Source organism: Thermobia domestica, chromosome 9, assembly GCF_964235325.1.
Source record: "Thermobia domestica chromosome 9, izTheDome1.hap1.1, whole genome shotgun sequence".
Taxonomy (NCBI): Eukaryota; Metazoa; Arthropoda; class Insecta; order Zygentoma; family Lepismatidae; genus Thermobia; species Thermobia domestica.
The window spans coordinates 94,194,670-94,255,617 of NC_137462.1; the positions used below are offsets into that span (position 1 = coordinate 94,194,670).

Sequence of the window (60,948 nt, forward strand, 5' to 3'; positions counted from 1 at the left end):
AATTGTTTATAAATCGTGAACAAACGAAAAATTTTTGTGAACAATCGTGAATAAACGATGAACAAACGATCTGCATGGTTTATTTTTGATTTTGAATAATTTTCAGGTACGTGAAGTTGGCACCGCCCATTTTGTTTTTCGTATAAATTGTTTATAAATCGTGAACAAACGAAAATTTTATGTGAACAATCGTGAACAAACGATGAACAAACGATTTGCATGGTTTATTTTCGATTTCTGAAAATGGGTTCTGCTGCGTGAAGTTGGCACCGCCCATTTTGTTTTTCGTATAAATTGTTTATAAATCGTGAACAAACGAAAATTTTATGTGAACAATCGTGAACAAACGATGAACAAACGATTGGCATGGTTTATTTTCGATTTCTGAAAATGGGTTCTGCTGCGTGAAGTTGGCACCGCCCATTTTGTTTTTCGTATAAATTGTTTATAAATCGTGAACAAACGAAAATTTTTGGTGAACAATCGTGAACAAACGATGAACAAACGATCTGCATGGTTTATTTTTGATTTTGAATAATTTTCAGGTACGTGAAGTTGGCACCGCCCATTTTGTTTTTCGTATAAATTGTTTATAAATCGTGAACAAACGAAAATTTTATGTGAACAATCGTGAACAAACGATGAACAAACGATTTGCATGGTTTATTTTCGATTTCTGAAAATGGGTTCTGCTGCGTGAAGTTGGCACCGCCCATTTTGTTTTTCGTATAAATTGTTTATAAATCGTGAACAAACGAAAATTTTATGTGAACAATCGTGAACAAACGATGAACAAACGATTTGCATGGTTTATTTTCGATTTCTGAAAATGGGTTCTGCTGCGTGAAGTTGGCACCGCCCATTTTGTTTTTCGTATAAATTGTTTATAAATCGTGAACAAACGAAAATTTTATGTGAACAATCGTGAACAAACGATGAACAAACGATTTGCATGGTTTATTTTCGATTTCTGAAAATGGGTTCTGCTGCGTGAAGTTGGCACCGCCCATTTTGTTTTTCGTATAAATTGTTTATAAATCGTGAACAAACGAAAATTTTATGTGAACAATCGTGAACAAACGATGAACAAACGATTTGCATGGTTTATTTTCGATTTCTGAAAATGGGTTCTGCTGCGTGAAGTTGGCACCGCCCATTTTGTTTTTCGTATAAATTGTTTATAAATAGTAAACAAACGAAAATTTTATGTGAACAATCGTGAACAAACGATGAACAAACGATTGGCATGGTTTATTTTCGATTTCTGAAAATGGGTTCTGCTGCGTGAAGTTGGCACCGCCCATTTTGTATTTCGTATAAATTGTTTATAAATCGTGAACAAACGAAAATTTTTTGTGAACAATCGTGAACAAACGATGAACAAACGATCTGCATGGTTTATTTTTGATTTTGAATAATTTTCAGGTACGTGAAATTGGCACCGCCCATTTTGTTTTTCGTATAAATTGTTTATAAATCGTGAACAAACGAAAATTTTATGTGAACAATCGTGAACAAACGATTAACAAACGATTGGCATGGTTTATTTTCGATTTCTGAAAATGGGTTCTGCTGCGTGAAGTTGGCACCGCCCATTTTGTTTTTCGTATAAATTGTTTATAAATCGTGAACAAACGAAAATTTTATGTGAACAATCGTGAACAAACGATGAACAAACGATTGGCATGGTTTATTTTCGATTTCTGAAAATGGGTTCTGCTGCGTGAAGTTGGCACCGCCCATTTTGTTTTTCGTATAAATTGTTTATAAATCGTGAACAAACGAAAATTTTTTGTGAACAATCGTGAACAAACGATGAACAAACGATCTGCATGGTTTATTTTCGATTTTGAATAATTTTCAGGTACGTGAAGTTGGCACCGCCCATTTTGTTTTTCGTATAAATTGTTTATAAATCGTGAACAAACGAAAATTTTATGTGAACAATCGTAAACAAACGATGAACAAACGATTTGCATGGTTTATTTTTGATTTCTGAAAATGGGTTCTGCTGCGTGAAGTTGGCACCGCCCATTTTGTTTTTCGTATAAATTGTTTATAAATCGTGAACAAACGAAACTTTTATGTGAACAATCGTGAACAAACGATGAACAAACGATTTGCATGGTTTATTTTCGATTTTGAATAATTTTCATGTACGTGAAGTTGGCACCGCCCATTTTGTTTTTCGTATAAATTGTTTACAAAACGTGAACAAACGAAAATTTTGTGTGAACAATCGTGAACAAACGATGAACAAACGATTTGCATGGTTTATTTTCGATTTCTGAAAATGGGTTCTGCTGCGTGAAGTTGGCACCGACCCTTTTGTTTTTCGTATAAATTGTTTATAAAACGTGAACAAACGAAAATTTTATGTGAACAATCGTGAACAAACGATGAACAAACGATTTGCATGGTTTATTTTCGATTTCTGAAAATGGGTTCTGCTGCGTGAAGTTGGCACCGCCCATTTTGTTTTTCGTATAAATTGTTTATAAATCGTGAACAAACGAAAAATTTTTGTGAACAATCGTGAATAAACGATGAACAAACGATCTGCATGGTTTATTTTTGATTTTGAATAATTTTCAGGTACGTGAAGTTGGCACCGCCCATTTTGTTTTTCGTATAAATTGTTTATAAATCGTGAACAAACGAAAATTTTATGTGAACAATCGTGAACAAACGATGAACAAACGATTTGCATGGTTTATTTTCGATTTCTGAAAATGGGTTCTGCTGCGTGAAGTTGGCACCGCCCATTTTGTTTTTCGTATAAATTGTTTATAAATCGTGAACAAGCGAAAATTTTATGTGAACAATCGTGAACAAACGATGAACAAACGATTTGCATGGTTTATTTTCGATTTCTGAAAATGGGTTCTGCTGCGTGAAGTTGGCACCGCCCATTTTGTTTTTCGTATAAATTGTTTATAAATCGTGAACAAACGAAAATTTTATGTGAACAATCGTGAACAAACGATGAACAAACGATTGGCATGGTTTATTTTCGATTTCTGAAAATGGGTTCTGCTGCGTGAAGTTGGCACCGCCCATTTTGTTTTTCGTATAAATTGTTTATAAATCGTGAACAAACGAAAATTTTTGGTGAACAATCGTGAACAAACGATGAACAAACGATCTGCATGGTTTATTTTTGATTTTGAATAATTTTCAGGTACGTGAAGTTGGCACCGCCCATTTTGTTTTTCGTATAAATTGTTTATAAATCGTGAACAAACGAAAATTTTATGTGAACAATCGTGAACAAACGATGAACAAACGATTTGCATGGTTTATTTTCGATTTCTGAAAATGGGTTCTGCTGCGTGAAGTTGGCACCGCCCATTTTGTTTTTCGTATAAATTGTTTATAAATCGTGAACAAACGAAAATTTTATGTGAACAATCGTGAACAAACGATGAACAAACGATTTGCATGGTTTATTTTCGATTTCTGAAAATGGGTTCTGCTGCGTGAAGTTGGCACCGCCCATTTTGTTTTTCGTATAAATTGTTTATAAATCGTGAACAAACGAAAATTTTATGTGAACAATCGTGAACAAACGATGAACAAACGATTTGCATGGTTTATTTTCGATTTCTGAAAATGGGTTCTGCTGCGTGAAGTTGGCACCGCCCATTTTGTTTTTCGTATAAATTGTTTATAAATAGTAAACAAACGAAAATTTTATGTGAACAATCGTGAACAAACGATGAACAAACGATTGGCATGGTTTATTTTCGATTTCTGAAAATGGGTTCTGCTGCGTGAAGTTGGCACCGCCCATTTTGTATTTCGTATAAATTGTTTATAAATCGTGAACAAACGAAAATTTTTTGTGAACAATCGTGAACAAACGATGAACAAACGATCTGCATGGTTTATTTTTGATTTTGAATAATTTTCAGGTACGTGAAATTGGCACCGCCCATTTTGTTTTTCGTATAAATTGTTTATAAATCGTGAACAATGGAAAATTTTATGTGAACAATCGTGTACAAACGATTAACAAACGATTGGCATGGTTTATTTTCGATTTCTGAAAATGGGTTCTGCTGCGTGAAGTTGGCACCGCCCATTTTGTTTTTCGTATAAATTGTTTATAAATCGTGAACAAACGAAAATTTTATGTGAACAATCGTGAACAAACGATGAACAAACGATCTACATGGTTTATTTTCGATTTTGAATAATTTTCAGGTACGTGAAGTTGGCACCGCCCATTTTGTTTTTCGTATAAATTGTTTATAAATCGTGAACAAACGAAAATTTTATGTGAACAATCGTAAACAAACGATGAACAAACGATTTGCATGGTTTATTTTTGATTTCTGAAAATGGGTTCTGCTGCGTGAAGTTGGCACCGCCCATTTTGTTTTTCGTATAAATTGTTTATAAATCGTGAACAAACGAAACTTTTATGTGAACAATCGTGAACAAACGATGAACAAACGATTTGCATGGTTTATTTTCGATTTTGAATAATTTTCATGTACGTGAAGTTGGCACCGCCCATTTTGTTTTTCGTATAAATTGTTTACAAAACGTGAACAAACGAAAATTTTGTGTGAACAATCGTGAACAAACGATGAACAAACGATTTGCATGGTTTATTTTCGATTTCTGAAAATGGGTTCTGCTGCGTGAAGTTGGCACCGACCCTTTTGTTTTTCGTATAAATTGTTTATAAAACGTGAACAAACGAAAATTTTATGTGAACAATCGTGAACAAACGATGAACAAACGATTTGCATGGTTTATTTTCGATTTCTGAAAATGGGTTCTGCTGCGTGAAGTTGGCACCGCCCATTTTGTTTTTCGTATAAATTGTTTATAAATCGTGAACAAACGAAAAATTTTTGTGAACAATCGTGAATAAACGATGAACAAACGATCTGCATGGTTTATTTTTGATTTTGAATAATTTTCAGGTACGTGAAGTTGGCACCGCCCATTTTGTTTTTCGTATAAATTGTTTATAAATCGTGAACAAACGAAAATTTTATGTGAACAATCGTGAACAAACGATGAACAAACGATTTGCATGGTTTATTTTCGATTTCTGAAAATGGGTTCTGCTGCGTGAAGTTGGCACCGCCCATTTTGTTTTTCGTATAAATTGTTTATAAATCGTGAACAAGCGAAAATTTTATGTGAACAATCGTGAACAAACGATGAACAAACGATTTGCATGGTTTATTTTCGATTTCTGAAAATGGGTTCTGCTGCGTGAAGTTGGCACCGCCCATTTTGTTTTTCGTATAAATTGTTTATAAATCGTGAACAAACGAAAATTTTATGTGAACAATCGTGAACAAACGATGAACAAACGATTGGCATGGTTTATTTTCGATTTCTGAAAATGGGTTCTGCTGCGTGAAGTTGGCACCGCCCATTTTGTTTTTCGTATAAATTGTTTATAAATCGTGAACAAACGAAAATTTTTTGTGAACAATCGTGAACAAACGATGAACAAACGATCTGCATGGTTTATTTTTGATTTTGAATAATTTTCAGGTACGTGAAGTTGGCACCGCCCATTTTGTTTTTCGTATAAATTGTTTATAAATCGTGAACAAACGAAAATTTTATGTGAACAATCGTGAACAAACGATGAACAAACGATTTGCATGGTTTATTTTCGATTTCTGAAAATGGGTTCTGCTGCGTGAAGTTGGCACCGCCCATTTTGTTTTTCGTATAAATTGTTTATAAATCGTGAACAAACGAAAATTTTATGTGAACAATCGTGAACAAACGATTAACAAACGATTGGCATGGTTTATTTTCGATTTCTGAAAATGGGTTCTGCTGCGTGAAGTTGGCACCGCCCATTTTGTTTTTCGTATAAATTGTTGATAAATCGTGAACAAACGAAAATTTTTTGTGAACAATCGTGAACAAACGATGAACAAACGATCTACATGGTTTATTTTCGATTTTGAATAATTTTCAGGTACGTGAAGTTGGCACCGCCCATTTTGTTTTTCGTATAAATTGTTTATAAATCGTGAACAAACGAAAATTTTATGTGAACAATCGTAAACAAACGATGAACAAACGATTTGCATGGTTTATTTTTGATTTCTGAAAATGGGTTCTGCTGCGTGAAGTTGGCACCGCCCATTTTGTTTTTCGTATAAATTGTTTATAAATCGTGAACAAACGAAACTTTTATGTGAACAATCGTGAACAAACGATGAACAAACGATTTGCATGGTTTATTTTCGATTTTGAATAATTTTCATGTACGTGAAGTTGGCACCGCCCATTTTGTTTTTCGTATAAATTGTTTACAAAACGTGAACAAACGAAAATTTTGTGTGAACAATCGTGAACAAACGATGAACAAACGATTTGCATGGTTTATTTTCGATTTCTGAAAATGGGTTCTGCTGCGTGAAGTTGGCACCGACCCTTTTGTTTTTCGTATAAATTGTTTATAAAACGTGAACAAACGAAAATTTTATGTGAACAATCGTGAACAAACGATGAACAAACGATTTGCATGGTTTATTTTCGATTTCTGAAAATGGGTTCTGCTGCGTGAAGTTGGCACCGCCCATTTTGTTTTTCGTATAAATTGTTTATAAATCGTGAACAAACGAAAAATTTTTGTGAACAATCGTGAATAAACGATGAACAAACGATCTGCATGGTTTATTTTTGATTTTGAATAATTTTCAGGTACGTGAAGTTGGCACCGCCCATTTTGTTTTTCGTATAAATTGTTTATAAATCGTGAACAAACGAAAATTTTATGTGAACAATCGTGAACAAACGATGAACAAACGATTTGCATGGTTTATTTTCGATTTCTGAAAATGGGTTCTGCTGCGTGAAGTTGGCACCGCCCATTTTGTTTTTCGTATAAATTGTTTATAAATCGTGAACAAGCGAAAATTTTATGTGAACAATCGTGAACAAACGATGAACAAACGATTTGCATGGTTTATTTTCGATTTCTGAAAATGGGTTCTGCTGCGTGAAGTTGGCACCGCCCATTTTGTTTTTCGTATAAATTGTTTATAAATCGTGAACAAACGAAAATTTTATGTGAACAATCGTGAACAAACGATGAACAAACGATTGGCATGGTTTATTTTCGATTTCTGAAAATGGGTTCTGCTGCGTGAAGTTGGCACCGCCCATTTTGTTTTTCGTATAAATTGTTTATAAATCGTGAACAAACGAAAATTTTATGTGAACAATCGTGAACAAACGATTAACAAACGATTGGCATGGTTTATTTTCGATTTCTGAAAATGGGTTCTGCTGCGTGAAGTTGGCACCGCCCATTTTGTTTTTCGTATAAATTGTTGATAAATCGTGAACAAACGAAAATTTTTTGTGAACAATCGTGAACAAACGATGAACAAACGATCTACATGGTTTATTTTCGATTTTGAATAATTTTCAGGTACGTGAAGTTGGCACCGCCCATTTTGTTTTTCGTATAAATTGTTTATAAATCGTGAACAAACGAAAATTTTATGTGAACAATCGTAAACAAACGATGAACAAACGATTTGCATGGTTTATTTTTGATTTCTGAAAATGGGTTCTGCTGCGTGAAGTTGGCACCGCCCATTTTGTTTTTCGTATAAATTGTTTATAAATCGTGAACAAACGAAACTTTTATGTGAACAATCGTGAACAAACGATGAACAAACGATTTGCATGGTTTATTTTCGATTTTGAATAATTTTCATGTACGTGAAGTTGGCACCGCCCATTTTGTTTTTCGTATAAATTGTTTACAAAACGTGAACAAACGAAAATTTTGTGTGAACAATCGTGAACAAACGATGAACAAACGATTTGCATGGTTTATTTTCGATTTCTGAAAATGGGTTCTGCTGCGTGAAGTTGGCACCGACCCTTTTGTTTTTCGTATAAATTGTTTATAAAACGTGAACAAACGAAAATTTTATGTGAACAATCGTGAACAAACGATGAACAAACGATTTGCATGGTTTATTTTCGATTTCTGAAAATGGGTTCTGCTGCGTGAAGTTGGCACCGCCCATTTTGTTTTTCGTATAAATTGTTTATAAATCGTGAACAAACGAAAAATTTTTGTGAACAATCGTGAATAAACGATGAACAAACGATCTGCATGGTTTATTTTTGATTTTGAATAATTTTCAGGTACGTGAAGTTGGCACCGCCCATTTTGTTTTTCGTATAAATTGTTTATAAATCGTGAACAAACGAAAATTTTATGTGAACAATCGTGAACAAACGATGAACAAACGATTTGCATGGTTTATTTTCGATTTCTGAAAATGGGTTCTGCTGCGTGAAGTTGGCACCGCCCATTTTGTTTTTCGTATAAATTGTTTATAAATCGTGAACAAGCGAAAATTTTATGTGAACAATCGTGAACAAACGATGAACAAACGATTTGCATTGTTTATTTTCGATTTCTGAAAATGGGTTCTGCTGCGTGAAGTTGGCACCGCCCATTTTGTTTTTCGTATAAATTGTTTATAAATCGTGAACAAACGAAAATTTTATGTGAACAATCGTGAACAAACGATGAACAAACGATTGGCATGGTTTATTTTCGATTTCTGAAAATGGGTTCTGCTGCGTGAAGTTGGCACCGCCCATTTTGTTTTTCGTATAAATTGTTTATAAATCGTGAACAAACGAAAATTTTTTGTGAACAATCGTGAACAAACGATGAACAAACGATCTGCATGGTTTATTTTTGATTTTGAATAATTTTCAGGTACGTGAAGTTGGCACCGCCCATTTTGTTTTTCGTATAAATTGTTTATAAATCGTGAACAAACGAAAATTTTATGTGAACAATCGTGAACAAACGATGAACAAACGATTTGCATGGTTTATTTTCGATTTCTGAAAATGGGTTCTGCTGCGTGAAGTTGGCACCGCCCATTTTGTTTTTCGTATAAATTGTTTATAAATCGTGAACAAACGAAAATTTTATGTGAACAATCGTGAACAAACGATGAACAAACGATTTGCATGGTTTATTTTCGATTTCTGAAAATGGGTTCTGCTGCGTGAAGTTGGCACCGCCCATTTTGTTTTTCGTATAAATTGTTTATAAATCGTGAACAAACGAAAATTTTATGTGAACAATCGTGAACAAACGATGAACAAACGATTGGCATGGTTTATTTTTGATTTCTGAAAATGGGTTCTGCTGCGTGAAGTTGGCACCGCCTATTTTGTTTTTCGTATAAATTGTTTATAAATCGTGAACAAACGAAAATTTTTTGTGAACAATCGTGAACAAACGATGAACAAACGATCTGCATGGTTTATTTTTGATTTTGAATAATTTTCAGGTACGTGAAATTGGCACCGCCCATTTTGTTTTTCGTATAAATTGTTTATAAATCGTGAACAATCGAAAATTTTATGTGAACAATCGTGAACAAACGATTAACAAACGATTTGCATGGTTTATTTTCGATTTCTGAAAATGGGTTCTGCTGCGTGAAGTTGGCACCGCCCATTTTGTTTTTCGTATAAATTGTTTATAAATCGTGAACAAACGAAAATTTTATGTGAACAATCGTGAACAAACGATGTACAAACGATTTGCATGGTTTATTTTCGATTTTTGAAAATGGGTTCTGCTGCGTGAAGTTGGCACCGCCCATTTTGTTTTTCGTATAAATTGTTTATAAATCGTGAACAAACGAAAATTTTATGTGAACAATCGTGAACAAACGATGAACAAACGATTGGCATGGTTTATTTTCGATTTCTGAAAATGGGTTCTGCTGCGTGAAGTTGGCACCGCCCATTTTGTTTTTCGTATAAATTGTTTATAAATCGTGAACAAACGAAAATTTTATGTGAACAATCGTGAACAAACGATGAACAAACGATTTGCATGGTTTATTTTCGATTTCTAAAAATGGGTTCTGCTGCGTGAAGTTGGCACCGCCCATTTTGTTTTTCGTATAAATTGTTTATAAATCGTGAACAAACGAAAATTTTTTGTGAACAATCGTGAACAAACGATGAACAAACGATCTGCATGGTTTATTTTTGATTTTGAATAATTTTCAGGTACGTGAAGTTGGCACCGCCCATTTTGTTTTTCGTATAAATTGTTTATAAATCGTGAACAAACGAAAATTTTATGTGAACAATCGTGAACAAACGATGAACAAACGATTTGCATGGTTTATTTTCGATTTCTGAAAATGGGTTCTGCTGCGTGAAGTTGGCACCGCCCATTTTGTTTTTCGTATAAATTGTTTATAAATCGTGAACAAACGAAAATTTTATGTGAACAATCGTGAACAAACGATGAACAAACGATTTGCATGGTTTATTTTCGATTTTTGAAAATGGGTTCTGCTGCGTGAAGTTGGCACCGCCCATTTTGTTTTTCGTATAAATTGTTTATAAATCGTGAACAAACGAAAATTTTATGTGAACAATCGTGAACAAACGATGAACAAACGATCTACATGGTTTATTTTCAATTTCCGAAAATGGGTTCTGCCAGGTTCACACACATTCCTTATGGTATCAAAAACATACAGAAATAGATCACTGTTACTACTCGGAAAATCTTGAGGAAGAACTTTGCTGTACATGTGGAATGTAAACGAAAGATAGCAGAGGGCCTGCGGTGGCTTGGTTGTAGAGCACTCACTTCTGGAGCTCTTTGGCTACCTAGCTCGATCCCGCCTTGCGCCAAGTGGGCGTTTTGGTAGGTTAACATCGTGCGCATGAGCTCTCGTTTTCTTCTTCTTCCTTCATTTCACCATTTCGTTCATCATCAGCACTATGTTCCCTTTGGCCTCGTGGTACGCTCAACTTTAAAAGAGCTTTATCTCTCCCTCTCTTTATATTATAGTAAGATAAAGCAGTTCAAAAGAAACAAAATAACTGTAACATTAAGAAAACGTTATCTAACATTCTAACGTAAGTAACATGTTCAAATATATACAGGGTGTCTCACCTAAGTCTGCGAGCTCAAATGTTTCCGGTGACAAAAACTGTGACAAATCCAGTTGCGCAGGAATGTACCCATGTCAGTAGCTGATAAGTTCTGTGATCAGCAAGTAGTCCAAGGTCTCTCATAGGGCCCCGGAAAATTTGAAATGGCAACATGGCTCGTTATACCTCGTTCGATAGATCTTGGAAAATGAAACAACGGTCGGCGATATGGGGCACCATTTTCAAAATATCAAAAATGTATCTAGTGAACTGAAAATTACAGATGCAATTAGTGATGAAGGATGTAGCTGAACTTTTCCAAACACAATTACCAGTGGTCTATACAGTAACCTACAGAAGCTTCATGTTTATAAAGCCAGCACGAAAAAAAAAAAAGAATTAGTACTAATATCTTACCTATTGCAGCTGTTTTACTTCGGTAGATGTTCGAAGTGTCCACCATTTGCATCAATACATTTTTGGAGACGGTGAACAAGACAGAGTTGTGCAGATAATCTCAGATCCGGATCTCGGATCTGGATCCAAAATTCGGATCCCGGATCTGGATCCAAGTCTCGGATCTGGATCCTAAATTCGGATCTCAGATCTTGATTCGTATCCAAATCTACAGTACATCTGAAATTGTGATGATAACAAACTTCAATATCTAAAATTTGTCAAAACTTTTTTCGAATTCACTACTATAGTAGGATGCTGTACTTTTAAATGTTTCCATAACATTTGTGCTATCTTTGTTCTTTATTTTATTTTAATCTTGCAATATTTACATTATTTACATGTTGCACTTTCTTTGGAAGTCTCTTGAGTAAAATGTTTCCAAATTTGACTTCTTCCCATGTCAGAGTATTGCGAACTTAAGTGGCTGAAAGAACTGATGTAAACTGCAACAAATCCTTCTATTCAGTTTCTCTTCAAATCTTAATGTGAGCTTCACATTGAAAATAATTATTTTATTGTTACAAAATAAACTTCACTATTTTCTCATATACAAATGAAAGATAAGACCCTTCCGATAAGGCCCTTCCAATCGCAGGAATACTAGATAAAACAAATTATTAATTATAGTTTCTGACTCATTAAAGTCCAACCATCAACAAATTTAATAATGAATATCTTTCACTTCTAGGGTACAACAAAAAATATAGACTGGTTGGCGTGGCACAACAGTAGATTTTTAAACATACACACGATAATTTCAGGAGAGCAATATGGTTGTGTCGTGCATATACTTTATTAGTTATTAATAAAAGTGTTCGGTGTGTGACTTTATCACCTAACTTTTGGCTATCTCTTCTGAGGTCGGAGGCTTGTTGAAGGAGTAAATAAAAAAGAGATTTGTTATTTTTTCTTCACCTTCCAGATTTCTTTAATCATACATTGCAGGACGTAACCAAAACATATTCATGCATCGTATCATTGATATGCTTTGTATTTTGTATATTAAAGTGTTCAAAAATATTTAACTTATTCGCGTTTGTTCATGTGATCTCAGGTTCAATTTTCGGTGGGAACATACATGAGACAATTGGAAGCTAAAACAATATGAAAGTAGTATTTAAAAGTCAAGAAATTGATATTAAAACGTAAGCTATCTGATGGGTCTGTAAGACTGTAGTTAAATTAACCCAACGTTTCATGCAGATATATTATGTTATTATTGTGTATTTACTATAAGCTAACAGATACATCCTCAGAGGCCATTTTACACTGTAGTAGTCAATAGATGAAAATAATATTAAAAAGGAAGTGGAAGGTAGGTTTCCAGAGACTTCGATTATGGTACTAACCTAGGATTTGCCTAGTATAACTGAGGAACAACCCTGGAAAATCTTCAGTCAGGATGGCGGTCAGAATCCTATCAGAATTCGAACCCGGTATTATCCAATTGCGAAACAAGAATCCTAACAACTAGCCTATGCTAGCTCTGTATTATTATTTAGCTAATAATTAACGTAATGTTCTAAAATTAGTGCAAATTAAACCGTACTTTCGTTATTGCTGATGTTACAGTTAAGAGGCCTACATGAGGCATGAGTCCCCCTGTCCCAGCTACCGTTAAATAGGCCTTGCTCAAGAGAGAATATTAGAACTGGAATTCAGGAAGCGGGGATGAAGAGATTAATGAGGATGAGGAAACTGTACGATCCATAAACTGAGTAATTATGACTTCATTATAGATATATTTACTTACATACGTCAATTGATATTTCTCTAGTATATGACACTTACTTTCTATAGTGTCAGAAAAAAGGCCCACTTTTGTAAACGAACATGCCAAGCACGCACCTGTAGGCGCAACGTCTGGGCAAAGAAACATAGGTGTAACTAGTAAAAATAGGGAAAAAACGAGGGGAAAATGATAAAACGCAACTCAACTTAAAAAAGCTAAAAATAACTAAACTTAGAGCTATCAAAGATGCGAGACGAATTTTATTGAAAAGATTGTTTTTCTTCGTGATTAGTTGTGGTAACTATGAATATGAATTAAATAGAAAACAAATAGTTATATGGAAATAAGACTAAATATAAAATCCGTGCTAAATGCCCGAAATGGAAAAGTTCGGTTTAATGTAAAAATCAAGCCTATGTGCCTAACACTGCTCAGTGAAAAACTGGTTATCTAGTGTTCACTCTATAGCTAGTTCAAATAATCCCCAGAAGAATGTGCGTTAGGGTGGAACGAAAATGGCTTTTTTTTTATTTTGTAAGTTTTGTAATAGTGCGGAAAAGTTGCCTTTTAGGTTCAAATGAAGAAGAAAAAATTTGGTTATTATACTGCAACATCTTGAGATGCCATAAAGAGCTTGAAGTTTGTAAAAAGAAATTAAAAATGGAAAAATTATAAACTTTGGCAAATTATTTTTTATGGTTTTCTCGTACATATAATGCTACAAAAGATAGTTGTAAATTCATATATAAGTATTAAAATTGAAAAAAAAAATTAATTACAAAATATAATTTAAAAAGATTATTGTGAAAAGGTTTGTATTTTTGCTGATTTTGAAATTTTTTGGGAACTATTTTTGCTGTAACAAATAGTAGTAAATGAGGTTGAAATAAAAGCTCGTGGAATTAATTATATATATATATATATATATATATATATATATATATATATATATATATATATATATATATATATATATTTTTATTAGAATACACGTAAAAATATCATAATACACTTTTAAAGACAATGAAAGTTCATTTTTTATCGTTTAAAATACCCACAATGATTACAAATGTTACAGCTGCAAAATGTTTGTTTCTACTTCATTGACACATTAAACTTTTTAAAATAATCAAATTTTGGCATGTTCTCACGTGAGTCAATTTTCGGTCTTATATATCCTTTGCTTGCGAATGAACCACAGACATTTTGAGCCGATTCGGTCACCAGTTTTACAACTCTTTTCACTGCTTGCGTGTAATAAGGAAGCCGGGGAAAGTCGATAAGCAGGTCCACTTGACTATTTTGTTGAGCTTCAGATGTCTTCCGTATAAAGTCTTTGAGAGAAGTTCTGGGAACATGTTTTACCAAGGGGGGATCAGTTACGTCATTTTCAGTCCATGATATCATGTCGATAAAACCTTTGCGTCAAAAATTGTTTGTGGAACTTTAAACTTCCTGAATCTGCCTCTATTTTCTGTTCTTGCTTTTAAAACACGTCGTTCTCTTACATTTTTGCACTCATCACATAGCATGGACTAAAGGAGATTTTCTGCAGCAGCAAAGTGTCCATTTCTTTGAATAACTGTATCTAGAACGTTCTTGAAATTATCAGAGAGATAGCGTGAATATGAGATAAACTTAAATAGATGTTTGGAACTATAAGTACATGAAGGTTTCAACTTAATGTTAAACCATATAGGTGCATACACTTTTACAATGTACTCAACTAGAGTCTTAAGGTTCTCAGTTGCCACATACAATCTAAGTATACGGTTTGTTAATGTAAGCCACCTGGAGTGAACAAGTTTTCCAGAGTTTTTTAAAGATAAATCTAGCGAACAATTTCCACTTGATACAGCGATACACATATCCAACAAATACTTTTGATCCGCACTTGAAATCATTTATGTTCTCCAAAAGAGGAAGGTTATTTTTAATTGGCAAGAAAGTAACCACAGCAAAATTAGTACAATTTTGCAGCTGCTGACCTATTTCGCCTTTAAATTCATTGGGTTCCTTCGTTTTACCATGTAAGTGATAGAAAAGATGTCGCAAATGCAGCTCATTTCCGTGGAACAAACAAACCATTATAAAGGTGTTCCTATTTTATTTTCCATCGAAGAAATCACATCATTATTATGTTCAGTATTTACAACGGTTCCATCACACCCAAAAACGGTACGGTTCAAAAGTTGTTCGTTGTGTTCTCTATCCTCAAAAAACTCCAGTATACTGTCGTCTATGTCCTTTCCAGTGCCAGATTTAGGTGTTACGTGACCTAAAAACTTTGAGTTTGGTTCCTCTGTTAGTGAAACGTGCTCTTCTGAAATACGTTTTTGTATAACTTAGTTCCTTTCTTGTCTTGAACAATTGATTTGTCTTTTCTTTCATCAAAAAACAATCCTCATTTTCAATTATCTGATAAAGATTATCATTAATGACATTTCTTTGATTTTTTTTTTATCTTGCTCGTCTAATTTCCATCCTGTCTATTACTTTGGTTTTGTCTTCCCCTGTGATTAAACCCAAGTCCTGTAAAGCAGCACTAGTTAAAGCTGCAGCAGCTCTATCTGATATTTCGGTACGGTCACAAATGGAAGCTACAGGTGGCAATTTCATACGCATTTGAGTGCTTATCTCTTTATATTTTTTTCAGTTTAAAAGGGCCTGGTAGCTGCTCTTCAAAAGTCAGGTATATCTGGTCTTCAGTGCTGTGAATGTCGCCAGTAACCGTTTCTGTTACACTACTACTTTGTAACCGTTCTTGATTAAACTTAACTGTTTTATGTATTTCTTTACTTTTTCTTGCTTCTTTCTTCTTCAAAGCGCTTGTGATAGCTCTATCAACATTACTCATAACCATTTTCCTGGTAGAGCGTTGATTGTTTTGAAAGTCTTGTTCTAAAACGTGTGCTTTTATTTCTTCTATACAACTACAAGTATCAAAGTTTTGACACTTGCAGGCAGCAATATCAAATAAACGTTTAGCTTCTCTAAATTTTGCGAGGTACGAGTCAAACTTATCTGACCCTTTGATACTTTTAGACCTTAATAAATTCCTATATTTAACATGAATAACTTTTATCAATTGTGAAATTCTAAGGTTAGAAACAGTGGGAATAGAAGCTCTTGACAATATTTGTTCTATTTTAGGAACTAAAGTCTCACATATTTCACTTACAGTAGGATACTTCCCTGACGCAACTTTGAAGTTATGTCTAATAAAACAGTAGCACTTCGTTACATCTTCGTAAGTAGGCGTACAACTTCACACAAATCACTAAATCTTCAAAAAATAGGACATTCCGACATTTGTCTTGTATTCACTTGTTTAGACTGAGCCATTTTAACTCACAACAATGAACACACAAACTAACAAATATTACGTTGTTGTGTTACAAATAGACACCAACTTAACTGAACTCGGCAAAAGCTACTGACACCTAATCTGAGTTTGTCACCACACGGAAACATTGTTGCCAACTTCTATTGGCAAAATGTCACTAAATTTAGCTCCTAAAGTGTGTTTTTACAAAATTTTATTGGTCTTGCGGCACCTTAAAACTTAATTCAAAAAGATAAAATATATATGTGTGTGTCTTTTTGACATAAAGTTGCTTATTTGACAGTATTTGAAATAAATAATATATGACAACTTCTTTTTTTAAAAAATTAAAATGTAGTAAAAATTGCAATTTTATGAAAATTTATCGTCCTTGCGGCACCTCAAGACGTGCTCCAATATTTTTCATATTTCATTTTTATCTTATTTACACCAAAAGGCAACTTTTCCGTGCTTTTACAAATTAAAAAAAAATCAAAACTTGTTTTTCTCGTTCCACGCTAATGCGCGTGCCTATATGTCCCATCAGTTCTGAAGTAATATCTGGGCTGTTTACTCAACATTTTTGTTTCGGCGTTTAGCACGGGTTTTATATTCGTCTACAATTGTTGTCATACGGGAATAGTTGAGACCAGAAGCAGTCTACAGGTTAAGTTCAGAAGGGTCTTGGCCGACCTCCTGATAAACCACGCTTTTCCGCAAGATGAATTGTGGCAATTCGATAACCACATGAGGAAACCTTCCGGTTCAATGTGAAAGCTCTCATAAGAACTAGCACCCTAATCAGTGTAATGCACCTTGCTACTTTTCCCCAGTGTGAAAGTACCTTTAACTTTATTATTAGAACTTAAAAGGAATATATTTTAAACAAATCTCCACTAAGTTTTCGTATTTGAACACAACACTCATGAAAAGTCATGTAAAAGCGCTACTTATTTGAAAAAGAATATTTATCTTTTTAAATTTCTCGTGTTCTACAAAGTATGTCTGGGATTATTGCAAATGTCTTCCTTTCGCATTACATCGGCTACGATCTTGGTACTAGTACATGTTTTAGTTTCCAGATCTCTAATATTTATCCTACAGTCCGGTTCTATGCATGAATCCGAAATTTCAAATCTAGATAAGAGGCACCAAACTTCATGCTTTATTCTCGGCTCTCATTACTAAATAATTATTAAATCTTTTTCTAAAGTGTACATTTGATGTTTTGAGCACACTGTGCAAGATAAATAGACGCAAAAACTAGTCATGAATTATCTTAACTATTTATGTTTACTTAACTGTCAATGAAATAGCTCTCTTGAGGAATTTTAAATATTCGAGTTTTGTATTCCGGTTTTAAATGTATTCTGGTTTCAGCAGGGATAAAAGTGGATCTGAAAAAGTAGAAGGACGCATGACGTCACGCTGTCCCCCATGCCTATTTGAGAATTTTAATTTTTTGGAAAGTAAGGGGAGGCCATTGGTATTTTTTGGAAGTGGGGTAACAGTGCTCTCCGCGTTCCCCCTCACTTTTATCCCTGGGTTTAAGATGTTTCAATAGACTAGTCAATATTTGTCTTAATTTTCTGTTTATTTCTTCATTGTCAAGACTTCGTGAATTACTTTCGACGAATTTTAGATATTCAAGTTTATCACAATTTGGGATGTGGGTTTGGATGCGAATCAAGATCTGAAATCCGGATTTCGGATTTGGTCATCCCTACCCTAACACACACACACACACACCCACACACACACACACACACACACACACACACACCACACACACACATGCATATATTAGATATATATACTGACACACATAATTTTGTTCTAGTCAGTGACATCTATCGAGTGCTATATATGTTTAATTCTCGAACATTTTTTGCATCATTTTTCCTCAATAATATCGTGGAATTAGATCTATGTAGTAATGTAGTTCATACGCAACACATGATTCGCGTTTCAATAACGTGTATTAAATATTATGTTTCTGAGTAAAAATATGTCAAATTACGTTCCCTGGAACATTTTAATATAATAAATACAATACTGTGTTCATATTCATGATTTATTTCACTACTTATTTGCAAGCAAACAAATTGCACTACATATATAGATTAAGGGTACCCCCGTCTTTCACTTAAATTTGTGCTGATTAGTGAAAATTATTATTTCCTAACATCTTCAATCACGAATATCTCACTATCTTCTGTCAGCTTCTGGCATTTTAAGATTTCAAGGCGACTTATCGTTAGATTTAGAGAACTCCATAGATGCCTGAAAGAAAAGAATCATATATTATTTAATATTTTAATGTCTCATAAATTTATCTCAAAATGAACCTACCGTGGATCTTAATTATCTGTGCGTCAGTCGCTTTCTAAGATGTTCCCTCTAAACTTGAAGACATACGGAGCCCACGATATGAAGATCCATCGTGGCATAATGAAGACCAGATGATAGATTAGTAATTTTAGATATTATATATGATTTAGAATGTGTATTTTCTAACATTATACAATCAAGAACCTGTCATAACTTTTACCACTAGAGTGTAACGTTAATAACACAACTCAATCTTACTTTTTTCTGAGTTTCGTTGATGAGCTTGGAAAATTAATTTTACTAAATTTTGCAGAACGCACATATTTATAAGATACGTATATATCTATATATATAGTATGCACAAGCAATGAGTTTCGTTTCACAGTGTGAAACTACGATAAAGACTTTCAGTCTGCGAATTCAGTACTGGAGCTGGAAGTAGTACAGTCAACGACAAATGTTCTTTCCATTTGATGAAATTACCCAGCCGTATCCACCGTATCCACCCATTCCCAAAATACCAACCGTATCACCGTTGTTCCCAATGTAAATTTTAGCAAACGAAAATAACATTTATTACTGACTGTACATTTATAATTCAGTTGCAATAAAGGGACAAGATAAAAAAATAGCATTTGTTTCTCGAACGCTGCATCTATATGAAAATTTCATTATTGGCAATCTTCTATTGTTTTTCTTTCTATGAAAGTCAATATTGACATCGAAGGTAATAGCAAATTACTACAACTTTCAGTTTTACTGTAGAGATGTGGGAGAAGATAATACTTTTTCTTGGATGCTAAATCGATTAAAGAAAGGTTCTTAGTGTCTATTATCATAATGTTTCATGACAATCAACATTGAAACCATAAATTATCAATTTCTATCATTCTAGATTGAGTAGAGGTTTAACTGAGAAGATATATTATTGGGACGCAGAGTCGATTTCAAATAAATAAATAAATAAATAAATAAAATAAATAAAAAAAATAAATAATAATAATAATAATCTCTCTCTATATCTGACCGTATTGCTCTATGGAAGTAAAGGGGTAGCAACTATTTCCTATTTTAGTAGAAAGATATAGATGAAGCTGATATATTTTCTAAGATGCTGAATCGATTTAAAACTGATTGTCGTTATCTATTATCGTTTTTATTCTATATGCAGCAACCTTAAAAACAAAAATTGTTAATTTCTAACACTCTTGGTTTGAGTAGACAGTTAATGAACGAAATGGAACTTACTATTGGAACGCTAACCGTTTGCGAAAAATCGCTTATCGACATCTTATTATTTTTCCTCTGATACCGTTTGACAGGCAGACAGATGGACATAGAGACTCTATAAGACTTTAAATATGTACGCATAGCAAAGTTTGGAAGACAACACGTACAGTAAATAACACTGATCGGCAAAAAATTAAAGAATTTCTAACTGGCAATTTTTGGTGATTCAAACTAATTCGATGAGGCTGAATCTGAATATGAAGACAAAAAACTATATCATCCACAATTTCCCAAAGATCACAGTCCTTCAAGTCATGTTTAGTTAGTTTTTTGGAATTTCAGTTCTGGACAGTCGGTACTGTTTCACTTCTGAATTCGTCTTTTTTATGCTTTGTTTCAACTATATAGTGCTCTTCTTCTGGAGGATCTAATTTTGTTGTTTTGTAGTTTTTGTATTGCTCTCGTGGTGTTTTCTTTAGAAGGTTCCAGCAGTAATTTGCTAATATAGGTTGGCTCTATTTACCTTTTTACCGGTTCTTCATTTTGGTGACATCTTTCACCACGTTCATCAGAAACTGCCCAATATTTTCTGCAAAAATGTCTAAATGAGAATGGAGGAAGTTTTACAGCCTAAACTGAAATACGCGGAAATCAGTTCCTACACAATTAATTCATAATTCTCAGTCTTTTTATTACCTGCAAAATTTTTCACATATCTTTAGATTCATTCTACACTCTCCTCTCTTTATCGTTCAATATATTTCTGAAGTTAAGTTCTTCAAACAACTGTCTTATTTGTGAACTAATGAAAATTCCTTCTTTCATCTTTTTCACTTATACAGAGGAACCTTTCCCTTAAGTAGGCAAATCCTTCTTTCTTTATCCATTGGTTTCATAAATATTTTATTAGACCAAATTTATTACGAAAGGGTTAATATTATTTTAGATTTCTCCAACAGAGTTTCTTGTGCCATATTTTTCTGACTAGGAATGTATTCTTTTTGGAGTTTTCATTGTTTAACTGTAACTTTTATCTTTTGTTTGGCTGTTCCATTCACAAATGAAGCAGCAAAACTTGGTATATTCCCGTTGCAATCCAACGCCAAAACTTTCAAGTCAGCACATACATGTTCCCGAGAGTATTTTCATAACATAGTTTACGCTACATAGTTTTAAGGTTATCAAATGTCTGTTTCATATGAAGTGCATAGGCAAGCTGTATTGAAGGCTTCTTGTTTCCATTATATAATAAAACTGCCTTTAAACTAGTTTTAGACGAATCAATAAAAGCCTCTAGTTGCCAGGAAAATGATCTAGATGGAGTTCATCCATTAATCATCGTACGCTGTTACAGTATACTGAATCTCCACCCGTTGAAAAATACGTTAGCTTGATATAGTCGACTCCCTCTTCCCATAATACGACATCTTTACTTGCCTGTCTAAAAATTCTACTGTTGCAATCTTGACTCAAATTGTTGTGCTTTAATTTTTAGTAAGTTTGTCTCAAACTTTGTTGCTCAACTGCGCGTGAGTGATCAAATGTGGCTCTGTGGTTGAGAATACTGAGAAGTTTTTGTCTTTCTGAATGTGTGAACTCGCATCTTCTAAATCCTCTTCCGATTCCGATTCTACAGTAAAATATTCTGGTAGTTTTGGTATTGCCATTAAGTCATCATAAGGGATATGTCTCAAAGCAGAATGGCAAACAAAGTGTTGATTAAGGTTTACGGCAGATGGTTCTACTCCTCGAAGAGAGCTGTTCGCAGTTCAGGAAGAGTGCTTGGTGTTGGATTGCTGTGCGCTTCTCGCCACCCAAGAACATCCCAAACATGTTCGAGGGAATCACGTCCGCCGAGTATGTAGGCCATGCAATGCGAGTAATGCCTTCGCACTCCACATAGTCGGACACCAGAAGTGTACAGTGTGGGCGGGCATTGTCATCCATAAACAGGAAGACCGGACCAAACGCTCCACGGAAATTGCACACATGTGAATGGAGAATTTTACTCCGTTACAGTTGTGACGTTATAGTGCTATGTTCCACAATATGGAGGTCAGTTTTCTCATCCAGCATGATCTCACCCAACACCATGATGGAACCATCGACAAAGGACGGCCGTTCAGCAATGAAGTTTTAGTGATAGCGTGTTTCTGGCTCTTTCCACACTAATGTCTGACCAGAATCAGACGACAGGCTGTATCGAGACTCATGAAGAACATAACCCGCGCGCCCCTGCTGTTCTCTCATGCAACATGTTCTTATCGCCATTTGCAACGCGCACCTTTGTGCTCCCGTTTTAATGACACACACAGCACATGCCTCATTGCATCCAGTTTTGCTGTATTGATCACAATTCCGACGAACAGTTTAACGACTAACATGTTGTCTCGTCGCCTGGAACAAATCATTTGCAAACTGAGAGCATGACGCTTGACGGTCAAGTCTGTCAGCAATAGCGAGAAACTGGGGATAAAATCTATCACTAAAACGTTGAACGAGGATTTTTTACATCTCACAATATCTTACAGTTTTTGCTGTTGAGTATTCAATAGTAAAACATGAAAATTGGTCTACTTTTTCGGTTTCGGTTTCAATAGAGGGCAAAAACGGAATTTAGTTTTTGAAAATTGAAACTACTTAAGAAAATCTACGTATCTCTTACTCTCACTTTTGGTGCGAGCAGCCTTGGGTTCGATTACCGATTGGGACACTCGGTCGAAAAAAATGATAAACCGTTTTCAGGCCTGCTATTCTGAGTGAGGTTATTCCTGGGCTTTCCTAATTCACACCAGGCAAATCCCGGTAACGTTCAAACTAATATATCAATTCTAATTCTAATAGGTATTTCTTATTGTATTTGCTTTATGGGAATTGAATATTAAAATCAGAAGTTGTAATGAGAGGGATGGAATATATTCCTGGGATCCCTACTTAAATTTCTATTTTTAAAATCTCTATTTCTTGTCGTTTTCGACCTATGAAAATTTAATATTGAACCGATAGAGATAGGAGATCGAATTTACTATTGGGAGTTTGAAAATAAAGGAAACCAAGAAAATTTTGTCGCTTTTTCACCCACCACCTTCGAACATCAGTATGTCACCTAGACGTACCTAGAAGATCAAAAATAGTCACTATCAACATCAAAGACCTTCTGCTAACTTTCTGGAAGACCATGGATTCCATTATGGATGCAGGTATCAAGTGCATTTTTCACCTCTACTAGGAAACTAAACTGGCGTCCTTTAAGGTATTTGTCCAAGGAATGGAACATGTGATAACCGAACAGTACAATGTCCGGGAAGTATGGCGAATGCAGTAATGTTTTCCACCCAAGGCATAGAATGGTATCCCGGATCATCCTAGCCACGTGGAGCTTAGCGTTGTCCTGTAACAGGACGAACCCTTTGCGATTCGTAAGTGAAGGCTCCAGAGTTCTGAGTTTTATTTGAAACTGCTCAACTGCTGACAGTACACAGTTGTATTGATGCTCTAAAAAGCTGGTAGAAGTTTCCTATGTACGAAGCTGCGAGCAGTCCACCAAACACAAAGGAGGACATTCTTCTCGTGCAGTGCTGGTTTGGAACCAGTTCATGGGTGCTAACCAATGATAGCGCCGCCGTGGAGCTTCGTACAGGACCAACTTCTCATCACATGTCAACACCCTGCCCAGAAATGGCTCCTTCCTCAGACGAGACAGCAAAGAAACACAGGTATCTGTCCACGTTTAATTCTGTCCCGGAGTCAAATTATGAGGGACCCATCGTCCCAATTTGTAGTGCTTCCCAAGTTGATGGTGGTGCTGCCGAATGGTTTCTCCACTCACACTAAATTGTAGTCCCAGTTCCTCACATGTCTGGCCACTGTTCGCCTGAAGATCTTCATTCTATGTGTTGGTCTTCATGCACGTGGTACGTTTTCGAGTGTTTCGTCACCGTCCTTAAACTTATTAAACCACGGCTGCACTCTCTTCATAGTCACGACACCTTCACCAAAGGCCTGGTATATCTTGCGCCTTGCTGCGGTGACGTTTGACCCCAGTTTAAACTTGTACAGCATACACGCTCTTATTGCGCTCTGTGGAGGTCCCATGTTCACTATGTCTTTACGCAAGTTCACGGTGTAACTGAACTGCCAGAACCAGGTAGTATGTTGGATATTCCCACATTTACAACTGGCTTTCGCCTTATCTCGATTCGCACTCAACTCCCGGTGTGAGGACCAATTGAACACAGACCTCCATGAAGAACGATAGAACTTTCTTGATTACCTTTACACTTCAGAAAACAATTAGCCTATCTTTCACCATTTTAACTCTATAGTGTTCCGATATTGAAACAAAAAGTTATGTGAAGATAGAAACTAGTTTTGAAATTCTGAATTCATTAAACAAATGAATTCATTATAAAAAAATCCTTATATCTTACCCTTTCTGAATAGCAAATATTATATGCAATATGGAAATCAGCATGATTAGATGCAGTGATGATTTCAGACTTCCTGGTGGACAAATACCGTGTGCATGGGCTTTCTCGGAATTCTCGCGTTTTCTTCCACTTTCTTCATTCCACCATTTCATTCATTTCTCGGCATCACCTTCTTCTTCAGCCTAGCCGGCATAACCCTGGAACGTAAAACTTACAGGTTTCATTTTATTTTTCTTCAGACTTCCTTGGGGAACTTTCCATATACAAAGGACGAAAATACGTGAAAATTCCTAGAACGCTCTCTGTGAATTGTAAACATGAGAAAATGGGTCATAGTTATGTGATACAACACTTTCATTTGAAAGGTCTCAGTTCAACCAATATCAAAGCCAAGCTAGATTGTACTCTTGGGGAAATTGCTTCTTCGTTTATAACAGTAAACTGTTGCGTCGGAGAGTTTAAACGAGGCCATACTAGCTGCAAAGAAGTACATCGCAGTGGTCAACAAAATGAAGAGACCACACCAAATATGGTGAAGAAAAATTCACAAAATGATATTGACCACTGACTGAAAGTGCACGAGCTAGCAGACATGGTAAGATTTTTAAGAAAACGCTATACGTCTGACTGAAAGTTGACTGAAAATTTGGACACGAGAAAGCTGCGCGCGAGATGGATGCTACGTTTGCTTACAATTTAATAAAAAAAGCGTAGTGAGGATGTTTCAAAACTTATGTTCTACGGGGATCAATATTATAACCGCTGGATAATTTGACGTGAGAATTACATACCTTTTACTAGAACTTAAATATTACAAAGAAGAACAAATCTGTGACTCACTCTTATATTATGTCTCCAATTAGGTTCTAAAAGGTTAACTTCTTCTTGAAGTTCCTGCAACTCCTTTCGTAGATTGGACAATGAGCGCTCAGCACACTCATATTCCCCACGCACTATTTCCAGCTCCTTCAGAAAGGCTTTCAAAAAATCCGAGCTCTGATTAGGACGCTTAGACAAGATCATCTTCCCAAGAAATTCCATGTCAAGTATTCCATCCTTCGTGTGAGCCATCCTAAAATCAATGTTCATTTATTAATATTAATCGTTAAGTTTCCCGAAACCTTATCAATACTAAGCTATTCTATACTTAAGTACAGTATCGATTCACTACAGAACCTGTACTCACCTAGGTAGTTGTCACTTTTGTTTTGCATGTAGCTAATAGTGCATACGTACAAGGGCGCCCATCAAGGGGGGCAAAGTGGGGCACTCGCGCCCCCTACACGAAATTGTACTTCAGAATATCGAAAATCCAATAGAATTTTTACATTAGTTACAGCAAAATTTGAAAATATTTTTGAAACGTCGCTTATACTTGCCCCCCACCTTGGAAACCACAACATGGACGCCCTTGCATACGTAACTATTTAAAGAAGGGCCATATGAAAATATTTGAGAGTATGGTTACTAAGCTACAGAAACGATCGTCCGGAACACGTAACTTATAAAATTATGCACAGCATACTGTAAATTCACAAAAAATGTAATTTTATTTTTATAAATGAAGACTTTTTTCTACAAATGTTTATAAAACAATGGAAACATCTATGTACTAATTATGTACTATGTATGTATGTAATGTAATATTTGCGAAATAACAGTGAATATTTATATACCATATGTTTCTGTGCTATGTTGGGTGATACTGAGCAGTACGTGAAGTGGTGTAGTGTCCACTCCTGTGTGCAATACGTTACATGTCAGGGGTGCCCTCCCCAAATTTTCCACTGCCGCTCGAAATTTAGTCTTTCTCCAAACTAATCATTCTCCCCCATCCACACTTACCATTCTGCCCCTGAAAACACATTTTTCTTCAAAATTTACCATTTTCTAGTTTGATTGCATCACTTTCAATTAAAAGCTATGCCCTCCTAAATAATTTCATGGGAGTCACTTGCGTTCTAAAATCTGCCTTTAGTCACCCCTGGTATATAGTGGAGCAAAAGGGAGAACTACCCGATTTTCAAAGAGAGCAAATGTGGGGACATGGTTAGTTGAAGTAAGTATATACAAGTCTGCCAGTATACTGAAAGCAACAGTGTCGAAAGAGATGACACCACCAATTTCACCCCTGGACATTTCTGCAAGAAAGCCTGACAAAGAATATTACCTTTAAGTTAAGTTAAAGATATTTCGTTCCATATCAATCTTAGGGATCTGGTTTCTTGAATCTATAGAGGTCACATTACCTTCTATATCAGAATGGTAATTTGACACGACAAGTGATCATTGCGTGACCAAGCCATTACCCCCCTACTATTTCTCAATTTATTTTCAACATTTTATTTATTTATTTATTTATACAGTTCAAATATATACAACAGGCTGAAATGTAGCAACAGCAAAATGCAAAATTAAAATAACAGAATATCAACATAAAACATATTCACAAAACGTTATATAACAATATGTAATTTGCGCAATATGGATAAGAAAATTCTCTAGAGGAGTAAAAGTTTCTATAGTAGGTGGAAATCTGTTGAATTCAGTAGGAATATTAAACATGAGTGACCTTTGGATTAGTATATTATTGCAGGTCTAGGCTTCGAAGCCTACACTTTTTCCCCAGCATCGACTTTCCTTACCTTTTAAGCCCAGAGGAAAGAAACCGTACACTTTACTTCTCCTCCCTTACTTAGCCATTTTCCCTAGCTACATTAGACAATGGGAATGGAAAAAGTGACGATACTGGTTTCAATTTCTTGCAGATAATGGAGGGGAAGAAGATAAAAGTTTTCTGGGAGGGGGAGCTACTTACTGGATAGCAACAAGTACAGCTTTATATTATGAAACTTATTTACAATACATCATGTCTGAGGGCAAATGTTGCCTCCGGGGCACGGGGAGCTCGACACTTTTTTCCTCCCTCTAGTGTATCACTGACTGGAATATACTTTTTCAAATGTTTAACACTCCAGTGTGCTTTTACGTAATAGATATTCAGAAGTCTGTAAAAAATCTTTCACAAATATAACATTTTCTTTTCGATAATCATGAAATAATTCTACATGCATAATCTGATTAAACACGAGAAAAGGTTAACTTAATATTATAAATATTTATCTGAAATTTAAATGAGTTTTGCGCCCTTATGTAACACCAATCTTATGAAAGATGGAACCTACTACTAACAATATTAAAATAAAATTAAATCTTTGATTTACATTCCACCCACACGAGCATGTTCTTCAGGCTAAAGGAAACGGATGATTAATTAAGTTTAATGATTATGATGGACTTCGTGGAACGAGAACTATGAGGAAACGGAAGAACCTCGAGAAAATATTGTCCACCACAAATTCGCATTGCTTGATATCAAACAGAAACTCCTGAGCACTCTACTACCGAGCCACTGTGTGGGCTCTGAATCGCAACTGGGGCTTGAATCCGGCGCAGCTGACGGATGCACAGACCATCATGCAAGATCAAACTTCCCGTTCTCCACCACACTATTTCGCTTCCTAAGAGATGTTACGGTCCATCATGCCGTAAGCTGTGGACCACACCACTGGCCCATACTATATCATAATATACTTTGCTTGCAACTTACCAAAGGAAATAACGCGAAAGGAGGCTATCCAAATGTAAACCTTGGGGCAGAGTAGATCAGTGGGAAAGCGATCATTTCTTCTGAAAAGGGGTCTCTGTGTCGAGTCTATGCAAACCTCCTCGCTGGTATAGTGAATAGTTTGTACGCCTCTTGTGCAGGTGGTTCGATTCACCGTGGGAGAGCACAAATATTTAATTTCACCATCATTTACTTTCATTAATTACTATCTCCTTTAGCATAAGGGGCATGTACGCTAAACTAAGAAAAAAAATGTTGTTCAGTCCTATGCTATGCACCTTTATGATGAATAAAATTAAGTCCAGGTTCTTTTAAGATTCTCCCGTACCCTTGTACACTTTCATAGAGGCCACGGTGGATCGGTAGTGGAGCACTCATCTCTGGCACGTCGGGTCCCTGGTTCTACCGGAACTCTAGCTTAGCGAAGTTATATAGTGGACGAACACCGTGTGCGGAATTTTCTCGTGCTTCTTCCGTTTCCTTGCACTTTCTTCATTCCACCACTATCATTCATCTCATCACCGTCTTCCTATGCCTCGGTGCATAATCATTGGACATTAAGCTAAAAACGAAAAATTCTTTTATTATCGTTCATTTTAAGTAATCTATATTTTTTCTTCTTGTTTCCAAGTTTTGTGTCCCATGATTGTGACCTGTAGGCTAAAGGAGATCCAAGAGGAACGGGAATGGGAAATGGCGGAAACTTCATAACGAGGAACTACATAAGTTATATGGTTTACCCAACATTGTTAGGGTCGTCAAGTCTAGGAGGCTTAGGTGGGCAGGTCATGTAGCTAGGATGGAAGAAAGTAGAAACGCTTTCAAAGTCTTGACTGGAAGACCAATCGGAAAACGACCATTAGGAAAACCTAGGCGCAGATGGGAGGACAATATTAAGATGGATCTCGCAGAGATTAGAATACAAAGTAGAAACTGGATGCAGTTAGCTAAGGATAGAAATCAGTGGAGAGCTTTTGTGAACGCGGCATTGAACCTCTCCGGGGTTCCATAGGCCATAGAGTTAGTTAGTTAATTAGTTAGGCTAAAGGAGACAAATGAATAACGAAAATGAAGTTGACAGAATAGGCGGAATATTCATGTGGAAGGAAACTGGAGAAGTCTGAGAAAACCCACAGACACGCTGTTTTATACCGCAAATACATATGGCCTGGGATCGAATCAAGGGACCCTTAGCACCAGAAATCTCTCCTAGCGTTCTACCACTGAACCATTGTGTTTCTATATTCATTTATCATCTGTTTCCTTCAGCAGATAGTTCGTAACCATAGTACATAAAGGCATGTTAAAAAACTATCGAACCTTATTTTCTCCTGCGTAAACCAATGAAGCGCGAGAATTTCTTCAGTGTAGATGTAGATGAGACACTCATGAGCAGTCGTGAATATTTTCCGTCCACAGAAAGCATCAGTCACTGGCAGTCGGGCAACGATTGAAGACGTGTAGTGAGCTGTCATCGGATTTCAGTTTTTTCGTAAAACGACAGTAAAACTTGTGAATCAATATTGCATCAAATTTTGGCCAAAAGCTTGGCAATAACCAAGCAGAAGGCAATTCAATCGGATCGGTACATTCAATTTTGAACGTTTGTTTGGGCATTCCCGTCATGGCTCTATGTGACTACTCACCCGACCTGGCTCTATGTGACTTTTGGTTATTCTCCAAACTGAAAATACGTCTAAAAGGGACCCGCTTTCAGTCAAGAGAAGACATACGGAATACTGCGACACGGTTGCTCACTATTGTAAAAACTGCGTTCCAGAAGTGTTTCCAACAATGACGGAGAACTGGGAGAAGTGTAAGGATTACCAAGAAGACTTTGATTAGGATTAGTGTTTCGGATTTCGAAATCAATAAATGTTTTATTTTTTTTTTTTTTTTTGCCAACCAATGGTCCGATACGTTTTGAACACACCTTGTATATATACGTATATATAATTGCTAACGTAAACGAAAGACATCGATGATAGAATAACATTAACTTAGGATAAATAATACACCCGACTATGTAGATGGAATGAACAAGTACATAATGAAGCCAAGTGCTTGATATGGCTTTACTTACAAGTTAGTTTACTGCTTTAGAAACCACCCAGTAAAGAAAATTATTGGAAACAGAATAGATTGTCTTTAAATTAAACTATTTTAATGTGACTATAGAATTGATTATGTTACCTAGGTACGTTTTACGTTAACTTGAACAAAATAATAGTAACAGTTTCAGTGTACCTGCATATTTTGGATTTTCTATAATTGTATATAAAAAGAGGCTAGCTAGACCATCAGAGGAACACATTTGGACTTGATGGAAATAAAAACATAATTTCATTCAACTTAAATTCGTGCTATATAAATTATACATTAAACAGATTTGGCACGAGGGTATGATAAATATGTGATTTAGTTTTAAAGAGTACTGATGTAGCGAAGAAAATAGTTCATGATAAATTACATACTTGTCTTCTAACGTCTTCATTCGTTCTTCAGCGTTAGACAGATGGAACTGCAAAGAAGGCATTTTGATGATGTAGAAAGAAGCAACGAAGTATTGTCTCTCGTGTAATAAAACAGTTCTACACTCCCGTCCGAACCTGAAAAAGTAAATTCTAATTATTGTTTTGAATACTGAAAAAACATATGAGCAACTTTAAAGTAACGAATACTGCTCAAGTACCAAGCACCTGCTAATATGATTTTAATGCAACTATTTGTAAAGATTGTTCTTTCTCACCGTTGATTTAAATGTCACTGTAGGAAAATGCATGAATGAGACACTTCTTAAAATATTAATGGCGAATTATTACTTACATTTTATTCTTGTTTCATTTTTCAGGGTTACCAGTCGCCCACTTTTAACTGGCCATGATCTAGGGTTGCCATATTTAAAAAAATGAAAATCCGAGACTCTACTAAATTACGAAAATCTTAAAATGAAAAGAAGTTATATGCTAATTTACTTCCTTCCATTAGATAAGAGTTTTTCAATCTTACATAATCACATTTTTAGTCTTCTCTAATTAAGCAAAAATAAGCAGATGATTTACCCCTTGCCCTCTGGTAAGCAAGGGGGCCGATTTCTCTGTAAAGTTAGGGGGAGGCACTCAGACGCAGAAGGTATACATATGAGGATGTTAAGACAAATTGCATTCAAATTGTGCCAAATATTGTATATTCATAAATACACTAGGCAGACCCACATGAGCTTTGGGCGGGGTGCCCTCGGACTCCCCAAATCGGCGCTCTTGCTGGTAAGCAAAAGTGTTTTTTTAATTTCTCAGTATCTGTTATGTTTCGTGGCTTTCAGAGTCTTTTTTGTTTTAGCTCATTCAAGGCTCATTCAAGTGGTGGCTCAGTAGGGGCAACAGACACCTTTGTGGCGTAAAAAGATGGAAAAAGAAATATGCCGGAAATAATTCAAAAAATAGTTTTCGCCAACCTCATAGCTTCTATTTAAAAAAAAAATACTCCAACATTTTCTCATTGTTGTCTGTTCAGTTATATTAATTAAAACAATATACTTTTCTTTAATGGTTAGCGGAAAGTTATCAAAAATATCAGTCAGGGATCGTAGATTAAAATATTTCAAAAGCAAGATGCAGTTTGAAACAGAGTATTAAAGATAACAATAAGATTGAGCAGTAAAATCTTTTTGGCACTGGCCCAATGAAGCGAATACATCGTTCAATGTCAAAGTAATTAACGCGTGAACTTAATTAAATCCATGATTTATGTAATCAAGTTTTTTTCTTCAACTTTTGAATTACCATTCTCAGAAGTTGAAGAGAATAGTTATACACCTAATTCTGTTGACAAAGCAAACTATAATGTTCCCTTCCTTTATTCTTCGCTGAAATCCGGGACATGTAAGCGTCCCGAGAAATATTTTCTTGACGCCGGAACACAGATCTCGATTCCGTGATGGCCCCGGATTTTCCGGGACGAATGCTACCCCTACCATGATCTGTTTCTTGGGCCATAAAAAATGATCTTTTTTCGAGCTGCTTTAACAACTGCTTCAACAACTTCAAAATTTGTAGTATTAATGTAAGTAAAATAAAATGTTGTCACTATGGTAGAAGTCACTAAGTTCAAAATACTACACTCGTGTCAACAATTAAGAACAAAAGTAAGTTTCATATGCTGTGTACGGCATTCCTTATATTGCAGAAAGTGTGAAGTGGTCCTTAGTAGGATATGTGATTACCAAGGAGAGGGATGCCTGTTCTGGAACATGATCCCATGTTGCTCACAAGCTTGGTGATGAATTGCAGTATGGAATTCCACTACTCCACTAGTGCTGTTGACAGCTGTTAGATGACGCTTGGTGCATCTGGACCCTGTAGCTTACTGGGATTCAAGTCGGAGGGAACAAATAAGCCCGTTCATTCTCCGAATATACTCTCGTAACAAGAGCCACCTGCGCTGTGGTTGCGCATTATCATCTATAAAAATGTAGCCGGAGCTGATTGTACCTCTGAAAAGATGCATGTGAAAAAGGAGTGTCAAAATAACACTGACAGGTAAGTATACCGTGTTCAGACATTGGGAGGTCGGTATGCTCACGCAACATTATGTCTTCCTTCACTAGAACATCCGAACACCAAAATGATCATGCTCGACAATGTTCCTGCGTTTATTGCGTGTTATTATCATTTCTCATTAACATTTTCGCTTCTGAGTCGTTTTTTAAAAATGTTTTCATTTTTCAATAGCACTTTGTTTCTCATGTAATAATAATAGCCAACGTTAAAAAAGTGGAACATTTCATCGGAAAAGAAAGCTACGAAGCTTGAAAGAAGATGAGAGGCAAGCGAAGGCTCTAGAAAAGTTTCTTTCGACTTGTGGACAAAATTTCGAAAGTGATAATCATACAAATGTTGAGGTGGGGGAGTCATCAATACCAGTTACTATTAACGAAGCATGTGCAAGTCGATAAACATTTGAAACTTAAGTTTATTTTACTTGATTACAGTAATTTAATCGTTGAATTAAAGGTTGGTTTTGTAATTCGGTCTGCTGATTGTGTTCGTGTTGCATTCAACATTACTTAAGAAATATATTATATACATCACTTAAATAAACGATCAAAGCAGTGGCGGAGTACTGCCCCCGCAACCCACGCAACTGCAGGGGTGCAGAACATAAGGGGCTCCTGATCAGGTATGTTTTAAGTTTTGTTTTAGTGAGAAATGAATCATAATTAAAGATTGCATACTATTTCCATCTTGAATTCATTGTTTTGACCAGTTACAACACCTAATATTGCCATTTCTGATTTGATTATAGATGAGGGAAAGAGATCTATCCTTGTTTCCCGCATTAAGTTTAAAACTAATTTTGGAGTGGATACGTCCTCTTCGGTTACGGGTCTGAATTACATTTATGTATTCCAAAATTTGGATGAATACAATTAGTTTTCACGCAGTATATGCGTCGTTAACTCGAAAAGGTAACTGTAATCGAAAGCTCATTGTCAAAATCAAACCCGTGTTAATGTTAGAGTTGAGTAGCGGATCTAGCCTGGGGGTCCTACGCCCCCAGTTTTTTGAGTAACAAAATAATTTAAAGTATTTTAAATTTATATTAAACTCATGATACCTATCTGAGTTCTGGTTGCCCCCCCGTTTTTACCTTCTAGGTCCGCCACTGGACTTGAAGCTCTTGAGTTTTATTCCGTTTCGTCTTTTAAGTTTCAATTGTACTTGTCAAAATACACCTTAGCTATATATATATATACCTAAGTTTACTATATAGGTGTATATATATACACCTATATATATACCTATACTATATACCTTGAGTTTATTTAATAAATATGCTATTCGTTATTAAAATAGGAACTTTGTTTAGTATTCATTCACAGTCAATTAGTTATAATTTCGCCATTTTTTGTTAATATTCATAGAAAGACTACAGATATTGAAGGAATTTGCGACTGCAAAAATTATTTGGAAAATTTTTGTCTATTACAACTTTCTACCTTTTTATTATTTAGGTGGGACACCGAAATATTGTTTATTTACACTTAAGAAATGTCTAGAACCGGCCCTCTTATGACTTAACAACAACCTTTAAAGTACTTTCAATCCAGTAGCGTATTTTGTGGGCTACCAGGCCTACCAGTGCACAGTGGTCGGAAACTTAGGAAAAGCGGACAAAAATAGTTCTTTCCGAAACAATGGAAGTTGACGGATGTCTCCCTAACATTCTATACGTAATTGTCCTTTCTAAGTCGATTGCAACTACTGGGAAAGTGATTCGAAGAACTCCTGCAGCAATACGTGCAGTTATATATAGGATGGTCCAAAAGTGTGAAAACCCCTCGCATAAATGTCAAATACTGCAAAATATAACCAATGGAACAATGTAGAGGAGTAATAAAGGTGAGAAGAAATTGAGGAGGATACAGAACATGAAAAACACCATCTTGAAATCCATTATCGTGAATCATACATATTGAAAACATAACATGTTTACGGCTTATGTGAATTAGACATCGCTAGCCAGCACTAAGTTATGACAGGTGTTAATATGCATCCAAGAAGCGGTTACAGGTTCAATGTGCTATCCCTCTAATTATATGTGCAGCTAATAAAAAGACGGTGTAAAACAAATAAGTGTTTGGCCTTAGGATTCGAAATTTAAGTTCGCGGTTTTGCATTCGCACCATTTACTGGAATGTAATTTAGTTCAGGATTACGTTGTTTCGGTAAGATTAAAAGATTCAACATAGAATCTTCTTATATACTGCTGCACTGACGTGTAATATACAGCAGCTCCACATGACTGATAGTTTATTACTGCAATATGTATGAGGCTTTCACTACAACTTTGATTCAGGGACGATAGGCAATCCAAATTACATGCCTTTTCCTTTTGTAAGGCTCAGCGGATCTCGATTGCGACAACAACAACAATACTCATAACGCATTTCCAGTTAGATGGGGCTGAGTCCTTCAGCTGTACTTGGATGGAGCTACTTCCAATGCTCAAGCTTTGTACTACTCATGGTCAACTCAATAAACCTTATTTTGCAGATAAGCAAGGATAAGCTTAGACTTGAGAGCTACTAACATCAGTGTGTATATGTAGCTTTTTGGTAACACTAAGAAAGCTATCATATAAATGATATGACAATATATAACAAATAAAATTCTTCACTAAACACACAGTAATTGAGTCCGATGTACTATCTAATTGCTTTCATCGACCTCAGAAACGATATAAATGGTTAAAACATATAATATTGTTTGGTTAATTTTTTACTGATTTTTCGGCTATTTTATTTGTTCATGTTTACATGTATTTTATGAACAGCGAAAATATTCCCATGTTCTGAAACTCCGGGTTTGGAAGCAGGAGAGATACTTATCATTAAATATCAATACCGTTTTCACAGGTAACGAAGTTGACAAAATCGATTTTTGACCGCTTTTTCCCCGTTTCCGACCACTGTGTGGCGATGGCCTTAGGATATTACAATATAAAGTTATTATAATCTAACTAAATCATATTGTCAATTTTATACGTTAGTATCTTCTTACAGCAATTTGAGTTCCTAAGAACTGTATGTATTTAGAAAAATACGCTAACTTCTTTGCACGCAATCCGTCTCGCTAAATTAAGAGGTTTTCAATATGACAGCACAGCAGAAACCACTCTCTAGATACTACAGTAAGAATCTTATCAGCACATTCCCATTCACTCCACCTCCGCCCACAACGTACGAACGGGATGCCAGGTAACAGCAGTTGCCTCTAGAGAAGTAGGATTCTTGGGCTTGAGCGACGAGTAAAGGGAAATTATACGAGTAATGACAAGGCATTTAGGGGGCTCTGGGAATTTTCTCAGACACCTTGAGCCTCGTTCTGTAGCGGTTTGCGTCAATGGAACGAAAATTTTGTGTTTTATAGTATTTCCCTATAGTATTTCCCTATAGTTGACATAGCTGACTTGTTTCATTATTTGCGTTTCGTTGCCAAGGCTCTTACAGAATAAGGCTCCTTTGTTGGATGATTGCCTATTTCATCATTCTTTATTACTCGGACAGCTTCCATTTACTCTGGTGAGTAGGGTTACCAGCTATCCAAAGCAAAATGAGGGATACTTCATGGAACAAATGAGATACAAATGTACGATCGGTTTTCCGTAATACTAATAACATTCGTCTTGCCAGTGAAGGGAAAATCATATTTATCTACTTGATAAAAGAAAAGTATGTTATGTTTTTCTTCTTATTTTGAACACTGTATAATAACGTAGAAACTGAACTCCAATAATAATAATAAGGGGTATGTTTAGTACAAGGGGTCCAGAAGCACGTAAAAAACACAAGATTTACAGGAGAAATGAGTGATGCAAGTACTTAGACGTAACATAACGTAATCAAAGTAACCTAACCTACCATAAACTAACTTAAGCTAACCTGAACTAACTTAAACTAACATAATATTAATAGAAATAGGCGAAATTTTATTATTTTTTAGAAAATTATGCGGGACTCCTACACTAATGTAACACAAACTAAACTAACCTAACGTAACCTAAACTAGCCTAACCTAACTTAAACTAACCAACCCTACCCTAAACTAACCGAATGTGAACAGATATTACCAAAATCGTAACATTTTTTAGAGAAAAGAGCTGGACCCCTTGTGCTAAACATAGGCCAATAATAATAATAATAATAATAATAATAATAATAATAATAATAATAATAATAATAATAATAATAATAATAATAATAATGTACAGATGTCATAAAGGTTAGTAATAGTCCAAGTCATCAAAACAGTATACGCCACTTTTGTATCCAAGAAACACACATGTTCATAGGGTTTGGTGGTGTTGTGAGGTTCCCAAAACTCTCAGTTTTAAACATTTCCAAAATATGTCCTAACAGCGTTTTGAAGAACGTTACTTATATGTGTTCACCGAAAACCGCAAGTCAACACGCCTAATGGTTAGCGAAATATTGGGTTATAAAGAGAGACATCATAGATAATGTGGCGTTTGCGTACTAGATGGTGTAATTTTGAGAAAAAAAAATTACTGAGCCCTATCAGCAACACTAAGAACAATTATAATCCAAAAGAAACGTATCAAAACCAGGGTCGTCATTTAGGGAGGGCAGGAGGGGGCAATTGCCCCCCAAGGGTTTGAAAAATACATATACATTAATCAATGTCTACTAATATGCTAGTACAAAACGTGAAAGTCTAATGTCGATGGTGTTCTTGCTCCCCTCAACGGAAGTCTGAAATGACGTCCCTGATCAAAACAAATATGGAGTTTGTGAAACTCTCATTTTTAAATGTTTACAAATATGACTTACCCAAGTTCTGAAGAGTCTCACAGATACGTGTTTACCTAAAACTGCAAGTTGAAATATCTAACGGTTACAGAGAAACTAAGAAATAGAAGGGACAGCCATAAAGGTGAATGGCTTACAGGTCTTTGCTATTAGGAGGATAAATTTCAAAAACTTATATATGGACCTTAATAGACAGTCTAATGGACGTTTTGCAGTTAAGTATGATGGTACCCCTATGGGTTAAGTAAGTATCCCAGTATAATTTCTACAAAAAGCACTTCAGTATCGAAATTTCGGTGGTTTTACTATACGGATCCATAGATTGTAAAATGTGCATAAAAATTTGGGCAAGTCTTTAATTTAAGCATTTTATGTCGAGAACAGAACCCAACAAACCCTTGTGGGGCGTCTAACCCGTTCCTACTCCTCCTCCTCCTCCTACTACTACTTACACTATGGTTCCGTATAGTAAAACTGCACGGAAATTTCTTCAAAGCAGTTTAAAGAATACATGGCTATCCACAGTGAAAGCTTCATCTCAATATCTAACACGAAAACCCCGTAACTCTAGGGTTCTTCTCTTTATTTTATAATATATCGATAACCGTTAAACATATCCCGCCTCATGCAGAGTCGTTTTCATGTATGATTAGAGTCATACTAAAGATCTGACTACTATAGGAAACATATGTTAGTGGAACTCTTTAGTATGGCACTAATCTTGCTTCAGAACGACTCTGCATAAGGCCCATCGAGTTTTAGTCTTTATTGGACACATGTATACAACGTTCTTCATAACTCTGCTAAGACATGTTTTAGGAATATTTAGAAATAGGATTTGTACGAACTCCATGGTATGCCCAAACCTTATAAAGGTGTACATTTCTTTTGGACTTAAAGGGGTGTACATCTGCTTTGGACTGAAACTGTTCTTGGAATTGTTTTAGGCCTCAGTAATTAATTTTTCAAAATTGTTCCGTCTAGTACACAAACCCCACACGTCTATGATGTCGCTCATTTTCTCATATTTCGATAACCATTACGCATACCGAATTGCGGTTTTTGATGAATACTGTACATATCTGTAACGTTCATCAAGCACTGTTAGAACATATTTTGGAAATGTTTAAACACTGGGGGCCTTATGCAGAGTCGTTTTGACGCGTGATTAGTTCCATACTAAACTCTTCTACTAACATAAGTTTCCTGTAGTAGTCAGACCTTTAGTAAGACGCTAATCATATGTCAAAACGACTCTGCATAAGGCGGTGGAAGTTTTGGAAACTCCATATTACTCCCAAACCCCATAGAGTGTGTATTTCTTTTGGATTAAACTACTTTTGAGGTTAACTTTGGGTAGATTTCAGCAGTTAATTTTTCGAAATTGTACCATCTAGTACGCAAACCTCACACCTTTACGGTGTCGCTATTTGTTTCTCGTATTTCGATAACCATGAAACGTATCGAATTGCGGTTCTGTAGTATTCTGCATAATATTTTAGAAACATATATTTTAAAATATTAAAAAATGCAAAAATTACGTACCCCATGGTAACCCCGAACCTCCTTGGGATACCCATCTCCTTTTGCGTAGCAATACATTTGTTTTTGTTGAGCCCCAATAAATAAGTATTTCTTCGAAATTCATTCTTCTAACCGTAACCCAACAGTCAATAACCGACATTTACTGTTGAATGAGTCTCACTTTATCTATTGTAATTAATCATTGATAGAAGTTTATAGACAACCAGTTAATATTTTGCTCTATTTTTAAACGAATGCCAGTGATGACGTCTTTAAGCAAGACGCTATTTCGGCATACTTTCTTGAAGATTAAGATAAACCGTAATCATTTTACAAAAAAGGCAAACTCAAGTTTTCATCCTAAATATTTGTTAAGATTGAACAACCTTCGAAACAATTAAATGTTAAACAATGAGGTTTAATGTAAAAGTTTACACAATTTGTGAGTTCGATACGTTACGAAATGCAAACTAGATCTACTTGTATGCAGTCTTTCCAAATAAATAATGCAAATCTAAAGAGCTACTTTTAATGGAAACGAATATACCTTGAAATAACACACACGCAATTGCAACATTTAGATACTTTAGGAACAAATGAACTAATACTGTCGGCTTCCCTATGCGTAGTTCTACTACATGGAATACAGACCACGTGTTGCTTATACGGACAAAATAACATAAGTGTTACATATGGAGGGAAATATTTTTTCTTATGTTGAATAATTATAAAATAATAGTACATTAGAGAGAGGAGATCACAAACATACACAATACTTTTAGGAAATCTACCTTAGAGAGTTACTTCCAACGATAATACTACAGCTTGCTCTTCTTCTTCTTTCAGAAACTTTTCTTCCGTTCTTTATCTCAACTGAAGGTTTACATCTTCAGGTGCAAATGTAGGTTCCAGTTGCATATATCGTTGAGTTTTCTTATATAATTATTTTACTGAGTTTCAGTTGGGTACAGGTATACTAGACGGATTCACTTATTTGTAAAATTTACAGAATAAATTTGTAATAACATTGTAATAGACCAACCTATAGAAAATTGAAGTATGGGATGTGGATCTACGTGGAAATACCTTAATGAAAATAAAACCCATTAGACAAAGATTCGTCCATAAGGTAACCATTAAAAACAGTATATAAAGTGAAGGAAGGTATCTGAAGTTAGTGTGCTAACTCATAACTCGCAACCATAAAAGTGCTTGAGAGTTTTAAGGGATGTATATATTTGTGAAATTTAGGACGTTAGTAATGTGTAACGTTATTTTGGAACACAAAAGTACAAGCAATGAAAGCATCGGAATATTACCAATAACTTCCTTAATAACGTACAAATACATAATCCAATAGGTAAGGTAATTACTTTTACGCCATACACAGTGATTTTCGCTATCCTCGTTCATGTATACCCACGGTCGTTCTTGCGTCTGCTTCGTACAGACTCACCCCCCTGAACTACAAACAGACCGCATGGTGCGCTCCAGTCTGGACTCAGATAGCATTCATGCTTTTTAGTGCCTACCTATCACAAATTGGTAAGTGTCTTTTTCACAATAGTTGTTTTCACGTATGTATACCAAAAGCGAATTTGCACAAAGAAATGCAAATCCACACTCCAAAAATTACTCCTTAAAATACAAAGAATCTATTTACTAAAAAGAAGTATATATGCAATAAATTTATGTATGTATCTTTGCAATAAATCTACACCTACAAATGCTTCACCAAGCAATTGTTTTGCAATTTAGTAATTTTAATGTAAAAATAATGAAAATGATGATAGGCGGCGAATGGCACTTGCTTTCTCTAATGAAGGGTTTATTAAGAATATTGGTGCAAGTTGCATACGAATATTTGATTTTCCCTGCTTTTAAACGAAGCTACTCTAATTAAATAGTCAAATGATTAACGTATAGATGAAAAGATACGTGAAACCTTACCGATATGAGAGTGAAGCTCAATAGGTAATTAATACGTATGCCCTGCCTTTTTGATACAATTGACTTAGTATCTTCAAAATTTGTATTTATATGAGAAATGTCATCCCCTAATGCACATTAGTTTAGAGGGGCATAAATGTAGTGGCTATAATACAGCCATTTCTCTTCAAGTATTTCCCGTAATACATAGAAATATGGTATTTACAATTGTTAAACTTAAGCAGAAAAAAACTCACGCATTTCTGTTCCTGTCTGGCCAAATAGTGGCATCTTTCAGAAGGTTGTTAAAATTTTTGAGGTTCCTGGAATCGGTTGTTAAAAGTATCTCTTCACCTTTAAATCAGAACTAACTAAAAGCTTCTCTACTACCACTATTTTTCAAAATCAATACACAAAATATCAATAAAGATTCTGTATGACTGAATCCTAATTACTATTACTAATATCATTGGTACAAATAGTAATAATAGAATAATATTAATAATAAAAAATTAACTTACTCTACTAATCATAGAATTAATTATTGTTTGATTTGAATGACTCCACTGTCCATAACTCAATGAACGTATTATATTTCATATTTTGGCAATCTCTACTTTTCCTATGGTATCAGTAAGGATTGAATTAACTATCTATGTCACTAAAATAGAACTGTAACTCTTGTTTTTCTCAAAATAAGATATTTTGGATTCTTGTCGAAGTTTTTTTTGTTTTTTTTAATTTTGTTGGCAGGCCAGGCGGATAGAATTTTAACGCGAGAGAATTTGTTTCATAATCCAAGGGAAAATGCACAAGCTTGAAAGAAGAAAAATAGGGACAGGCGCTATTTGTAGTAATTACCTAAGCTCTGTTGTCCTCTTTTTACTATGAGACTATGATGATCTTTGCTTTATGATCCAAAGGGGGGGAGTACAAACCTCAGCGAGTTATAGTAAGAAAGGCAGGCGAGTAGTGTAGAGGGCTAGGCAGTGAAGATTTATAGTCGATTTTACTTAAAATACTTACCTAAGTTTCATATAGTTTCGCTGCTTTACTACACATATTATTAAGTGTATCTCATCTCACCATGCTATTTTCTCCTGTATTTGTGTTGATTTTCTTTCACAATCACCACTTTTCACAACATCGTATAATTAAAAACAAATTACTCTCTTTACCTATCACTTCTTTTTGAGGATAGGACTGTGCCAAATAATATGTGATTTTTTCCCGGCGGGAGCTCATGTGGTTCGGATTCCACATTAATCAGTAGGTCCACGTCTCATATAGCCTCGCTGCTGAACGGGACGCTAAACTGAAATCAAATCAAATCAAATCAAATGTGTGGTTTCCTTTTGTCTGTGTACCGTATATTGGGACTTATCGTACCGCATTCTCTAGGTTCGATTTGCTGTTTTTGTATAAGTAATTATTTCACTATTTGCAAAATGAAAATTTGTATATATACGAGGGTGAATCCAGAAATTCCTTGAAAGGGGCAATTCTTGGAATAGGGATTTTTCATTTTATATATATAGGCACGAACCCAGAAATTTTTCTTGGGATGGGTCCAAACTTTGGCGTGTGTATGTGTGTATGTTTGTGTATTTTTCCAGCAACAAAGACGTATGGGTCTCTCAAGGTGAAGTAACGAAGTAACTATCTACACCATTAAAGTTAAATTGTAACTCTTTGTTGTCCACAAAATAAGGTATTTCCGATGCTCCTTGAAATTTGTTCTTTCGTGACAGGCGTTTCGCTATAGAGGCAGGAGGACAATGTGAAAATGTACCATGGGCAAATAGGTATTTGTATTACACCGTTGACTTACACTGAGTAGAGGCTCGGACCGGTAAAAAAAAAATACTTTTTTATTGCTATAAGCTAAGGAGAGAGAGCTTCATACTACTTCAGAATATTGTATACTAGCATTAGTTCATTAGGGAAGCTTTCTCCCCTTAACTCATATATAGGCTTTTTTCTACCAAGGCATAGAAGTGGGACAGTACTAAAAGATCTAATTTAAATTTCACTTCATTTTACAAACTTACTTGGAAAGTTATCAAAAGTATGTGATACATATGATAAAAGGTACACATATACACTAAAGTACTGTCTACAGAGGGGAGATGATTTAATATTTTTAACATAAACATCTGTTGGAAGAATGGTTTGGAAAACAGAACTATGAATCTTCAGTACATCAACGTAGGTTCTAAGGTTTACTAGAATTTTTCTTTCATTAGCAATTCTTGTCAGAAGCAAAAGCACGCATGGTTGCTGTTCTACGAATTTTGTGTTCGGAAACTGAGGAATGATATTAGTAATTCCTGAAATATGATACTATATATTGACCTATTATTATTTGGCCACAAAAACTGTAAAAGTTGCCTTCATTATCTATATGAGTTAATAATTAACTTGTGAATGCATGTTTACTTTCATTTGTTTTCTGCACCGCTACATATTTTCTTCCTTATTTTGTAATTCTATGATTACTTTTTTTTAATTATATTGCTATGTTGATTTGCTTCAGCACAATCCGATAATTTAAATATACTTATGAATGCGTAAAAATGAATTCATTCATTAGTTGGTAGTGAAACAAAACTCAGAATCTTATCTAGCGCTAAAAGGCTTCTCGTTCACTGGAAGGCATACCGAGCACCGCAACTACCAAATCCTTTAACTTCTGGAATAAGGGAAAGGAGACTTAACATTAGCTCCAATTGTCCGTCAATTAGAAAAATGATTGTTGTATGCTCGCTGCAACGCAATATCAATTAGAGACTCTATGTCGGATTGTTTTCTCATTTTCTGAAATGAATTAAAGGATTTTTACAGTTATAGAAGTAAAAACAATATGTTATTTAAGGTATGTAAGGGAGTGATCGAAAGTCAAATTCTTCACTTCTTTACTACTCGTGCTAATTATATTATTTTCTTTAAAAAGTTCAATCGTTGCGCAAAGCTGCAACATTAATATTAGCCGCCACTGGCTGATTGTATATCAAAAAGCAATTCCTTGCTACCTTTTAGCGTTTCTGCACTATGGAGATCGTTAAGTTGTAATGGATTCCAATCAACTTCCGATTTTAGTAGGAAGATAGGAGTGGAGAAAGATTGTACTTTCGGAATGCTGAATCAGTTGCAGAAAACATCTTTGCGCTATCTATGGCCATGTTTCCTCTATAGTGATCAACGTTAAATCCAAAAATGGTTTGTCACTTTCGGTTTGAATAAAGAGTTGTGGGAGGACATAGACGCTAAATGAATTACAAAAAAAAATCACTACTAGGTCTTATTGTATTTGCTCTGATATCTACCGATAGACGGTCATTGCCGTGCTGTGAGACTTCCCATACTTCTGTATACTCTAGAAGTGAGAAGAAGAAAGAAAGAAAGAAACCAAAAAAAAAAAAAAAAGAAATGAGAAAAAGAAGAAGAATACATTTTGTTTTATGTTGATAGAAAGAAAAGTTAAAGACGTTTATAGCCTAGAAAAATATGTGTATGCTTTTATTATTGACAGAAAACGCATTACTAATAAAATAATAACCATATTTAGCATTCCAAAATCGAAAACCGAAATAGAAAAGGAATAATAATAATATTATCCAAATAACTATGTTATAAAAAATCCATAGGGGGTCTAATATTGTTTATTTTCCATGCTTCTAAATTTCAGCTATTTCACGCACCGAAATAATAGTATAAAGTCGCACATCGTGAGATACACGTGATACACAACATGAGAAATATAACCATAAATAAAATTTATTATAGGATAAATAAGAAACAACAAATAGAATAATAGGTTTATTAAAAAGAAGAGGTTAGTTTACATATATAATTTAAAAGAAAAAATAGAAATTTGATCGTACATATTACAATTTGCAGATATGTGCTTCCTTAATCGTGGTTAAAATATTCAAATATTCTTGCTACTAAATATATAAAACTTAACAATCTTCAAATGTTAACAAAAGCGTGGTTTAGATTTTAAAATTTCACTACAAAATGCCAAGGTAGTAGTTTTATGATTTAATTCTTCATACTTACTCATTACAAAGATTTGTGCTGTCGAATTTAAATTCCAGGATGTAAATGTAATACTGAAAAGATAAGTAAACAAAATTAGGCAAGAAATAACAAAATTAGAAGAAAAAAAAATCAGAACATGCTGAGTTTTTGTGGAAACCTTTATTTTGATGTTCTCAACATATCCTGAAAAGCACCCTTAGCTGGAACTGTAGTTATTTATCATTTTTAGCGGAAAGGGGAGGATTCTTCTTTTTGTTTCGCAATTATCTCGAAAATTATATTTTTTTCGAAGTTAATAGTTATGAAGAAAATTGTAGTTTATAAAATTCTACAGAAAAGGTCCTTAGACTGTTTTTTTTTTTTTTTTTTTTTTGAATAATCATTCATTTCAAAGATACTTAAATAGTATGAGGTTTTAAATTTGTGACTGAAAAATATCTAAATATCTAAATAAATAAGCATTGGACAGAAAAGAATATTCGAATTAAAAGTTTGGAGAGGAAAATTCACCTGTGATAAAATTAGCTTACTCCTGGTCTCTGGAAATGGGCAACATTATAAGCTCAAAGGAGGACCCGTATTTTTTTTTGTTGCAAACTCGGGTAGATTCGGATCCTAGCTATCAGGAAAAAAGGATAAATTTAGTTGCAAACATTTCTCTTGATCCGTGATAGATAGCTGTACAATCAGTAAAAACTAGTTTAACTTAGATTTCTTCAATTGGAAGCCTCTACGTTAATTTAAAGATAAATAGTGATAAAATGGACTCTCCTTTCTCTGAAAGGTTTTTTCAACTCGTGATAGCTGGCGTGAAAGATGACTGTATTCGATGCAAATTCAGGTAATTAAGATGTGTCGATCGTGACAGTGCTATATTGTTGGACATTAATCAATTGACATTGATTGCAATTAATTAATCAATTGAAAGTAATTGTTCTGGAAATGAATTGCCATTATCTATTTCAATTTATATTTCGAACTAATGTTAATTGTGATGAAATTCAGTCTAAAATTTGCGATTAAAATTAAGTGAGTTGTTAACTGTGAATTGATCAGAAGAGAATAAGATTTGTAATTGTCAGGGACGGATGCAGGACGGACTTCTGGGGCGATGGGTTGTAATACTGCTACATAAAACTATTTTTAAGAGCTCCAAACTCTGGGATGGATTTTATTTATATATAAAATAAGAAAGTTTCTTTTTCTGAGGGGGAACGATCGCCCCGATGGCCTCGTGTACCCGCCCCTGGTAACTGTTACTTGTTAATGACAAAGGGGCGGTTGCAATGTTTAATTGTTAATCGTAATGGAACAATTGAAACTTGTAGTTGCTAATTGTTAATTTTAATTGCGACTGAAGCTAGAAATTAAAAATGCGATAAGATGTATCTTTGCGTTGCCCACCTGCCGTTACTGTATAACAGATTTGAAATAAGGTATTATCTACATCTCCTCGTCCCCTCTGGTTAGAAAATCCGAAAGGGAAACTGTCACAAACTATTATATTAATCTTATGGTTCCATTCCTCTCAGCAACTACGCGGAAAGGTTTCCATTTCATATTTTTCATATACGTAATTCACGTCTGCACAGTCCAATGGTCCATGGCATAGTAATTGTCCCTTCTATTTAACCATTTACGCATGCACAGCATTCGTACGCGCATTTGATCAGGGCTTCCAACTGCAATTTGTAGATAAAATACACACCAGCATGTAGTTTTTAAACTTTTAACGTGCTTTTTAAAATAAACAACGATAAATAATGTTTTTTAAAAGTTTTTTAAAGCAATTATCTTCTCGAATAAACTTACAAGGTACATTCACGAAGTGTCCCCTCGGAATTCGTGTAAAAGTGATTCAAATGCAAAGTTCTCTGTGGCTCAATGCATATTGTACTAATTTCAGCAGCCCATACAGGTAATTTGCATATTTATGGGCCTTCATATATATTCGAAATTCAATTAAACACTACTATAACGCTCGGACATAAAATTGCTTTTAGTTTCTATAGAAGTAACTGGACGTGAATGTGGGCATATGCAAAACAAATTGGATCAAGTACTGCTTCTCTGACATATTGTTACCCACCCCGGCTGTCATCTTGGATCTGCCATATTGGATTTAACTTTCAGTTTTTCAAATGGGAATAGGTGCAAGTGATACATCAAATTTATGTACAATTTTCTTGGAAATTCATTGGTGTAGTGAATTTTACCATAGCTTGTACCATTTAGAACGTATTGTGTGTTAAATCCCTTCAGGCGTTTCACGAATAGACAATGCAGAATAATATGAGTTATGCTTAGTTTTTGATCAGATCCAAACAATTTCTAACTGAAAAATGATGTAGGTATAAACAACCTTTATACAACAATGGTGTCATAATCTTCTTACACAATTTTAATAATTAATAGGCTTTTTATTAAATAAGCACACGACACAACTAAGATATGTACCTAAGATGTGTTTTGACAAGTACAATTGAAACATAAAAGTCGAAACAGAATAAAACTAATGAGCCTCAAGTCTAGCATTAACATAGGTTTGATTTTGACAAAGAGCTATGCTCTTATTCTTCATTAAAAGTATTATTCACATAGTATTGTCTAGTGATACGATTACGGTAAGTAGCTTATTACCTCGTTTTCATTGTTACTGAAAAGTTCATGTTATAAAGATCTTTTCTGGCTTTCAATTTGGCAACATCTCTTATTATTGCATTCGTATCCATTTCATTAAGTTTGTTATTTTCAATAGCCATCAAAGCTAGTCCATTTAATTGTTCTTGAGATCATCATCATAGGTATTCTGCCTTTATTGGCAGGGCACTTGCCGCAGCTGAGAAGCTTCCATGCTCCACGGTCCTCCGCTAACTTCTTCGACTTCGCGTATGATCTTTCTGTTTTTATATCATCCATTAATTGTAGTCTCCTTCGCCCCCTCCCTCTCTTTCCCGCCACCATACTCTCTAGGACGTCCCTCATGATATAATATCTTCTTAGGCAATGTCCCAACCAGTTTCTCGTCCTCTTCCTAATAATTTCTAAAAGTGTTCTTTTCTCACCCACCATTTCTAACACTCTCTCATTCGTTTTCCGCTCAATCCAACTAATTCTTTCCATTCTTCTCCACACCCACATTTCGAAGGCTTCCAGTCGATTTTCATCACCTTTACGTAATGTCCACCTTTCTGCCCCATACAGTACAACACTCCGCACGAAGCATTTTATGAGTCTTTTTCTCAACTCTTTATTCAAGGTCCCACAAAACAGACTTTTCTTCCTCCTAAAGGCTTCTTTCGTCATTCCTATCCTTGCTTTTATTTCACGTTCGCACTTCACGTTATTACTAAGAATAGTACCCAGATATCGAAAACTATTCACTTGTTCTATTTTCTCCCCTCCTACTTTTATATTTGACACCGACCCCTTCGTTCCAATCACCATGGCTTTTGTCTTTCTAACATTTATTTTCATCCCATATTCTTCAAAGACCTTTCTCATTTTTTCTAACATTTTATTGATTTTCTTATCCGATTCTGCAACAAGCGCCATGTCGTCTGCAAATCTTATGCATCTAATCATTCTACCCCCTACCGAAATGCCATCATCATCATGTAAACTCTTTTTCACTATCTCTTTTAGATAGACATTAAATAGTGTTGGCGAGAGGCAGCATCCTTGTCGAACTCCTCTTCCAATTGCACTCTCTTCCGTCAGTTCTTCCCCTATCCTAACACTTACTTGTTGGTTCATGTATAAGTTTCTTATGAGTCTTCTATCTTTCCATTCCAACCGTATCTTCGTTAGAACTCCCAACAACAATTTCCAATTCACGCGGTCGAAAGCCTTTTCTAGATCAATAAATATAACATACATCTCTTTCCCTTTTTCTATAAATCTTTCACCGATCGCCCTTAATAATCCAATTGCATCTCTTGTGCCCTTGCCTCTTCTGAACCCGAACTGCTCCTCCTCAACTTCTTTATTTGTTCTTTCATATAACCTTCTGCTCACAAGTAAACCTTACGTTTGGGTGAATCGAGTTGCTGACTGAGACACATATGAGAAAGTAGTACTAAATGTGGTCAGTATTTCAGTGAAGTTGTAGGTGCGAAGCTCCAGGGGTTTAGAAGATACAGCTACCAGAACATCACATGGAAATACAGAATAGTATTCATACAGTTGGAGGTAAAAGCTCTGTAAGACCTCTTGTAACGACAAAAGGTGAATAACAAATATATGGGTACATATTAGGACTAGGGAGAAGTCATATAGTAAGGGTATACCTGACGGCGGCCATCTTGAAATCCGCCATTTTGAATTAAGGTTAAGTTTTTAAAATAGGAATAGGGTCATGTGATATATGATTTAAGGTGCAAATTTAATCAGAAGAACAAGGTGACGTCAATTTTAATTTACGCGCAATTGGTAAAAAGTTACAGGGAAATTAAATATTGTTGCAGCATATGTATTAGTCCTTTACCCCACCTTGTAAATTTTGTGTTAATGATAATAATTAAATAAAAAGCAGGTGGATGGTAAGAGTTGCCTATGGTAAGAGTTGCCTTGATGGCGGCCATGTTCAAATCCGCCATTTTGAATCAGATAAAGGTTTTAAACAAAAAGCAGAACTGTGACACCTTATTAATAGAAAATTTTACCATAACTTCAACGGTATAACCATTTTTGCTTTATCATTAACCAGCAAAAAATTAAATGGATCGCTCCTTACGATTACTGCTTTGACGGAATTGTTAACGACAAACGTTTGAAGTGTAACTCGATTGCCTTTGTCAGGTGTGCTCACAGTGAGCAGAGCATTTGTGCAAGTCATGCACTCTTTTCTGAACAACATATTGATTGTACTAATTGAGGACTTTTCTGGAAGAAAGACCCAAGTTCAATTATGACTCAATTCCACTTTGGTCATTTTCCCTTCAATTAGCAACTAGTTTATACGATAACAAATGCTGGTTAATGATAAAGCAAAAATGGTTATACCATTAGATTTATGGTAAAATTTGCTATTAATAAGGTGTCAATGTTATGCGTTTTGTTTAAAACTTTTATCTGATTCAAAATGGCGGATTTGAACATGGCCGCCATCAAGGCAACTCTTACCATAGGCAACTTTTACCATCCACCTGCTTTTTATTTAATTATTAACATTAACACAAAAATTACAAGGTGGAGTAAAGGACTAATACATATGCTGCAACAATATTTAATTTCCCTGTAACTTTTTACCAATTGCGAGTAAATCAAAATTAACGTCACCATCGTTCTTCTGATTAAATTTTCGCCTTAAGCCATGTATCACATTACCCTATTCCTATTTTAAAAACTTAACCTTAATTCAAAATGGCGGATTTCAAGATGGCCGCCGTCAAGTATACCCTTACTATATGACTTCTCCCTAGTCCTAATATGTACCCATATATTTGTTATTCACCTTTTGTCGTTACAAGAGGTCTTACAGAGCTTTTACCTCCAACTGTATGAAGACTATTCTGTACTTTCATGTGATGTTCTGGTAGCTGTATCTCCTAAACCCCTGGAGCTTCGCACCTACAACTTCATTGAAATACTGACCACATTTAGTACTACTTTTCCATATATGTCTGAGTCAGCAACTCGATTCACCCAAACGTAAGGTTTACTTGTCAGTATTCGGAGCAGAATTTTAGCTGCATGAGATATGAGACTAATAGTTCTATAATCCTCACATCTCTTTGGGTTCGATTTCTTAGCTATCGGTATCATGATCGTTTTCAGAAAGTCTTTTGGCCATTCTCCTGTTTCATATCTTTCATTGCATAGTCGGAACAATTCTTCCTTTCCCTTGTCTCCTTCATTTTTAATGAATTCGATTGGTATGCTATCTATTCCGGTTGCCTTTCCATTCCCAATCTCAGATATAGCCTTTTCAAACTCATCCCTAAGAATACTAAATCCTTTATCATTCTCGCCTACTTCTTCATTTTCTACTTCAACATTTAGGCTGTACGGTCTATCCCTACTCTCATATAAGTCTTCAACGTATTCTTTCCACCTTCCTATGATCTCAGTTCTCTCGCTGACTACCTTCCCATTCTTATTTTCTACTGCCATCATAATACCCCCTTGTTTCCTCCGAAATTGCATAGATTTCACCTCCTTGTACATTTCCTCATATTTCCCAACTCTTTCTAATTCTTCTATGTCCTTGCATTTTCTTTTGTAAAACTCTTCCCTCGCTCTGTCTGTTTCTCTTCGTAATTCATTATTCAACTTTCTGTACATCTTTCTGCCCTTTTTATATCAAACTGTTTCCACATCTTCCTCTCCCTCATTTTCTGTAACATCTGCTCTGTAACTCATGGTTTCTTAGCAGTTTTGTGTTCGCGGTAACTTACTGCTTCTTCTGCAGCCTGCTGTAAGCAACGTTTAATATGTTCCCACCGTACCTTACTACCTGCACCTATTCTTTCCTCGTTTGAACATTTTTCTTCGAATTTTTTAACGAAAAGATTTCTTAAGAAAATTAGTGCGAGGATATTCTTATTTCCTCGTTTTTCAACTTTTCAGTATTCAACACTTTGTTACCTACTTTTCTTCTGCCTACATTTTTCAGTTCTTGAGATAGCTAATCTCAAATAATTATTTATTGATTTTAGCTGAACTTGTTTAATGCAGAACAAATGACAGAAGTGTGTGACTTAATCGATATTTAATTTGTCTTCTATCCAATGATGGAACTTCAAAATTAGATCCCTATCGCAAAAATTCTTTTCATCATCCCTGAGGCCTATAAAACAATTCAGTCCTTTCATGTTTCTTTCCAGCACAGACGTTCGAAATCAGACAATGAGTAACACAATGTAAACACAAGCAGTGGAGCACCCAAGATTTCTCTTTTGGATCTAAATAAAGATTTTTCGGATTAGACTACAAAATACAAATAATTTTGTGTACTTGTCCCCTGAAATTGCACTAATTTTCTTAAGAATTAAAAGTTCTGGGGATTCCCGACTTTCGGCCACCTCCTGAACAGATTACTCAACACGAAGTAACCTGCATTAAGACTATCAGCATACCATATATATGCATATGTATAAACTGCTGTGATTGACAGTGAGGGTTCTGAAAGAATATGTTCCTTATAATCCTAATGATCTTTCAATTACGAGTACAATTTCGATTTCGATTACAGTCACCCTTTCAAGTTATATACGCATATACTGCGTGAAAACTAATTGTATTCACATAAATTTTGAAATACAAATCAATTTAACTCAGACTTGTGAACGAAGAAGCCAAATTCATTCCACTTTATTTTAAAAATTACATTACTACAATCAAGTAAAATAAACTTAGAGTGTCAAAATTTGTCTACTAGCAAATGCTTCGTTAACAGTAACTGGTATTGACAAGTCACCCACTTCAATACTTTTATGATTATCACTTTCGAAATTTTGTCCAGAAGTCGAAACAAACTTTTTTTGAGTCTTCACTTGCCTCTCATCTTCTTTCAAGTTTCGTAGTTTTCTTTTCTTATAAAATGCTTACTAGTGCGTGGAGTTAGCGTAAAAATATTTCACTTCCGGCTACCAGTCTGCAATTTTACATAGTTCTTATATGTATACCAAAGGACAAGAATCCGTCGGGAGACACTTGATCTGACATCCGGAACTCGTGTGATGACGTCATCAAAATGGCGGACAGCTCGATTCAAAAAATAAGCCATATCTCCGTCATTTATGGGCCGATTTTCTTCAAACTTTGCTCATTTTAAAGGAAATTAAATTTGCAATAAAACATGTCACCAAAAGATTTCCTCTAAAATTAACAGTTTCGGAGTTATTTAAGAATTTAATAAATTAATGTGTATTTATTGAAGAAAAATACAAAATAACTCCGAAACCCTTAGTTTTAGACGAAACACTTAGGTAACGTGTCATATTGTTAATTTCATTACCTTTAAAATAAGCTATTAACGAAGAAAATCGGTCCATAAATAACTGAGATATCACACATAACGTGTTAATTAAATTATTAAAATGGCGGTCATGACTTCTAACAGATAGCGACAAATTCAGCCAAAATACTTCACTTCCATATACCAGTCCCAAATATTACACAATATTTATATACATAATAAATAATTTTAAATACCTGGGAGACACTTGATTTAACACGCTGAACTCCTATGTTGACGTCATCAAAATGGCCGCCGGGATTAAAAACATAGGTTTGCTTAAATTCAACTATCTCCGTTACCGATCATTTTATTGAGTCTTCCAATTGTTCCATTTGGAAGAGCATGAAATAAGTTACAAAAATGTTATTCGATTTAGTTTATAGGTAAATGGTTTATGAACTATACTACATGAACTATGCGTCATGTCGGCAAATGCTACAGGAAAAAAGCCAATTTGATACTTTGTCGAAGATCGGTTGATCCTTAGAAAAGTTTCCACTCATGAAGTCATCAAAAGAAACAACCTTCTCTTGATGAGTGCTAAGAAATTTACTGTTAAGTCCAAAGACAAGCAGAAAATAGTGGACCATAGAAAAGACAGTACTCTTTTTTGCCAAGTTGTACGTTGCTAGTCAATCAAGGGGAATTGACGTCAGAAAGTTCTTTGCCCATGAAAATAGCTCATGTCTACCTTCCATATCCGACCGCGTTAAGCTCAGAAAACCAATAAAAAAATCCGACGTCGTGTCCTGTATCGTCGAGTCAAGTGGAGTTCGGGTGATCACTGCTCATTAGTCCGACGTTTCTTCGCTCGTAATCGATGCAGCAGCCTTGATCCATATGCTTGTCAGTAAATCCAGCCGGATATTTCAAGAGTACTGCAACCAGATTGTTAAACCACACATTCTCATCAGATTAAGATCTGTGGAAAGAAATGACCTAGTTTTTGACCGCTACCTACAAGGAAGCCTAAAAAATGACGTAAGACAGTCGAGGGGTCAGAATAAATGTAAAATCTAATGTTGTCATCCCCAAGTTTTTCAGTAAGTTCCCTGCTCACAGTAAAAACAAAGAAGAACTCTTTGAATTTTTAGCTGAAAACCTGGTCAAAATGTATCTCCGCGCCGGGAAAAAAAGTCATTTGCACCTACAGACACACGGTAATTGGATCGCAAATGGAGACGACATTTGAAGCTATATCTTCCGAATTCCATGTACAAGCCGATGCCCGTCTCCTACTTCATGTGTGGCATGCCATGGAATACTCGGGTTGTTCTAAGGTCATGGTGAAAACTGTTGATAGTGACGTGGCAGTAATTGCTATGTATGCCAGTAGACTCAATACACTGAAAGAATTTTGGATGGAATACGGCAGTGGAAAGCACCTACAATACCTTCCGATCCACGAGTTGCACAACAAAGTTCCACAAGGAATTCCAGATCTTTTGTCTTTCTTCCATGCATTTACGGGGGCTGACACTGTGTCAAGTTTTACAAGTATTGGTAAAACCACTGCATAGAAAACGTAGATGACTTTCCGAGACGTAGACAAATCTTTTTCGGCATATTCTCAAGTTCTGGACAACATCTCTGAAGACGACACGTTTTTACTCATTCAACGCTTTGTAGTTCTTATGTACCATTCATCAAGTTCTGCAGAGACCGTCAATGAGACCAGGCGGATTCTCTTTACCCAGCAAAACAGACCCATTGAAAACATTCCACCAACCAGCAACGCTCTGTTGCAACACTTGAAGAGGGCCATCCTACAATGTTCTTTGTGGACAAACCTTCTTCAACGGAACAGTCAACGTTTGGATCCTTGTGAGTGGGGATGGAAGAAGACCGCAGATGACTACGAGCCCCTTCTGGTCGACAAGCCCAAACTTCACCATGGAAAAGCTAAAAGAGTTGATAGCGTGTAAGTGCAAACAGATTTGCACGCGCTGTCGATGTGTAAAAATACACGAACTTTGCATTTTACTTTGTAGTTGTGAGGGTCAATGCAGAAATTAAGTTTAATCTTACAAACTTGTCCTTTGTTTAAAGTTTACATTGTTTTCAATAGTTGTGCCTTCCGCGTTAATAATCCATATAGACTGTATTAATACATGTTTTTATTGTGAGAAACTGTTGTAAATATCTGTTACCCTTCCTAAAAAAGAAAATATGTAAATAACTATTTTTTTGTTTTTCATTTTTGCCAATCAGTAAAAAGGGGCATTGGATTCACTAAAAGATGTAAATAACTATTTTTATTTTCATGTTCACTCAATTGTGGTATAATTTATAATTAAAGATGAATCACTCATTAAAAAAAATATACAAGCATGCAACATTGCAATGGATGTAATGTGTATTTACTTGAGTTAATGCTTCTTGTAATAATAGAAATCTCATTGCAAAATATATTAATCCAACAGCAACCATTTTAAAACATTGATTTTCTACCCCCTTCCACGTTGCCATCGCCATAAACCATTTACAATCAAACAAAATTTTTGTAGCTTATTTCATGCTCTTTCAAATGGAGCAATTGGAAGACTCAATAAAATGACTGGTAACGGAGTTAAGTGTATTTAAGCAAACCAATGTTTTTAATCCGGGCGGCCATTTTGATGACGTCAACATAGAAGTTCAGCGTGTTAAATTTCTCCCAGGAATTTTAAAATTATTTATTATGTATATAAATACTGTGTAAAATTTGGGACTGGTATATGGAAGTGAAGTATTTTGGCTGAATTTGTCGCTATCTGTTAGAAGTCGTGACCGCCATTTTAATAATGTAATTAATACGTTATATGTGATATCTCAGTTATTTATGGACCGATTTTCTTCGTTAATAGCTCATTTTAAAGGTAATGAAATTAACAATATGACACGTTACCTAAGTGTTTCTCTAAAACTAAGGGTTTCGGAGTTATTTTGTATTTTTCTTCAATAAATACTCATTAATTTATTAAATTCTTAAATAACTCCGAAACTGTTAATTTTAGAGGAAATTTTTTGGTGACATGTTTTATTGCAAATTTAATTTCCTTTAAAATGAGCCAAGTTTGAAGAAAATCGGCCCATAAATGACGGAGATATGGCTTATTTTTTGAATCGAGCTGTCCGCCATTTTGATGACGTCATCACACGAGTTCCGGACGTCAGATCAAGTGTCTCCCGACGGATTCTTGTCCTTTGGTATACATATAAGAACTATGTAAAATTGCAGACTGGTAGCCGGAAGTGAAATACTTTGGTGGTTTCTGACACTAACTCCATGCACTTATACTTGGTTTAAGCAGATAAAATGTTTTCTTTTCCGAGCTCTCTTGAGGACGTTTCTTTCTACTGTGATAATGCAACCCAACCCAATCCATAAACAACAAGTGAAGTTGACTTGTTTTGTTTGTTGATCCACTTTCTTTTAAAAACATATATTCTCTAGCAAGGTTGCAGGGGGGGGAGGGGGTTGTTAGGAAAGAAAGAAATGAAGAGTCTGTCATATGTGTATTTTGTATGATGCACATTGTAGGATTGTGGAAAGAGTACTGCTGTCTTTAGTCCTACTGCTGTAGTGCTTAATATAGCATCTATTGAAAAGCTAAATTTCCCTACATTTTATCTCATATTCGTAAAATATCTCCTTTTCCCTCTTTAAAAAATGTTTCCTAAGTCTCCCTACGCCGCGGGAAATTTTCCTCACACTAGCATTACTTGTGAATGTGGCATTGGCTCTAGTTGATGTACACTCAACAACAAAAGTATCTCACCCTAAATGCTCTAATTCCATTACTTGGGGTCTACATAATTTGCAGTTGTGAGAACGCCTAGACAGATGTAACCCAACTTACACGTAACTTTTCTCGGCACTGACAGCAGTTGGTAACACTGAGTCAGGTCTTTATACAAGTAAAATTGTGAGTAGATGGCGCACAAAACATTTCTCCATTCTGAGATAAATCTCTTTGGGTCAGAGCGTACTGATCAAGCATGAATCAGAAAATGGTTGAAAGTAGACGAAAATATCAAATCTAGAACAACTGCTGGAAATAAGTGTGTAAATTATTGTCTCCATTAACAGACCTTCGCCAATTCTTCTTCACTAAGTATGCATTGAAATTGAAAGTGAAACATTTCAAAAACTTTCAACCTGGCCGGGGTTTGAACCGGGTCTACCGAATCGAAGTTCAAAACTCTAACCACTGACCGTGACACTTCATCTTCCACCCAAACTAATACCAGTTAAAATCCCCTACATTCCAAGAATCGTTTGTTCCAAGAATATACACAAGATACTAAAGCTTCTGTGAGTGCCACAATGGCTCACTCGAGATTTTTTTGTTTAGCTCAAAAACAAATTATAAAGACGTTCATCAATGAGAATAATATCACGAAAGGTTCTTCAAGTTGAAATTATCTAATCGTTTTTAATGATGCTCCCGATTAACATTACTATTCTTTCTCACTCTAACTTGTAATTTCCAAAGAAAAAAAAGACGGCAGACATTATTTTCTCATTCTTTGAATTGTATCAACACGTGTAGAAATAGAAAGTTCTATGTGTATCTTCCGTAACTACTAGTTTCTTTCTTTGTATGACGAATTTGTGGTAGATTACTGACAATTGTGAGGTGAAGCCCATTGGGGGTTCGAATCACTCTGAAGAGCAAAGTCAGAATTTTAACTGTCCTCAATATTTCTGTGTTCGTGTCTCTGTCGTGTTTGGAATAAGTCGAAAGAACGTGAGGTATCACTGACGAACAATACCACGATTGGAACGAATTAAAAAAAAACATTGGCAAAGCATGAAGCTCATATGCCAGAGACGAGGGTTTGAATTCCATTGTGGCAATTATTTTTTCTTTATTGGAAGGTATTGTTTACGTAATTGGTACTGTAGGTATGCCATTTTTATAATAATATTTATAATAATAATAATAATAATAATAATAATAATAATAATAATAATAATAATAATAATAATAATAATAATAATTATTATTATTATTATTATTATTATTGAAAAGTTGAGACTTGGCTACGTATTTTAGTATTATATAAAGTTTTTGATCATTCGATTTCAAGTCTTTGTTGATATGGAACATATGTGAAATGGTGAATTGCTTAAAACATTAATATTTCTAGCAATAGTTGTAGAAGAAGAAGTAATAGAAACAAAAGCAATTGTTGAAAAAAATTACCTTTGTTTTTGATATGTGGTATTTTTGACCGATAAGAACGATATGCCTTATGTATTCATCAATTGTTCACTAAATACGTTACCTTCCCAGACAATACGGATCAAGGTTGATACAATTGACGTCATCTTGTAGTTGGTCGCTGTTCTATTCCGAGTGCACTGAAGAAAGGCCTCAACACTAAGAAAGGGAGAAATTGAATATTTTCCATGATATCCTAATTCGAAGCACCAATATTATAAATGATAAAAAATCCTTGAATTACCCAGCGGGATCGAACCCGAGATCACCGAACTGTGAACCCAACGCTTATCTCACTACTCTTTTTTCATTTTCTTTATTGCAGTAGAGTTACATATTAAACATAAAATAGAGTCAGATTACATGAGTATCAGAGAAGAGTTCATTTTGTTCTATTAGTAGAGTGACAGAGATCAGAATGGACGATTACATACTGGTAAGACGTCCAGAAGTGAGGATGCTAGTTTTAATCTTGAACAAGAGCTACATCAAGGAAATTTGCAAGAGGCTTTTTCTTCTGATTGGTGGAAAATGTCTACATCTGGTATACAAGTAATCCTGGTATTCGGTGTCACGGCGTAACTCAGGACTAAGGATATAATGAACAGTAGTCGATATTAACCATAGCACTGAGTTGTTTCGCACCGGGAAAGAGACGGAAATGAGGAAATAAAACGAGATCACTGGTAACAGAAGCTGGCACTGTACGGCAAATAGTACTGATTATCCGTTCAAACTTAGCCCAAATATGAACTGTAATACAACAGGATGCGAATCTATGTTCCAAATCATCGACATGACCACACTTGATACAAAGAGCACTGTCACTGAAGTGTAAGCGATGTCGTTTAGCACAAGTGTCCACAAGGTCATTTACCACAGTGTACCTATCGATATTGTCGGTCCAAAAAGGTGGGAGGCAAAGATATTGCTCTACACTCTCGTCCATTGTCGTGCGGGGTGCTTTTCGTAGAGGCGATGAGGAGGGAGAGAAAGTTGGAGAAGTAAATACTGATACAAGTCCTTCATTGAACTAGGCAACGGAGCAGTCAAAGCTGCAGACATATACACATAGGAACAAATGACATCACTCTAATATCAATAAACATCAGGAATATGGCAGATATTCAGTGGAAATGTATATGAAACAGTGTCAAGACAGTAAGAAAGAAGAGTATGGTTGCTTCCCGTAAGTCTGGTTGTAAGACTCTAGAAGCTTCGGAGCAGAAACAAGGCCCGAGCTTTGAGGCCGTTGTGAATTAAGTTGAGACCACTGGCTTTTGGTGAGAGATATGTGAAGGAATCCAGGTTATTTCGGAAGATCTAGCAATAATTAATAATAATAATAAAATTATTATTATTATTATTATTATTATTATTATTATTAATAATAATAATAATAGTCTTATGGATACAATCAGCACCTAAAACCCGCCTGTGGATACTCCTGAATAATAATAATAATAATAATAATAATAATAACAATAATAATGCTATGTTAAATCTATCACAAAAAGCAATAGCATTATGTTTATTTTTCACTTGTTTTCCTTCCTTTTTCTTTCTTGTTTCTTCTTCTACCTAATGACACCGGACATCTGGCAACAACCACCAACCATCGTCCTAATAAGGGATAGGTTGCCCTTTTGGTAGTGCTGTGAGAGAAGGCTCACATGTTTTGGAATTTCCTATACTCACAATGTCTTTCAGAATCTTCGTGAGCTTCTTTATATTCTAATTTAAACAACTTATGCAATTTGAATCAAATATTTGTCTCAGATTATAAGTTTTAGTTAATGCTGTAAGGATCCATATACCCACACATACACTGCAAACCACAAGTTCTCTTTACAAACACATGTTTTTACAATCATAAACAAACAATAGCAGACGACGTAGGGAGACTACACCTCCAGGAAGAAACAAAGATGATTCGGAACACTACGACGAAAGCCTACTGCCCCTTCAGGGTTCTACTTCCGAGAAAATGGCTATAAAAGAAGGCGATGAGACGAGGGAATTATCAGTTTAAAACTGATTGCACATTTACCAATATTTGCTCGGGAGATTCCTTCTAATGAATTCCATAGGCTGCTACGGCGAAGAAAACACCTTCTAATACCTACTCCGAGGCTGCTATGTGCTACAGAGTATTGCCAATTACCGTCTCAGGTCGCTGTGGGCTAGGATAATTATCCGATTCCGAGACACGTTGTGTGCCGAGGAACATCAAACTAATTGTAAACTGAAAACAGTTTTAAAGACTTATAAGAACATTTTTTTTTTAAAATGTATAAGGCAAATTCTTTTTATAATATAATGTGAAGGGTTAGAACTCCGTTTACACTATTTAAGAGTGGACTGGAACTTTTCGAGGATGGCATGAAAAATAGAATAAATTTAACAGAAGATTTTTGCAATTTTGCATGATGTCGTGCCCTACACTCCTCATTTGGAGAAAATCGTAAAGTAGGTTTATACATTTAACCATATTATTCAAATTTATGAAGTATTCGTAAAGTGTATGTGTGTAATTTGCACAAAATTAGTAATATAATTTTTTAATTTCTCATAAGGAAATCAAGATTTACCACTAAACTCCACTCCGCTTTTGAGAGGAAGCAAGGAAAATTAGCAATTGAAGTGCATACCTTCATAATCTTTGATTCGTCTTTAATTAAACTATGATTTTCAAGGATCTTATAAAATAGAGGATCTGCTCTTACAACAAAATCTTGAAGCCATACGCCACAGTTTCGCCACCTTTACTCTGCCCACTCCGCCCAATAGGATCGCAATGTTTTGAGCCAACAATCATGGCGGAAACGAAAGTAGCTAATCAGACGATGGTAGAAACGAGAGTAGCCA

General features: G+C 35.2%; 1 protein-coding gene across 3 annotated transcripts; it reads right to left on the reverse strand.

The window, feature by feature from the left end:
• Window positions 1-18,523: 18,523 nt before the first annotated feature.
• LOC145694042 (uncharacterized) lies at window positions 18,524-39,728 on the reverse strand. 3 transcript variants are annotated; one of them, XM_081770182.1, is made up of 4 exons: window positions 39,704-39,728; window positions 30,554-30,688; window positions 25,292-25,523; window positions 18,524-18,743 (listed from the first exon to the last, which is right to left on the reverse strand). In XM_081770182.1, exons 2-4 carry the CDS (start codon window positions 30,613-30,615, stop codon window positions 18,702-18,704), a joined length of 336 nt encoding a protein of 111 aa, XP_081626308.1. In that variant the 5' UTR covers window positions 30,616-30,688; window positions 39,704-39,728; the 3' UTR covers window positions 18,524-18,701. The 3 variants fall into 3 exon arrangements, with proteins under 3 accessions (XP_081626308.1, XP_081626306.1, XP_081626307.1); XM_081770180.1 differs by lacking the exon at window positions 39,704-39,728 and adding an exon at window positions 39,482-39,676; XM_081770181.1 differs by lacking the exon at window positions 39,704-39,728 and adding an exon at window positions 38,956-39,033.
• Between the last annotated feature and the right edge of the window lie 21,220 nt (window positions 39,729-60,948).

Coding starts and splice junctions, on each gene's coding strand:
- LOC145694042 (XM_081770180.1), bottom strand. CDS start 39,615: ATGTTATTTTGTCCGTATAAGCAACACGTGGTCTGTATTCCATGTAGT. Junction 25,524..30,553: donor ATGAAGACGTTAGAAGACAA/GTATGTAATTTA, acceptor CATTGATTTTAG/GATGGCTCACACGAAGGATG. Junction 18,744..25,291: donor ATTGGAGACATAATATAAGA/GTGAGTCACAGA, acceptor CTTTTCTTTCAG/GCATCTATGGAGTTCTCTAA.